At 41.4% G+C, this 72089-nt stretch overlaps 1 protein-coding gene across 1 annotated transcript; it reads left to right on the top strand.

The window, feature by feature from the left end:
- The first annotated feature begins 28365 nt into the window (after positions 1–28365).
- Positions 28366–58275, top strand: LOC135773169 (uncharacterized). The gene is made up of 5 exons (XM_073812711.1): positions 28366–28540; positions 28930–29289; positions 34778–34894; positions 36953–37005; positions 56266–58275. The coding sequence occupies exons 1-5, from the start codon at positions 28504–28506 to the stop codon at positions 56371–56373; spliced, it is 675 nt and encodes a 224-aa protein (XP_073668812.1). The 5' UTR covers positions 28366–28503; the 3' UTR covers positions 56374–58275.
- The last annotated feature ends 13814 nt before the right edge of the window (positions 58276–72089 follow it).

Raw genomic sequence — 72089 nt, 5'->3', positions numbered from 1 at the left:
TGTGATTCCTGATCCATCATATGTTTTAGCAACCAGAAAGACCATTTAAAATACTCTGGTGCCACAGCTTTACAATAAATTCAAGAAGAGCTGATGGTAAAAGTCAGCAATGCTGCTGTTGTGTGTCTGACCACTGATTGCTGGACATCACAAACAACTACCAGTTTTATGGCAGTCACTTGTCATTTAATTGATGAATTTAACACTTCCAACATCTCTTCTGGACTGCTTCTCATTTAGAGACAGACACAATGCTGACAACCTAGCAGTTGCACTTAAAAAGGTTTGTGAAGAGTGGAAAATCACAAACAAAGTTGCCATCAACATAATGCCAGCAACATAAAAGCAGTTATTAGGAAAGCTGAATGGAGGCACTTGCCATGTTTTGCCCATACTTTAAACCTTATTGTAAGGGAATGCTTGAAACACATTCAAGAGACATTTGCAAAAGTGAAGAATGTTGTTAAATATGTCAACAGAAGCACTGTTGCAACAGAAAGATTAAAAGCAACACAAAAACAAATGGGCATTGAAGAGCTTAGACTCAAGAAGGATGTAATAACAAGATGACACTCTACTTATTACATGCTGAAAAGATTTTGGCTGCAGAAGGAAGCAATCATTGCTACACTTGCCCTGGTTAACCCCAACCTTCCAACACTCACATTTGAATAATGGGACATAATTAAAGATATATGTGAAATTCTTCAGCCATTTGAAGAAGTCACTGTTGAAATGTCTGCTGAAAGGTATGTATAATTTAAGTGAATGATTTTGTACAATTTAAACCAACATGAATGTATCTTATTATAAAATAGTTATTTTGTCTTTTTATTAAAACAGATATGTGACTGCATCCAAGGTCATTTTGATGTCAAGGGGACTGCAAAAAGGGGTGCTGTGTCTAACCATGGCCCAGTTATGGCAATGATAGACTCATTGGCTGAAGCCATGCAAAGGCGCTTTCACCAAATTGAGCATTTTTGTCTTTATTCTGAGGCAACATTGCTTGACCCCAGATTTAAACAAAAGGCATTTCATGATGCAGCAGTTGCAGATGAAGCAGGCAAAAGTATAACTGCTGCTGCGGCAAGGGTTTGGTCCAGCACCGAAGAGCAAACTCAAGCACAGCTCCTTCTTCATCTGAACAAGTGTCTTCAATCTGGAAGGATTTTGATGAGAGATTGTCTGATGCAGTCAGCAATGGCAGCAATGAGGGGTTATATTGCAGAGACATTAATTCCCAGAACAGAAGACCCACTGGCGTGGTGGAAATCTAGGCAGACCATATATGAAGGGTTAACTGCTGTTATGAAAAGGAGGCTTTGCATTGTAGCTACATCTGTGCCTTCAGAAAGAGTGTTTTCAAAAACAGGCCAGATAATTTCAGATGATCAAGACGAAACAGACTGAGTCCTAACAAAGTTAGGCAGATTGTTCATCTCAATGCAAACCTACCGTTGTAAGACAACATACCAATAAAATACTATTCAGACGGGATTAGTTTTACATAGGGAAGTGGTTTAAAGCAATTATAGGTTCTCCCCAACCTATAATTTAACACAGTGTTTCGCGTTTTCCTCGTCTGTGTCATGTAGTTTGCACAAGTGATATCAGGAAGCAAGGTAACGTTCACGTGAAGACGAGAGGTGATGCGCTGCGCAATCGAGTTACCCCTCCCACTTTTGAATGTTCTACTGAGATTTCTAATCCCGTCCAAATTGACCATTAATATTACAGATGGTAAAATTCCATTACGCCATCTACCCCTGTAAAACCAATCCCGTCCGAATAGGGCTTAACAAAGCTGCCTATTATTTTGTTTTTTCACTGAACTGGTTCAAGATGTTTAAATCTTTATTTGCATGTTAAGAATGCAAAGTAACGTTTGTTATTTACCAACAAGTTTTGACTACATAGTTAATTACAGTTTATAAGTGGACTTTTTTCAACAATCTTTTTTTTGTTACAAATGTAATGGAGTATAGCTTGAAACACTTAAATTCAGTTTTATTAAAACATTTCCATTTAATATAAATTCTACTTGTGAAAGTGTCTGATGATTTACTCTAATAATAGTACATTTCTTTCTTTCTTTTTTTTAAGCAATCAGCTTTTAAGGAAAAACAAGGAATCATAGTTTTGTGCAGCATCCATGATTATGATCATACAAACAGAAATAAATACAAAAGACACAGACATTTATCTCATTATATAAACAATTTAATACTTTAAAAATGCTTCTTTTGCTCGTTTCATAAACTGTAATATAGCCAACTCAAAGATCTTTATACAGTGATCAGAAAGTAATTCATAAAGTCAAAAGTCATAAACATATTTCCACTTTCTGATGTTTATTAAATTACTTTTTAAATATACAATCCATTTCGTCCTGCTGAAATTACACGCATGGGCAGTATCGTTGTTATATGTCGGACGTGTCGGTTTTTGATTTTGTGTACTGGAGATTCAAAAACTTGCAACCAGTATATGAATCGAGTCTCGAGAACGCGGGTACCAGCATGTGTGCTGTTTGGTTAGCTGCACATACTCCGTGTCAACAGCTCATGATCGTTCTCAGTATGCCGTACATGTTCAAAAGAAACGATTCTTGATACAGTACTGGTGACTCGAGAACAGCAGTATGTGTGTTGCTTGGAATCGGCAGGTATGCGCATGCGCTCAGTGATGATAACTTGGCTCACTTGTTCAGCAGCATGTTTCAGCTTATGTGTGTACTGTTGGAGAAACCAGAGAAGAACCCCATTCTCAGGAAATTGATTGATTTTGAGTCGGATAGACTGTCATACATATTTGAAAGTGAGTAACTTGAATAATTTTGTTGATTAGTGCTGATGTGTGACGCGAACTCATTCAGTCCGATTTGGTGAACTGGTTCGACCGGTTCACTAAAAAGAACCAGTTCAAATGAACGATTCGTTCACGAACCGGACATCACTAATGACTTCATCATGTGTGAAGCCCCTCTTAAGTGGTGACCAGGGCCGGTTTTTGCTATGGGCAATGTGGGCGAACGCCCAGGGCGCAATCTACGTGAGGGCGCACGAGCGCATTCAAAAAAAAAAAAAAAAAACATCAAAGCGGTTTTTTAGACTAACGCTCATTTCCATGTCAAGTTAGTGCTGAGAGTCATACACAGGTTGTGTGCGTGTCAGAAGAGGCACGGGAGAAAGGGGCGGGCCAACTTGCGACTCCAAATTGCTCGCTCGCCTTATAGGGGGCGAGCGAGGGATAGACTGATCCCAGGCCAGAGGCCACACAACACAAACTGCTGCGTCTGCTTCCACATAAATTGTATTTTTCATTCCTAAAATTAACATGGACCCATATACCTACGAACATGTTATCAATTGGATTTTGTGAAAAAAAATCTGTAGAGTCATCTACGTGACTCACGTCACGTGACACCGGTTGATTGATGGGCGAACGTATGTTGTTGGCAAAATGTAATGCAAAGTTAATGATGTCGAGTCTTCATCATCATCATGCCATGGATCGAATTAAAAGACCAAAGAAGCCATAAGTTGCCCAGATCAGAAAAAGAAGAAAAGAAGATGAGGAAAAATTGTAAAGATAAAGGTATGCCGATTTATGAGTGACGACGTGAGTGACAGTAGGAAATAGGCTAACGTTATTTATATTAGCCTCACCCTCTTGCTAATATGTTGCTATTAGCCACAGAACACGACTGTTTTTTTTGTTTTAGTTTTGCTGAACTAGCAACTATTAGAATTGAGGCACCATGTCACGCAACTAAATTCACCCATAGGCAACACACAGTCTAGTTTGTGTTTGCAACACAACAAGTGCAAACTCACACATACCTACTGACTGTGTTCTTTTTTATTGCTATATACGCTATATGTGAACTTAAATAACTTCTAATATAAATTGACATGCCATTTTGTAAGCTACACAGTGATAGCGTTTTAAATAATTTGTAGTGTATGCTTAGCATTTGTTAACATCCTATAAACTAATAAAATATGTGTTATGGTCATTTTAATTGGGTAACTGATGCATGTGTGATGTAAGTGTATCTAACTTACATATTGTATCTTAATTGTAAATTCAGGGGCACTTCTGAAATATTTTGGAGTTAGAGCACCCACTGGCAAAAATGAGGAGTCAGATACTTCCACAGCAGCCATGGCCAACAGACGTGTGTGTGTGTGTGTGTGTGTGCGTGTGTGTGTGTGTGTGTGTGTGCGTGTGTGTGTGTGTGTGTGTGTGTGTGTGTGTGTGTGTGTGTAGTGTAATACATTTATTTATCTTGTTTTTCTCTGTTCTTGTTACCTTTTTGTATTTAAGATATATAATAAAATAATACATGTTGGTGGCGGGATTTGGGGGTCATTTTTTTTTCTGGGGGCGGCGAAGGGATGGTTCGCCCAGGGCGTAAATCTAGCCAGGACCGCCACTGGTGGTGACTTGATCCTGTGAAACACTGATGAGCAATGTGTTATTAATGATAAGATAACCGTAAAATGACATGACATTTCAAAGATTCACATACAATGTTTTGTGAATAAAAAAAGACTTTGATCATAACTTTCACTCCTTCATTTTCAAGTAGTAAACCCTACCAAGAGATAGTAGGACATAAATACATGTTTGAAATAAAAAATAAAATGTCACAAGTTACAACAGGATTTTTAACACTCTGGGGTCGACGGTGGCGCGGGCGCCGCAAACTCTTTATTTTTCAATCACTCCGCAAAGAGACTTAAATTACTCTGCTGATTTTTGACATACAGATATGATTTATACATCATTTCAAACGTTAAAGTGTCTAGTTTTTTTCTGTCCACTCCCAATAAAAACAGAATGTTGTGCTTTTCGCAAAATTAAGAAAATAAACATGATGCACGTTCTGTTCTCTCTCCCTCAGTGAAGTCCTTTCAGAAACGCGTCAGAAAAATAAACTGTAACTTAACGAATACTTGGTGTAGAAACAAAAGATACATGTCTACATAATGCTTGGAATGTCTCCTTTTAAATGATATAAGTGAAATTGAAAACAGATATTGTCATTCGGTGTAAACTGTATGAGAAGGAGGAGAAGTACCGTATTTCGCCAGTTATTTCATTATCTGTAATGAGATCGGATCGCCACACCCCCGCGCCATTGAAGTGAATGAGCAGAAACATCCATATGCATGACTCGTGCCTCCTGCAGTCAATGGATATGCAATCCACAATCCAGTCTCTCCATTCCTTGTTGTTCCCTCCGATTGCACCAAACATGACATAAATCCTTATTTCCTTGCGTATGTGTGTCAGTATCTCCAGACGCGAGTGTTTTCTTTGTTCTTCCGTCAAACAGTTCACGCGATTGGAACACACATACACAAACACGCGAGTCAGGAAACTCGACGCGCTTTTTGGTATTCTTATATAATGCGCGATTCCAAACAGTACAATCCTTATTTAGTTGCGTCTAAGCGCATATCTCCGCGGTCCGCACAGCAAGTTTATTAAACACAGGATCACTCGCGTGTGCACACATTCACTGCTTTCATGATCAACACGTGAGGTAATGGCGGCGGTTGTAAACAAACATTGATACGTTTACCACGCGTGTCCCTTGTTGTGTTTCTACTATAATGATTACAAATACACAAATAAGAGTCCAGACAACGATAGGCAGTTGTTCTTTTGAGCTTTTTACTGCACAAAAGTAAACCTCTCGCTGGGCAACCAAACACTAACCCTGGGTTTAAGTGTGTTCATGTTAAGATGGCCAAACAGTATCTTTACCATGATTAAGCTACTATGGTTTTTAAAAGGTAACTTATACTTGTGAAATTAATAGAAAATATTTCAATAGAAATATATATAAATATATATAATGTGTGTGTGTGTGTGTATTTACAATATATTGAAAAGTAAACCTTATCATGGTTTTACTACAGAGAAAGTTATTCCTGTTGAACATCCACACAAGGCTCATTAGTGGCTCATTATTCAACTCTTTTGTCTCTCAGCTGTCAATCACTGATTATTCAGGAGCTTTCCCGCCTCCATGCATACAGCCTTTCCCAAGCAAAAGTGTCTTAGAAATTGTAAATCAATATCTTGCTTTATGTGATTGAGTAGGCCATATGATTTTCACATCATTTTGAAGAAAAAACTCTAGACTACTAGATCCAGTTTGGAAAGTCTTGGGAAAACATGTTTAGAATGAGTTTTGTGGAGCTATATCAGTGACTTAAAAATTTTGCTTTTTCAAAAACCACGCATAAACATTTTTCTCTCAAAAATACAAACATGTACATACATGTTGATTATATAATATTGTAGCCCAGTTTGTGATGAACACAGTGTTATGAGACTTTTGCCATTAATATGTTTTTAAGCAACTGAAAAAAGCACAAATGTCAGTGCATGTCAAAACTTCCCAAGGGCCCTAAAAACCCCTTAGACCCCAGAGGGTTAAAGCCCATGTTGCATAGGGTGACCAGAGGTCCTCTTTTGCATGGACACATGTCCTCTTTTTGAAACCTAAAAATGTGTCCGGGCGGAATTTCAAAATCTTCCAGGATTTTGTTATTCTAGCATCAAACGTGTTTATGGCGAATTTGCATTGCTCTCTCTTTCATTCACATACTAGTCACGCCCTCCCCCTACAGTTCGCCTTGGATTGAGTGGAAGTGTAGGGTGTAGAACTACCGTCATTGGTCGATAGTATTCCCTGTACACATTTAATTGGTCAGGCACCTCAAGCGCGAGCTTCCTTGTTTACCACTGGCAGAGCGCATGGCTACCCGGCATCTTCAGACATGCCGAAACGCATGTGTAAGTTCACTGTCAAATTAAAACAAAAATATCCAAGTTTTCGTGCCGGTCGAGATCAACATGAAGCTGAGTGCCTGACCTGCAAAGCAGGCACTTACGTGTGGGTCGCAAATAAAGGTGCCAACGACCTAGAGGCACACATATGTTCAGCAAATCATCGAAAGGCAACGAGGGGCGAGAGCTTATCAGCTAAAGTGACGGAGTTTTTCGTAAGTAAAAACGAAAGTACAGCTGTCACTGCTGCTGAGGCTGCCTATGCTTTCCACACGGTTAAGCACCACGAAAGCTACAGGTCAATGGACTGCACATCTGGCTTGTTAAAAAAGATTTTCACAGATTCTAAAACAGCTAAAAAATTCTCAAGCGCTCGAACAAAGACAGAGGCAACTGTAAATCCAGCGTAATGAGGATGGGAAGAATGTTTCTTGCAGAACACAGCTCTTATTGGTGTAGGCTGCCCAGCACATATTTTGAACAATTGTGTTCACCACGGAGCAGACACACTGGATGTTGACATTGAGTACATAATTTTCAAAATTGATCAGCACTTCCACATCTACACTGTGCGTACAGAGAGTCTGAAGGAGTACTGTGAGTTTGCTGATGTTGAATTTAGAACTCTCCTCTCTCACAGCAAGACACGATGGCTGTCATTATACCCAGGAATTGAGAGATTGCTACAGATGTATTTCAGTCAAAATTCAAGAGATGGAGAGGGAGAACAATTCAGTTGTGGAAGTAAAGAGGATTCTATACAGTGTCCATGGCATGCTTCATGAACGCAAGATGAACAACTTCATGCCTCTTTAAGTCAAAAGTATGCTGGCACAAAATCAGAAGGATGGGTATGCTCAAAGGTGTGAGCATTTCAGTGCTCAAGTACAGGGCATGTACAGTACATGTTTGGACTATCTAGAGAGATGGATGGCACCCATGGAGGAGTTTTCCACTTTTATGTGGATGGATCTGAGTGAGATTCCTGACTGGAATGACATAGAGGGCTGTATCAGGCACCTAGCTGGGAAAGGGGTGGACATTGATGATTCAAAGTGCTTTGATCAGGTCACCCATCTAAAGAATTTCATTGAGAGAAGTAACAGTGATGCAGACTTCAGTGATCTACAAGCACACCAGAGGTGAACCAAATTCTTTGAAAGATCAGAGCTGCTTAAGATGGCACAGTTTTTTTTGCCATACCTGCTCACAATGGAAATGTTGAGCGTATCTTTTCACTGATGCAAGCCCAGTGGACCAAGAAGAGGAATCGCTTGTCTGTAGATGCACTGAAGGGGATTCTGTGCACTCAATACAATTACAAGAACATGACCTGCAAAGACTTCCATTCTTACTTAATGAGTAATCATAGACTGTTGGGAAAGTTCAGTCCTTGGAAAAATCTGCCCCACGTGAGGAGGACTGAAAAGTGTCATCCATTGTTCCACTTTCAAAATTAAAAAAATTCTTATTTTGTGCAATTAGGTTTTATTTATTTTTTACCATTGTTGTGACTATACTTTACATTGTATACAAATGTATAATTTGTTTTTGCACATTTAAACTATCAAGTGTTCAAAATAGCCTTTTGAGGCAGTGTTTTTCTTTTAGCCTTGGGCCAGCCAATAAAGCTCATTATCATACCATGTCTGTTGACACATTTGTATGAATTCATATGTTCATAGTTCCCCCCCTTCCCCCCCCCCCCCGCGCTGAAGTGTCCTCTTTTTCACACACCCAAATCTGGTCACCCCAATGTTGCAGGTTAACCACCACTGTCGATTAATGGGTATGTCACTCAAGATATTTATATAATTTTTATAAAATGTCTCAAAAATTTTTATGTTTTTGGTATTAAAGTTTTTTAAGCAATTCAGCGATGACGTCACGTTGGGGAGAAGTGGATGAAAGGTAGCCCAGAGGAAAAACTATTTGCTCATTGGTTGCTTTTTCTAAGCTCAGGAGACATAGTTGTGATTCTCCTATGTTTCTTGATTAAGTGTCAGCTGTTTATCAGATGTTTCTCCTAAAATTCCTTAGGAGAAACAAATATAGACGCAAATGAGAGATGTCTAAGAGAGTCAAAACTGAGATTGTGGTGAGAGAAGCTTGAATTATCTCTTTATTGTCTAAATTAAGTGTCAGCTTTGTCTTCCCATGTTTCTCCTAAAATATATTGGGAGAAATAAGAGTAGACACAACTGAGACATGAGAAATATCTGAGACTTAGTTGAGATTCTTATTTAGCTCTTGTTTCAGTATCAGCAGTGTCTCGGATGTTTATCCTAAAATCCATTAGGAGAAATAAGAGTAGACACAACTGAGACATGAGAAATATCTGAGACTTAATTGAGATTCTTATTTAGCTCTTGATGTTGTATCAGCAGTGTCTCAGATGTGTCTCCTAAAATCACTTAGGAGAAATAAGAGTAGACACAACTGAGACATGAGAAATATCTGAGACTTAATTGAGATTCTTATTTAGCTCTTGATGTTGTATCAGCAGTGTCTCAGACGTTTCTCCTAAAATCACTTAGGAGAAATAAGAGTAGACACAACTGAGACATGAGAAATATCTGAGACTTAATTGAGATTCTTATTTAGCTCTTGATGTTGTATCAGCAGTGTCTCGGATGTTTCTCCTAAAATCCATTAGGAGAAATAAGAGTAGACACAACTGAGACATGAGAAATATCTGAGACTTAATTGAGATTCTTATTTAGCTCTTGATGTTGTATCAGCAGTGTCTCAGACGTGTCTCCTAAAATCACTTAGGAGAAATAAGAGTAGACACAACTGAGACATGAGAAATATCTGAGACTTAATTGAGATTCTTATTTAGCTCTTGATGTTGTATCAGCAGTGTCTCAGACGTTTCTCCTAAAATCACTTAGGAGAAATAAGAGTAGACACAACTGAGACATGAGAAATATCTGAGACTTAATTGAGATTCTTATTTAGCTCTTGTTTTAGTATTAGCAGTGTCTCAGATGTTTCTCCTAAAATCCATTAGGAGAAATAAGAGTAGACACAACTGAGACATGAGAAATATCTGAGACTTAATTGAGATTCTTATTTAGCTCTTGTTCTAGTATCAGCAGTGTCTCAGATGTTTCTCCTAAAACTCTCTTTATTGTCTTGCTGTAATCTCTTTCAAGACTCATTAGAGAAAGTGTTTTCACTCAGAGATTGCTCTTACTAAGCTCAGCATTTATGGTTGTGATTCTCATCCGTGTCCACTTTAGGTTTCAGAATTGAGTTCACATTTTCCTCATAAAATTGCCCAGGGAACATAAAAATAGACATAAATGAGACTAAAGTAAATTTGGAGAAGACAAGACATTCATGAGACTGTATTAAAATGAAGATGGGAGAGCTCTTTAGTGTCTTGCAGAAAGTTTTATTGCTCAGACGTTAGGCTGCTTTTACTGTGCTCAGAAGACATTTTCTTTACTCATGTAGGTTTCAAGTTTAAATTTACATGCTTAATACAATGGCAAGGAAATACAATATGGAAATCTTTTACAGGGCACTTAAAAAAAATTAAATAGTGTTAGATACTGCACATGAGTTATGTTTATACTTTGCAATCTCTGTAAAGACGCAGAGATTGTGTCTTTACATACTCCTCCTCAGGCTCTAACCCAAGCTGGTCATCCTGAATTGTAACTTCAGCTGAGGAGTGAGGTATAGACGGGTTATCCAGAAGCCCCAAAAATGTTTCTTTAAACCTGGCTGGTCTTGATTACAACACTCAGATGGTGTCATGGTCTGTGGATTAAAAGGCTTAACAGGGCATGGTAATTGCACAGATTGATGTTGCGTTGGTGGCAATCCTGGAGATGGAGGCTGGGTTAGTGCAGAGGAAGGACCATGTTCAGCTGGTGCTTTAGGTATCTCCATCACACTGATCTCTGTTCTTTGGACAAGACCAAATTATAATTATAATAAACAAATTGTCAGTACCATAAACTATGCCTAATAAAAAGATTTTTGTTGGCTACTTACCTTCTCTTTCTGCTTCCCTTACACTTGGTGGTAAAATGCCAGTTTTTACAATGGGCAATATAAATGTTGTGCTTATGGTTATTTGTATCTATGGTTTGAACCATCTCCAACTTGTTTAAGTGCACCATGACATTCATGGCAATCATTGCTCACAGGTGAACTGCACACCTGATGTAATCAGTGCAACACCTATACTGCCAAGTGAGGCAAAATACTATGTCAGATGTGTTTGGCTTATTTATAAAAGAAGCAGTGCAAATAAACTTGCCACAACATTGTTTGTTTTAATTTTTAAGCAGGTTATTTGGTTGAGTATTACAGTATATACTCTTGAGTCACAAGAGAAAGGATGGCGCAAATAATCATTAATCACATTGGAGAAGGAAAATTAAGGACCAATCAAAAGTCAAAATATATAGAAGAAAAATCATCAAAGTGAGAATTTATTGTTTGTTTGTTTTTTGAAAGTTTGCACACTTTGATATTTGTTCTTTTCTTGCAGCAAAAAAAACCACTGCAACCTTAGGAGACATGTCAATTAGGCTCGGTACACACCAGAAGATTTTTTACATCTTATAAGATTGTCAAAATGTGATAGACCACAAACATGAGGATAAAAAATCCCAGATTTAAGGGTTTTGCTCCTATAGTGTGTGGTGTGCCATTATGTGTCAAAGACAGCACACCACACACAAACAGATTTTTAACCAGAGTCTCGACTGTGAACACAGGAAATCCCACAAAATCTCGCGAGACTTCAGAATAAGCATAGGGCGATATGCAGGAAGACATTTCAATGATAGTGCTTGGAATAATTTTTACAAAACACGTTGAAGAAACATTCGTGCTGTTGCCACAAATCAACAAGCTGATCCTCAATCTCTGCTGTCCACATCAACTTCACTTTGGCTGTAGCCTGCGGAGGTCGCATATGCAGGCTGCATGCGTCATGAAACCTGGTTTATTCAATTTAATTGAGCATTACATTCGCAAGTCATAAGTATATTACAACAATATACAATAAACTAGGAATAATAGTCAATTTTATAACTGTTAATATTCTGAAATAAGACAGTCTTAATGACGTATATGCAGCCTGGAAATGCGACCTACAGATTGAGAAGCGGCCTTTGTTTTGCTCCATGACTGCTTCCGTTTTTAATCATCTCGCTTTCTGATTGGATATGGTTTCGTTTCACGTGATAATCTCAAGAGCATGCTCGCGTTTGTCCTCGGGATTCCCCACACACATCAAGATTTCTGATCGTAAATATTCAACATGTTGAATATTTACGATTCGCGATCGGCACGGCTCCGACGTTCTTCCGAGCAGGTTCGGACACTCTTAACACACCTCACACCAAGGGAAAATCTGATAAAATAATCTGTAGAACCATCGCGATACTCGGGACATAGCTAGGATTGTCGGAAGGGGGGAAATTGGCCCAAAATCAGCACTATTATCTTTTGGTGTGTACCCAGCCTTAGTGATGCAAAGTCCGATTCATTTCCGCGAACCGGCTCTTTTCGGACAATAAAACATTAAAATAAAGTTGTTTGTGTCAACACATACGACTTTATTTTAGGCCTAAATAAAAAGTTGTTTTTGTGAAGGCATAGCTGATTTATTGCCTTTCATTCACAAGTTAGTAATGTTGGTGGTCACAGTTTCAATCGCGGATCGTAAATGCCAGATACAACTGACCAGTTTTGACTAGCCTACAACTTGGATAAGATTCCCAAAAGACTCTGATGCACAATTGCGGATGTGTTCTACATATCCTAAGTATAAAGAATAAATAAACTTGTCTTTTAAACTCATTGGTTTTCCATAAACAACTAAAATATGATTTGCATGCACAATAAATCGTACTAAAACTAAAGCTTTTTATTAAAACAAGCATATCAAGAAACTAATAAAACAAGAAACTTCCCGAATCAGGCTCGTTTAAATCCTTGGTGAGACACAGGGAGTGTCAGCAACTCATCCGTCAGAATTGTCGGCAATCCTCGCCTCGGCAATCATCGACAGGCTTTGTTCGGTTCTTTTTAGTCCGACGTGCTATTTCGGCTGTGCGTCCTGCGTCATCAACCCGGAAACCTATGCTCAAAACTAAAGTTCGATTCAGTTTGATTTGTGAACCAGCTCGACCGGTTACTTCCTGAGAACCGGCTCAAAAGAACGATTCGTTCAAGAACCTAACATCACTAATGTCAATCCAGAGCAGATTATTGCTGTGCAGAAGTGCTTGGAGTGGACAATGGCATTTCTCAGGCAGAGGGATCTTCTATGATGTACGGACCTGAACTTTGTAATGTTAATGAAGAGTTTTATACAAGACAAGACTACACTCCTTACACTACTGATTGTGCATGGAGGCATATAAGAACGAGCGACACCAATCAAGGACGAGAGAGGACCAGGCCTGGATTTTACATTGTGTTTTGTTTATCTTTTATTATGTGTGTGCGTGGCAGTCGTCTGTGAGGGGCTTACCGCATTACTTTCAGTTTGTTTATTTATTTGGATTAAAGTCTTTAAATGTTCGCCGGTTCCTGCCTCCTTCATGTTTTATATTTTATAACATATATAGTTTAAAATGGCACACCTGCTTATACTACCCAGCCATTACTTTTTAAACATAACATATCTTACAAGTGTTTGTCCAAACGTTATTCTATATACAGGCTCTACTCTTCAGCACCACAGTAACTCCATGAATATACACACACCACAAACCCTTCTGAAATAAAGTAATACAACAATAAATACTAGCAGATCTCCCCCTATATTCATATTCATGCAAATCATGCAAGGAACCAGAAATCTGCTTTGACTCATGAATAAGTCTATACACACGTATGTGGAAACCTCTATATACAATTTACCCAATTAAAGATCAAATCTGAGATTTATTTTAGTCTTTGATTCTAAATATATTTATATGTTCAATACATACTACATTGTCAATGCATATATTGATATATAGTGAAAATATTAACACCGGTTGTAATATTCAGAAATGTATTATGTAATATGTCACATTATATATGGGCTGAGCATGGTGCAAGATGTAATCAAGATCTCTTATGAAGCTTTAGAGGAGATAAATGTGAGAATGTGAGTGTCTCTATCTAAGGAGAATAATCTGAGCACAGTCAGTGATGTAGCTGAGATCTCTTATGAAGCTTAAGAGGAGAGAAATGTGAGAATGTGAGTGCCTCTATCTAAAGAGAATAATCTGAGCACAATGAGTGATGTTACAGAGATCTCTTATGAAGCTTTAGAGGAGATAAATGTGAGAATGTGAGTGTCTCTGGGTAAGGAGAATAATCTGAGCACAGTCAGTGATGTAGCTGAGATCTCTTATGAAGCTTTAGAGGAGATAAATGTGAGAATGTGAGTGCCTCTATCTAAGGAGAATAATCTGAGCACAATCAGTGATGTAGCTGAGATCTCTTATGAAGCTTTAGAGGAGATAAATGTGAGAATGTGAGTGCCTCTATCTAAAGAGAATAATCTGAGCACAGTCAGTGATGTAGCTGAGATCTCTTATGAAGCTTAAGAGGAGATAAATGTGAGAATGTGAGTGTCTCTGGGTAAGGAGAATAATCTGAGCACAGTCAGTGATGTAGCTGAGATCTCTTATGAAGCTTAAGAGGAGATAAATGTGAGAATGTGAGTGTCTCTGGGTAAGGAGAATAATCTGAGCACAGTCAGTGATGTAGCTGAGATCTCTTATGAAGCTTTAGAGGAGATAAATGTGAGAATGTGAGTGCCTCTATCTAAGGAGAATAATCTGAGCACAATCAGTGATGTAGCTGAGATCTCTTATGAAGCTTTAGAGGAGATAAATGTGAGAATGTGAGTGCCTCTATCTAAAGAGAATAATCTGAGCACAGTCAGTGATGTAGCTGAGATCTCTTATGAAGCTTAAGAGGAGATAAATGTGAGAATGTGAGTGTCTCTGGGTAAGGAGAATAATCTGAGCACAGTCAATGATGTAGCTGAGATCTCTTATGAAGCTTTAGAGGAGATAAATGTGAGAATGTGAGTGCCTCTATCTAAAGAGAATAATCTGAGCACAGTCAGTGATATAGCTGAGATCTCTTATGAAGCTTAAGAGGAGATAAATGTGAGAATGTGAGTGTCTCTGGGTAAGGAGAATAATCTGAGCACAGTCAGTGATGTAGCTGAGATCTCTTATGAAGCTTAAGAGGAGATAAATGTGAGAATGTGAGTGTCTCTGGGTAAGGAGAATAATCTGAGCACAGTCAGTGATGTAGCTGAGATCTCTTATGAAGCTTTAGAGGAGATAAATGTGAGAATGTGAGTGCCTCTGGTTAAGGAGAATAATCTGAGCCCAGTGAGTAATGTAGCTAAGATCTCTTACGAACCTTTAGAGGAGATAAATGTGAGAATGTGAGTGCCTCTATCCAAGGAGAATAATCTGAGCACAGTGAGTGATGTAGCTGAGATCTCTTATGAGGCTTTAGAGGAGATAAATGTGAGAATGTGAGTGTCTCTGGTTAAGGAGAATAATCTGAGCACCGTGAGTGATGTTACTGAGATCTCTTATGAGGCTTTAGAGGAGATAAATGTGAGAATGTGAGTGCCTCTGGTTAAGGATAATAATCTGAGCACAGTGAGTAATGTAGCTAAGATCTCTTACGAACCTTTAGAGGAGATAAATGTGAGAATGTGAGTGCCTCTATCCAAGGAGAATAATCTGAGCACAGTGAGTGATGTAGCTGAGATCTCTTATGAGGCTTTAGAGGAGATAAATGTGAGAATGTGAGTGTCTCTGGTTAAGGAGAATAATCTGAGCACCGTGAGTGATGTTACTGAGATCTCTTATGAGGCTTTAGAGGAGATAAATGTGAGAATGTGAGTGTCTCTGGGTAAGGAGAATAATCTGAGCACAGTGAGTGATCCAGCTGAGATCTCTTATGAAGCTTTAGAGGAGATAAATGTGAGAATGTGAGTGTCTTTGGTTAAGGAGAATAATCTGAGCACAGTGAGTGATGTTACTGAGATCTCTTATGAAGCTTTAGAGGAGATAAATGTGAGAATGTGAGTGTCTCTGGTTAAGGAGAATAATCTGAGCACAGTGAGTGATGTTACTGAGATCTCTTATGAAGCTTTAGAGGAGATAAATGTGAGAATGTGAGTGTCTCTGGTTAAGGAGAATAATCTGAGCACGGTGAGTGATCCAGCTGAGATCTCTTATGAAGCTTTAGAGGAGATAAATGTGAGAATGTGAGTGTCTCTGGTTAAGGAGAATAATCTGAGCACAGTGAGTGATCCAGCTGAGATATCTTATGAAGCTTTAGAGGAGATAAATGTGAGAATGTGAGTGTCTCTGGTTAAGGAGAATAATCTGAGCATGGTGAGTGATCTAGCTGAGATCTCTTATGAAGCTTTAGAGGAGATAAATGTGAGAATGTGAGTGTCTCTGGTTAAGGAGAATAATCTGAGCACAGTGAGTGATGTAGCTGAGATCTCTTATGAGGCTTTAGAGGAGATAAATGTGAGAATGTGAGTGTCTCTGGTTAAGGAGAATAATCTGAGCATGGTGAGTGATCTAGCTGAGATCTCTTATGAAGCTTTAGAGGAGATAAATGTGAGAATGTGAGTGTCTCTGGTTAAGGAGAATAATCTGAGCACAGTGAGTGATCCAGCTGAGATCTCTTATGAAGCTTTAGAGGAGATAAATGTGAGAATTTGAGTGTCTCTGGTTAAGGAGAATAATCTGAGCACGGTGAGTGATCCAGCTGAGATCTCTTATGAAGCTTTAGAGGAGATAAATATGAGAATGTGAGTGTCTCTGGTTAAGGAGAATAATCTGAGCACAGTGAGTGATCCAGCTGAGATCTCTTATGAAGCTTTAGAGGAGATAAATGTGAGAATTTGAGTGTCTCTGGTTAAGGAGAATAATCTGAGCATGGTGAGTGATCTAGCTGAGATCTCTTATGAAGCTTTAGAGGAGATAAATGTGAGAATGTGAGTGTCTCTGGTTAAGGAGAATAATCTGAGCACAACGAGTGATGTAGCTGAGATCTCTTATGAACCTTTAGAGGAGATAAATGTGAGAATGTGAGTGTCTCTGGTTAAGGAGAATAATCTGAGCATGGTGAGTGATCTAGCTGAGATCTCTTATGAAGCTTTAGAGGAGATAAATGTGAGAATGTGAGTGTCTCTGGTTAAGGAGAATAATCTGAGCATGGTGAGTGATCTAGCTGAGATCTCTTATGAAGCTTTAGAGGAGATAAATGTGAGAATGTGAGTGTCTCTGGTTAAGGAGAATAATCTGAGCACAACGAGTGATGTAGCTGAGATCTCTTATGAAGCTTTAGAGGAGATAAATGTGAGAATGTGAGTGCCTCTGGTTAAGGAGAATAATCTGAGCACAGTGAGTGATGTAGCTGAGATCTCTTATGAAGCTTTAGAGGAGATAAATGTGAGAATGTGAGTGTCTCTGGTTAAGGAGAATAATCTGAGCACAGTGAGTGATGTAGCTGAGATCTCTTATGAAGCTTTAGAGGAGATAAATGTGAGAATGTGAGTGTCTCTGGTTAAGGAGAATAATCTGAGCACAGTGAGTGATGTAGCTGAGATCTCGTATGAAGCCTTAGAGGAGATAAATGTGAGAATGTGAGTGCCTCTATCTAAGGAGAATAATCTGAGCACAGTGAGTGATCCAGCTGAGATCTCTTATGAAGCGTTAGAGGAGATAAATGTGAGAATGTGAGTGCCTCTGGTTAAGGAGAATAATCTGAGCACAGTGAGTGATGTTACGGAGACCTCTTATGAAGCTTCAGAGAAGACAAACATGAAAGAATGTCATTTTTTGTCTCAGGAGAAACATGTGAGAAGCAGGAGACTTAGGCTTATGTTTCAGTTTGATGTTCACTTGATCTCATTTCTGTCTAGGAGAAAGATGTGAGTTGAGAAGGAGATCTCATTTTTGATTTTCCTTTCCTCTGGGAGCCTCAGCGTAGTATTAGAATGGCGACTGACTGGGATGAGATCTCATTTTTGATTTTCCTTTCCTCTGGGAGCCTCAGCGTAGTATTAGAATGGCGACTGACTGGGATGAGGAAGAGGTTGCAATAGCCAACATGTATGATGGCAGGGGCGGAGTGGGACCAAAAAATCTACCGGAAATAAAAAATAGGGTCGAACAGGGGCGTTGCTAGACAAAAAGCTCTACTGGGGCACAGGCCCCCTGTTTTTTTGAAAGCCTGCTGTGTGCAACACTTAAATACAATTTTCTTGGCTTAACCCACTATTCCTACACTGCAAAAAGTACTGGGAAAGATAAACATGTAGCCTATTTAAAAATATTTTAGTATCATCTTCTTATACTTAACATTGTTAACATGTTTGGTGGCATAAATATTTGGAAATAATGGTAGCAGAGAAATATTTTCTTTTCAAATTTGCATTTTACATTATACAATGATTACAATGATTAATAACTTTTTACAAGAACATTTTGACAGTAACAATATTTCAAGAAACAAGTAGTTTTATGACTGCAACTAAAATAATCTTTGTCGTAGTTACTGCTAACTGTTTATGCTAGCTAGTGAACTAAATTCATATCTAAAAATACAGAACAGTATATCACATACATGTGTTGATTTTCTCAGCAACAATGCATTTTAATAGACTTGACAGAGGGTTTCCTGAAATTTTTCTCTAATGTTCGAGACCTGACTGGTTGAGGATGTAGTTTGTCTTACTTCCCTTAAACTCATCATCTCTCCTTTCTGCTTCCCTTTCCCTGCTTTGCACAAAACATTCATGTCTATAGGCTACACGAGCCAATAGTTATTAGTGAATCAAAATAAGATTATTATTATTATATAGAAACTTACTTTAGTTTCGTCGTGTTTTTATAAGCAATCTCAATCGTGTGGCGACTGCTGCGGCGCTTCTACAAGCGTGACTAACATAACTGCATAAAAAACACACTGCATTGTAATAAACATAACTACATTGCATATAGATCCGTTTTTGCCGCGATTATCTTTGTAAATGAATACACTATAACTGCTAAAATTTTAACTTGAGATTTACTCTGGGGCACAAAAGATTTACACTGGGGCACGTGCCCCAGTAAAAGGGGTCTAGTGACACCACTGGGGTCGAACGCAGGCCCGGGGTGGGTAATCGGGAGAACCGGGAGAATTCCCGGTGGGCCGCTTCACTTTTGGGCCGGTCGAGTTTTTTTTTTTTTTTACATTTGTCACGTTAGTGAGTCTATCTTCTCTTAAATGACACTTCACACGTTTCGAATTTACACTGCATGGGTTGTACCATGTGAAGGAGTTTTCCCCTCCCATAGAGTTGGTTCGGTCCATAAACTTTTCTCCGGTAGGCTGGGCCGGCCCTACCGTAACAATACGCGTCTGAGAGGAGGAGGGCGTAAAAAACAGGTTGAAGAAAAAATCCATTGGAGGATGATGCTGCCAAATGTGCCAAACTTACAGATTTATTTTCAATAGGACAACAACAGGTAACTTAAAGAGAAATAGCCTAGTAATGATTAGGCTAATACCATTGTCAAACTATTTACAAGCCAACTTTTTTTTAGTTAAAATATTAGCCTTTTGTGTATACATGGCGATTCATAGACTTTGCAAATATTATGCAAGCAGCTTCTGAGCAGCAGATAAGCCAGTTCCCCGCTGAAAATGAGGATGCAATGAGTAAACAATAAAATTAAAGTTATTTAACCCTCAGGTTGTGTTCAGAACCATATAACAACTTTTGTGTTCCCAGTCAAAAATGACCAGCTGAAAAAAAGCTCATAAATCACTTTTTATGCTATATATTTACCCAATATTGGATTCAATATTTTTGTCACATTGTTTTCTTTTTTAATTAGGACTGGGTTTTATACTTCTATTTGCATCTGATTAATCATAGCCCTCATAGCATTAGCAATGCTAATAATTTATCAACCTTTTCTTGTGGAATAGACTCCAAAAAGGGCTGGATTATTTTTGACCCATAATGGGTAAATATTGGACAGAACACGCTGCTGGGTTAAAATTGACCCAATGCTGGGTTGTTTTAACCCAACTGTTGGGTTATTATAATCCATGGTTGCATAACAACAATCCAACATTGGGTTATTTTTAACCCAGCATGTGTTCTGTCCAATATTTACTCATTATGGGTAAAAAATAACACAGCCTTTTTTAGAGTGTAGAGGAATATTTTTGTTAACTTCTCATCTTAAGTGAAATATTATTTAACTTGTACCTTATTTGTTTAACCATGATATTAATAGAAACTATAGTAAGAGCTGAACTGTTGCTTTATTTATCCAATTTGAAAAAAAGTGCTAATTTGGAATAACACTATGGAAAAAGTGGGCCGGTCTTGGGCCTGAAACTCCCGGGCTGAAAAGTGGCCCCACTCTGGCCCTGGTCGAACGTGCTCATAAACAGGAAGTAATGAATGGAATAATGTTTCCATCTTTGAATAACTGTAAGAATACAGCTTTGAATTTTTTTTTGAGAAATAATAATGTTGTGAGGATATTTATTGCCAGGTGAGACGTTTATTGCCCTTGAACACTCACTCACGTATATAATATGGAAATCATATATACATTGTAGGAAATATATAATGTGGTATACTGCAAAGTTACCCTGCTAATTTTTATTTATGATATATGTGGAGATAAATAAACCTTTGCAAATCTGCTGATTTGATCTATTCATGCCCTGACTACCAGTCTAGAGATTTTTAAACATCCTTAATCCACACCTACTAGTCTATCAAATAATATCTAAAGTATATTGTTTTGTGAAAAAAGGATGCTTTGTTATAGTGTTTATGCGATCATAATGAATCACACGATCATTTTATACGCAGAAGCAGCATTTTTGTATATCCTGGACATGGTTGGACCTGCCGAACGGGAAAAGCACATTTATATACTTTGTTGAGCAGAGAGGCTGCACAATTTTACCAGCGGGAAGCGGCCGCACCATCTATCCATCTGTACAGTGGTGTAGTCTAAGTGATACACAGGTACACGCCTTATACCCACTAGGAATTGTCAAGGATTTCCGTATACCCACTAAAAATAGCGTGAGGATGCGTAACAGCATGGTTTTGTGACATTTCAAACTTTTAGTCATAATTTAGATTTGAACCACTGACCATTAGCATGCTACACTTGCTACTTTAGCGGGTTGAAATGCATATACATATTAGGCTATATATTTGTTTTTTTTTTACTTTCTGACAAACTGCGCGATCCGATCGGCGTATGAAATTACTATAGCGGGCGCAAAAGTGAATGGAGAGCAGACTTGTGTGGCGCCAAAAGACCCCACACGCGAGTGACAGCAAGTACGTCGAGAGCGATTCCAGTTATCACATGGAGAAATCTGCTTTGAATCGCTCTTGCGGTACTTTGACATCACCAAGAGGTCTGCTTAGTGCAAATGAAGTCGAACCTGCAGTGTAGCTGCTCACGCGACACTGTAAACAAACAGTCCATGTGGAGAAGTGAACGAGTGGAGCAGTGCTGCAGAGTTAACAACGCCATGTGAGTAAACAACATTTAAATCATCAGTCCAGTTTATTACTTTATCTGGAGGTAAGAATCCAAAATAAGCCCGTGTTTATGTCCTCTTTTAGCATGTTTGCTTGTGCTTCACAGTGTTAAACTTCCTTTCTCTGTGTTCATTTATATATCTACGTTCAGGATGTAGCCTATATGATCTTAAACTTCTATGAGGAAATTCATGTCTGCGTTGATGTTCAGTTCAGACTTGCAAATTAAAGATAATTTTCTTTACTTTGGTTTGGGTGTCTGATATTAGGCTACATGATGGACTTGTAATAATAATTTAGTTAAAGGCCTATTTGCATTTTTAGACAATGCTTGTATTATATGTAAAAAATAAGCTTTTTATATCACTGACTATGCAAATTAGAGTTAATTCATGGTCATCTTAAATGTGTATTAATTAAAAACATTTACACCATTAAATTACACATGGTAATGTTATCAATAGTTGTCAGATAATAGCTATTTTTTCTCCTTCAATGTATGTGTTAGCCACGAATTGAAGATTGTAAACAGTTAATTTAATTTTAATTAACAGTTGAGTAACTTTTGGCCACGAGTTGGATGTTGATGAACACTAAACCAGTCTAAAAATCAGTCCAGTTTCCCCAGCTGTAAACCCATTGGCTGTTAAAGTATTTTTTTCTTATAAAAAACTGACATTCAGTTTATGTGTTTATGAGTACACTTTCAGAATGCTCTCAGTTACATAAAGATCCATACTGTATGCATCGGTGAGTGTTGTGGTGCTTATGGGGTGTCGCGCCGGGACGAGTGAGCATAAGGGTGAGAGGGAAAAATCCCAGTATACTCACTACAAATATCTACACCACTGCATCTATCTATCTATCTATCTATCTATCTATCTATCTATCTATCTATCTATCTATCTTCTGTAGAAATACTGGAGAGATGAACCCAAATGCAGGCGATGTCGGGGGTGAACAAAAAAACACTTTTAATGAACAAAGACAAAACAAAAGCCCACATGGGAGCAAAACATACACGAAATACTAACAGATGACTAGACTAAACTTGACAATGGTACAAACACTATACAAGATAACAAATGAATGATACAAAACGAACGTGCACAGGACTGCGGACACAAGGGCATTAAATATAAAAAACTAAACAGGATAACAAGGGGAAAACAGGTGAGGGTAATGAACTAATGATTAAATGATGAACTGTGAGAACAAGGGGGCGGAGACAAGAGACGGGACACCAGAGGCACATGACCCAATATACAAGGCCATGAGCCTCCACATAGAACATGAGGCTGTCAGAACCCTGCCATCATAATAAAACATAAATATAAAACAAGGCTCTATGGCATGATCCTGACATAATCTGCATCTGAATACTGTAGTCTACTTGTCTCTCTAGTCACTCAATCAATGCTCTCAAGGTGGGCTTTGGTAAATTCTCTCCCCATCGTGATGTGGGAAATGAGAATCATTGCAACTGCTGTACTTTTTCGTATTATATTCGGTTTTGTGATGCCCAACAACATAAATAAAATGGATAACAGTTTATTACCAACAAGCAAATTGCACAAATTCTTAGAAAAATTAACCTCGCAACACTCCCTTTAAAGCAGGGGTGTCAAACTCAATTTCATCCCGGGCCACATCAGCATTACGGTTGCTCTCAAAGGGCCGGTTGTATTTGTAAGAATATATTAATTAACTCTTTTATTACTGTACATTGCATAATTTTCTCTGTATTTGATTACTATTGGTTTTGTTAATAACTCAATTAATACATAGCTTTGAAAGTAAAAGCCCAGGCAATGACAAAATGTTTTAAAGTGTACAACTATTCTAGCCTGGTCCTTTCCTTTCCTTTATTTATATAGCACCAGTAAACACAACGGACGTTGACCACTGTGCTTCACAAAGCATGAGGCAAAGAGATGAATAACATAAAATACATAAAACATTCAGAGTGTTAAAAAAGTAAATTTAAGTAAATGCTCGCTCCAAAAGATACAGCCTCAATTTATGTTTGAACTGACATACAGAGGATAGAGATCTCAAGGAGAGAGGTAGGCTATTCCAAAGCCTAGGACCAACAACTGCAAAGGCACGGTCCCCTTTTGACTTTAGGCGCGAGCTAGGCTGGACCAGATTAAAATTACTCGTAGACCTTAGCGACCTTCCAGGTAGATAGATGTTTATAAGTTCGGCTAGATATGTAGGAGCCAGACCGTTTAGAGATTTAAAAACAAACAGCAGTATTTTCATCTCGATTCTGAACGACACTGGCAGCCAGTTAAGGGACTTTAGAATTGGTGTGATATGTTCATGCATGCGCGTCCCAGTCAGGAATCTGGCAGCTGCATTTTGGACTATTTGTAGCCTTTTAATAGAAAACTGGGGGAGAGCTACATATAAGGAATTACAGTAATCAAGACGAGATAGAACGAAAGCATGTAAAACTTTTTCGAGCTCGATCGATGAAAGGAAGTGCTTTACTCTAGTTAATAGCTTCAGGTGAAAGAAACATGATTTTACCACTATATTTATGTGTTTCTCTAGTTTTAAGGAGGAATCCAGAACCACTCCAAGACTCCTAACCGTAGGTTTAAAATCACAGTACATGTCTGCCACATTGATGGTATTTTTCCCATCAACAAAGGAGGGGCCGAACACAATAGCCTCAGTTTTACTTGAGTTAAGATGTAAAAAATTTAAGGACATCCAGGATTTTATATCATTTAGGCATGCGTAAAGGGTGTCAAGACCCTTTTTGTCATTGCGCTTAAAAGGCAGATAAATTTGAGTATCACCTGCATATAGATGGAACGAAACCCCATGTTTCCTAAAAATTGATCCCAACGGCAGCATATACAATGCAAACAAGGTAGGAGCCAGGATTGATCCTTGAGGAACGCCATAAGTAAGAGAAGCTACAGACGAAACAGAATCTCCAATACCAACTGAGAAAGTTCTATTTGTGGGATAAGACTTAAACCAGCTAAGAGCATTTCCCCGGATGCCCACAAACTTTTCAAGACGGGACAGTAAAATTCTATGGTCCAACCAGACTCTGGTACATTCATTTCATTTGTACAGATAGTCTGGCCACGCTCCATTGCAAAGTGTTACTTCCGTTAAGGAGGGTCCTCTGTTGAAGTTTAAAACTATTGGATCTGCGCAGAGTCACTCAAGATCTGCCATAGGCGATCGCTAATGTGTGGTCGTGACGTATATCATGCACCGAAACCGGCCGGAAACAAGTCCGGATAATCAGACCAACAAAACTTAGCACACCTGGTTATTGCTCCGGCTTTAACTTCTGTATATTCGGCAGTTTTGCAACAACTGACCCAATAGCTTTTCTCACGTCTTTCTCCGCTGCCATTACTGAACTACAACTCAAACTGACGCACGACCTCAACGTCATCGTTCTTAGCCACCCCCCTCTGTTCGCTGATTGGACCTGCAGATTTTTGCAGGAGAAAACGAAATCTACATAGCAGTCCCAGACGTAGTACTGAAGCGAAATAAAAATTAAGCAGAAGCAAGTAGGAGGGCGGAGCCAGGCTACAACTATTCTACAGATTTTTTTTTAAGTAAATGTGGTAACAAAAACACGTTATATTTGAGCACAATCAAAATTTTCAACATTTTCAACATTTTTATATACTAATAAAGAGTTTTACCATCTCCACCGCAATATGCATTTATTAGACACAGATACTCTCGCTGTCGTCATTTCTTGCTCTCTTTGCAAAAAAGCTGTGTTTTTTTTACCTGGCTTTGAGTGTCTGACTGATTGACTGACGTCTCATGAGTTAAGTGTTGTATAGATCAGTAGTTCGCGTACTTAGCGGAAAAAGATGTGTTGTAAACTAAGCCCAGATGGACATCGCTAAACATTTCTGTAAACGAGACGAAAAACATTACTTAGCTGAATAGGATTTGGTCTTCCGACCCTTTACCACCATGTATGTTTTGATTATCAAGCGCGTGAGAGAGAGGGAAAGAAAGAAAAAGCAGATACTGGCCGTTTCTCAATCAAAGGCTGCAGCCTATGGGGGTCGCAGGGTGCATACGTCATTAAGCCTGGTTTATCTGAATTAAATTCGCAAGTCATAAGCATATTACAACAATTTACTATTAACTAAGAATAACAATCAACTTTATAATTGTTAATATTCTGAAACAAGACAAGACAAATCTTGATGATGTATGCAGCCTAGAAATCCGACCCCCGGAGGCTGCAGCCTTCACATTGAGACACGGCCACTCAAGTAGACTGCGCGCGTGCGGGGCTCAGCTCGTTCTCTCTCCTGCAATCATCAACATTTTCACTGTAATTACATTACAAAAAGACTTTGGCCGAACAAAATTTTGTTTTGGTGGATGCTAAAAAAATCAATGTAGGAAATAACCTGCAAAAAAATAAAACTTATGATAACAATAAAATAATAATAATGTAAATCTTACGGGCCACATAATTAGCATAATTTGTAAGCTTTCGCGGGGCAGATGAAATGAGGGGGCGGATTTGGCCCACGGGCCTTGAGTTTGACACCCCTGCTTTAAAGTGTTACACAAGTGTTTACTTGTGTAATCTTTTCGCAACATTTTTTTACACGACTGTATGTGAAGTTTTAGCTCATACCATATACATAATTTATTATAACATGTTAAAATTGCCCCTTTGAATGTCTAAGCAAAAATGTGCTGTTTTGGGGTATGTCCTTTTAAATATAAATGAGCTGTTAAATAATCTTCATGATGGTGGTTTGTTGAAATTAAAATTAAATTGTGCTGTCAGTTATTCTCTCTCTCTCTCTGGTTTGATATTGCAGCTTAAGGGGCAGTATTATTATACAACCCCAAAACAGAAAAAGTTGGGACACTGTAGAAATTGTGAGTAAAAAAGGAATGGAATAATTTACAAATCTCATAAACTTATATTTTATTCACAGTAGAATATAGATAACATATCAAATGTTGAAAGTAAGATATTTTGAAATGTCATGCCAAATATTGGCTCATTTTGGATTTCATGAGAGCTACACATTCCAAAAAAAGTTGGGACAGGTAGCAATAAGAGGCCAGAAAATTTAAATGTACATATAAGGAACAGTTGAAGGACCAATTTGCAACTTATTAGGTCAATTGGCAACATGATTGGGTATAAAAAGAGCCTCTCAGAGTGGCAGTGTTTCTCAGAAGTCAAGATGGGCAGAGAATCACCAATTCCCCCAATGCTGCGGCAAAAAATTGTTTTCTAAGTTTCTCAGAGAAAAATTGCAAAGAGATTGAAGTTATCATCATCTACAGTGCATAATATCATCCAAAGATTGAGAGAATCTGCAACAATCTCTGTGCATAAGGGTCAAGGCTGGAAATCCATACTGGATACCCATGATCTTCGGGCCCTTAGACGGCACTGCATCACATACAGGAATGCTATTGTAATGGAAATCACAACATGGGCTCAGGAATACTTCCAGAACACATTGTCAGTGAACACAATCCACCGGGTCATTCGCTGATGCCAGCTAAAACGCTATAGGTCAAAAAGGAAGCCATATCTAAACATGATCCAGAAGCACAGGCGTTTTCCCTTGGCAAGGCTCATTTAAAATGGACTGTTGCAAAGTGAAAAACTGTTCTGTGGTCCAACAAATCAAAATTTGAAGTTCTTTTTGGAAAACTGGGATGCCATTTCATCCGGACTAAACAGGACAATGACAACCCAAGATGTTATTAGCGCTCAGTTCAGAAGCCTGCATCTCTGATGGTTTGGGGTTGCATGGGTGCGTGTGGCATGGGCAGCTTACACATCTAGTAAGGCACCATCAATGCTGAAAGGTTTATCCAAGTTCTAGATCCATATGATCCCATTCAGACGTCGTCTCTTTCAGGGAAGACCTTGCATTTTTCAACATGACAATGCCAGGCCACATACTGCATCAATTACAATGTCAAGACTGCGTAGAAGAAGGATCCGGGTACTGAAATTGCCAGCCTGCAGTGCAGATCTTTCACCCATAGAAAACATTTGGCGCATCATAAAGAGGAAGATGCAACAAAGAAGACCTAAGACAGTTTGACAACTAGAAGTCTGTATTAGACAAGAATGGGACAACATTCCTATTCCTAAACATTGGTCCTCCTCCAGCTGTTCCTTAAAGGTACATTTAACTTTTCTGGCCTCTTATTGCTACCTGTCCCAACTTTTTTTGGAACGTGTAGCTCTCATGAAATCCAAAATGAGCCAATATTTGGCATGACATTTCAAAATGTATCACTTTCAACATTTGATTTGTTATCTATATTCTATTGTGAATAAAATATAAGTTTGAGATTTGTAAATTATTCCATTCCTTTTTTACTCACAATTTTTACAGTGTCCCAACTTTTTCTGTTTTGGGGTTGTAATAAGATCCCCTTTTGACATCACAAAGGGAGCCAAATGTCAATTACCTACTTTTCAAATGCTTGCAGAGAATGGATTACCAAAACTAAGTTACTGGGTTTTGCACATTTATTTTATTTTCCAATTATAGCACTTGGAAAAGACTTTCATGATATATCTCCTTTAAGTTTTCACATTGGACCCTGCTATACAAACACGATTTAAAACTGAACTGCATGCTCTTGCTAGTTTTATCTTTACCATTTGACCAAATGCACAGGAACCTTAGAAAATGTTTAGTACATGAATTATAAGTTTAGAATCCTGCCTCAGCCCGTTTAACATAAAATGAAACTGAATCTTAAAAAAACCTGTATTTACTGCATGTTACTGATTGTGGTAAGCATTGACCTGTAAGCATTTTCCATGTATGTAGAATGTTCTGATTATATATGAGGACTGATCGCCAGGCCCACATGCTTCTGATTCTGCAGAGCTGTACTAGAGTTTCCTCATTCTTCAGAAATGAAACCTAAGTGTGGTGCTATGCATCAGTGAATAAATTCTTGCCCTTTCAGTGAAAACCACCATAAGTGGAAACATGCACTATTGTGGGTTATAATTGTAAACCTGACTTGGCTAATGCTGACAAACTTGAGCAATTATAAGTTATCCCTGCTGCCACCAAGATTGAAAGATGAGCAAATATATTTTCAATGTGATCCTTTTAGTTGGTAAGTAGCCTATATGTTGCTTAACAATCTAGTATTCTAAATTTTAGTTTAACTGTTAGAGTAAGGGATTAATAGAACATATACAGTTGTTGTATTGTTGTGTTATATCCCTTAAATTTTTTGCTGTTTTGGGGTATGTCCTTTTAAATGTAAATGAGCTGTTAAATAATCATTATGATGGTGGTTTGTTGAAATTGAAATTAAATTGTGCTGTCAGTTATTCTCTCTCTCTCTCTCTCTCTCTCTCTCTCTCTCTCTCTCTCTCTCTCTCTCTCTCTCTCTCTATCTCTTTCTACACTACATGGCAGTGCCATGGTTGGATATTGCAGATTAAGGGGCAGTATTATTATAATGTTAAATGTAAAAAAAAAATTACCTTCTCACCCCAGGTATCGCCTCTCAACGCTGGATATGTGCATCCATTGTGGATATGATTGTCCAACACGAACAAAATGTTACTTTGTCCTGTAATGTAAATGCCAGCTCTACATTGGAATGGTTTCAGTTGAGATCAGAAAAGATGACTTTACTAATATTTGCACAAAGAGGAAAAATTAAACAAAAAAAGTTTATTATTGAACATAATGAGGATGCAAGCCACTATCAGCTAAAAGAAGACAATATAACTAAGTTTGTAAGTCTAGCAATAGTTAGGGTTGGAGAGCCTGACACTGGCTTTTATTACTGTTCTACGCGAATCAATGGAAATGGAATGCATTTTGGGACTCCTGTCAGACTCACATTAACAGGTTAGTGCTACTCAGATTGTCTAAAACATAACTTACTTATCATTGACATTCTGATAATTTTATGGAAATAGTGTGTCTACTACTAAGTAAAATACATTTTAGTGAATCACTTTCCCCCTGTAGTCAATAATTTTATCTAAAAGTCATCTTTGAGATTTCAAACTGCTGGAATGAGACTGTCTTTGGGAAACACAAACTTTATAGAGAAAACACTCAGCAGTGGTGGAGCCAGAGGGCTAATTGGGGTGGCAATTGCGGTATTGCTATTATACATAGCGGTATTGCGGAAAGCCGGAATTTCTTGTCAATGGCAGGGAAGCGTTTTCTCGTAATTGACGAGTTATCTCTTCAATGGCGGGGAAAGAGTTAATACATAACACAACCGCACGTCTGCATCCCCCTTAGTGGGGCCCACTCTCGTTATGCTTGTATGCTCTTGACGCTTTTGCTGCCTGTTTCAAACTGAAATACTGTAGGCACAGCACGTTAAACTAGCGGTAATTAAACTAGGCCATATGTGATGCAGATGTAAGGTTCCTGGACATCTTCAAGGGTACCCAGGGTCAGTCCATGACACACACATGATGAAAACAGCTTCTTTTACACATCAGGACGTTACCCCCCTTTTGGAGTAATGAAAACAAGGTTGAGGGATTGTGCAGGGCACATGAAGAGACATCTCCTTTATGAGAATTATATATATGTAATATATTTAAGAATTGTATAGTAATTTGATATTGTTCTTCTACTGTCTTGCCCCAAGTTTTAAACTGTTGGCATTAATGTGTTTGTATTGTTGTAATAATTGTTATTGTTACATATTTTCAGCCTGAGAAGTTTTTAATGATAAGTAGGCATGTTCTTACCTTGATATTATTTTTTGTTTTAGGAGTGAAGTGGGGTGTAGTAGGATTTCTACAATTGTTTGCATTAAATCTTTTAAAACACACTAGATATGGTGACTGTGCTTCATAGAAATGATTCACATCTAGAAAAGCCCATATATACTACTCAACAGCAGTAAATATTGCAACATATGTAAATATAACAATAATACATATTCAAATATAAATGATTAAAACTCTTAAAACATAAATATATTTCATTAATATCTAAACAGTTGTGCAATTGAACAGGTAATTTTAGAACAATAATACATATTCAAATGTAAATGATATAAATTCTTAAAACAAATAGATTTCATTAATATGTAAACAGTTGTGCAATTGAAAAGGTAATTATTTTCACATCTTTTCAAACCTTCTTTCAAAGAGGTCTAAAAACCTCTTGTGACTTCGTCTCACTCTCTTCATGGCGCCTTTGCTCTTGAAGGGCTTCCTCGGTCAGGAACTCCATAATAGGAGTACTGGTTGGCATTCTACTGGGTCCTGTGTCAGGGGTCCAGGATGCTGCTGTGGTGGAGAGCTCTGAGGTGGAGGGCTTCACAATATCCTAAAGAAACTATGCAAATCGTGTTACTTTTTTATCTCCTCATGAAACTTAAAGAGAATGTTTACGAATCTGATGTCAGTGGATATCATGAAAGTACTGAATTAGATGGTAAATGATTACCAAATGATTATCTGACTAGGTCCTCTTTCCGGCAACGATCCCAAAAGAATAACAGGACGAGTTTTTGTTCACACAGACGCTTGTCTGGCAATTTTATGGGTATTTTCTGGGATTGTCATGGAATCCTCTGCTCCTGGTTGGAATGATGCCACCACCACAGGGGGTCCATCGCAGGCCGGGCACCCAAAACCTTGTGCATGTCTCCATAGTACTGCCATGTAGCAACAGTGACCTCACCCTGGTCTATCCCTAATCAAGATAGCTCTACCATTATCAAACCAGTCCACCGGTAAAATCAATCAAGGAATAGTAATATCCAGCAAATTCACTTCACACAAATTTAATCTAAAAACCTTAATATGAAGTGTCATGATAAGGATTATCAGCTCAACAAATAGCGCATACGTTTAGCTGCCTTCGATCTAGCAGTTAACTAGCAATTCAAAACAAAAACATTACAATTGAAATTTTTTTTAAAGTATCATAAAACATGAGTGTCAAAGTTATAATAATCAATCAGAAATTCATACATTTTACCCCTCTTTTTCAAGTGTGGTCCTCCGCAAACATTGTTTCAAGGGCAATGTGGCCCTACGCCTTGGCCCTAGCCCTTAATCAAAATAAGAATTGAGACACCACTTCCTCTCACATGAACGTGCAAAACCGAGGGGGAGGGGTAAGGGGTAAGACAGAGAAATGAGATGCAGCCTTATGGTGCATTCACACCAACCGCGGTAGAGGCTGCAAAAATGCGCTAGTCACGTGTAGTTGAACGCTTGAACATTTGAGTTTACTCGCTTCATTCACAGGGAAATTTGCGTCATGGGAGGGGCTTCTGCGACTCCGCTGAGACTCTGCTCGCTTCCGGTCCTGATTGGTTAACGTGGCGCTGAAATCCGCCGAAGTTCAAATTTTTTATTGGTAGGCGCAAGATTGCGCCTAATTGCGTCTTTGCATTGACTTAACATGTAAATCACTTCCGCTTGCCGTGTCTACCGCGTCTGGTGTGAACCCTGCATTAGTCTGCCAAAATGTCTGCCCAGCCCCACTAAATATTGTGATTTATTCCCAAATCTGTACACAAAGTTGTGTTAGCTTTAGCCCAATTTAAATCTCATATCAAAATGGCAGTGGCTATGCACTGTATTTTACTCTGTTATTCTGCAGATTTTTCAAGTTCATGTAGATTCCGCAGCCACAGCACATAGCAGAGTGAACGTCACAGTACAAGATGTGTACATTAACTGATAAATGACATCTGCATGTGTTTAGTAAAAAAATGTATAGGTATATATATTTTAATCTCAACCTCATTGGGGGCTGACACTTGGGTAACCTCTAGAAAAAAGGTTGTGTGCTTTTGAGAGAGAGACAGAAAGATACAGTAATGTCTGCATTAGGTTAAGGGTGCATAGTTGGGGCCCAAATACATGAATTTGCCTTGGGTCCCCAAATCACTAAATCTGGCCCTGTGGGTAGGCTACTGTATGAAGCACGATGCACGTCACGTTTTCAAGTTCAAGGCGGCAATCCAGTCCAACACAGTGAATCTAATAATCATACAGTATCAGTTCAAGAATAAAACATGGCGTTGGGTTTTGTTGTAAAAAAACAGTGCAAACAAAAAAAGAAAGGCCAATCTTTTAGATAAGCATGGACTTCATTCAGGCCACAGAAAGACGAATAATACACACAATATTCCATTGTACGCTAAAATCACTGTGAAATGTTTGCAACAGTTATTCTCTTAATAATTGTTTTTAACAATGTGCTGCGCTGCCGCATGCCGAAATATGCGTGTTGTTTAATAGGGAAGTGAATTATTTGAGGGAGTGAAAGTATAGTGATTAAATTTGGGGTCACCCCTCTGGCTCCGCCACTAATATTAAACAGAGTTGTAAGATAAAGTGCCATCCATACAAATAAAAAATTATGTATTTCACACATTTTCCACTTGCTTTGTCAAGATGTTCAATTTTGTCTTTGACCCTTAATATGGCATGAGTTAAATATTTGATGTGTATCGCTTTTAACAGAAAAAAAATGTAATCCTGTATCTTGTGTGTGACGTTTAGTCAAGTCTTTACTGTTATTAGTTTTCCTCTGTCTTAAAAGCTTTGTCACTATATTGATTATTATGTTTGAAATAAACAATGGAATATCTATTGTTTTTTTGTGGACTCCCAAAAATAAAATTTAACCCCATGTTGTTCCAAACCCGCAAGTCCCTTGATCGTCTTCGGAAGACATTTTAAGATATTTCCTATAAAAACCAGGGGCCTCACTTATCAAGCGTTCGTACACACAGAAGTGTGCGTAAAGTGTGCGTAGGAACAGTTTTACGCAAAGTGTGGAATTTATCAAATTGCACTTATACGTAGAAATGTGTGTAAATATACGCACACCTCGGAGTATGCGTACGCAGAGCATCTAGTGGTAGAATAGCGATACTACACAGGACCGTCCATCCCCAGCATTAAAAGAACACTTTGTCTATTTATTATCCACCCCCAGGTGTTAAAATTGATTACTTTTAATAAAGTAACTGCAAAACAGTGTTGAAGTTAATTAATGAAATTAGTGTCTAACCCTATGTAAGAAAGCGCCGTCAAATGCTTGACACAGTGCAATGGCTTATCTTGCATTATTGAAAGACTTGGCAAATAATCCATTCCGCCGGGAGCGCGTTTTCAAAGATCGCGCCGATGATGATGGTTATGCGGCTGTCCAAGTTCTGTCATTGTCTGTCCTCCTACAGTTGGACTGATTTCACGTCGGTGTGCTGTGACGCTTTTTTTTTTTTTTTTTTTGGCTGATAATTTAATGTCAAACCACTTTTTTATTTCTAGAAGTGTTCTCATACCCAATGGAATGAAACTCACTAGTAACATGTTCCCATGCAGATTTGTTTTCTTTTGTTAGTCATTCCTCCCATACTAAGTGAACCAAACAGATGTGTTATTAACCTCATCCACCAGTAACTCAATTTCTGTGTCTGTAAAGTTTCTCTTTTACGCTCTCTTTGCCATTATTGCGATGAGGGGAGGTGTTGTCACCATATATGGTTCATCGGAGGGGTTTCGGAATGCAAATGACCATGAACGTGCACGAGCATGGTGCTTAAGAACACATGGGATTTATCATCAAGGATTACTTACTGATGTGCGTACGAACCACGTGCGCACGTTTGATAAATCCCAATTTTTTTTTACTTAGGCACATTCTACATTTCATTCGTAGGTACAAATATAGAGCATTTTCTACGCAATGTTGATAAATGAGGCCCCAGGACTGTCCCGTAAACTGCTAATCCACTGACACTATTCAAGCCCAGAAAAGAATGAAATTACTGTCACTTTTACATGCTATAATGATGCTCAGATAAGTTTTAAGTGATACAATTATCGATTACAGGGGGACTTTAAATAGAGTGTGTGTGCGTGCGTGCATGTGTCTGTGTGTGTACCTGGTAATTATCACATTGTGGGGACCAATTGTCCCCACAAAGATAGGAATACCAGTATTTTTGTGACCTTGTATGGACATTTTGAGGTCCCCATGAGGAAACAAACTTATAAATCAAACAGAATGATGTTTCTTGAAAATGTGAAGTAGCAGAAAGGTTTCTGTGATGGTTGGGGTAGGGTTTGGGGAAGGGAATATACAGTTTGTACAGTATGAAAACCATTACATCTATGTCCCCACAAAACATGGAAACCAGAATGTGTGTGTGTGTATATATATATGTATATATTGCAGTTTTGGTATTAGCCAACAAAATATTTTTTTCCGTACATTAGGTTACTTTCTAAAGAGAGGTCTTTGTTCTCTGTTGTTACTGAGCTGAGCATGTTGCTATTCTTTTAAAAACGCCCTTCCAAATGTTCCTGTGAAACTTTGTGGTTTTGTGTTTCAGATGCTAAACTGAGGGGCTTTTCCAATGCAGCAGACTGCAGCACGCGTTTGATCTGTGCTTACTCTGCATGTGGGTTGTGTGGTATTATTTGTGTTTGTGTGCTTTGTTATAAGCAAGGTGAGAAACCGTAAATTCTTTCCTTAATCCTTTTAATCATTTTAAATGTCGTTGTTGTGTTGTGCCTACATACCTTAGCAATTTTATTACTAATACTTCCACTTGCTCACTCAGATAAGCAAACTACAATTCGCTGATGCCAAAATAGGTCAAACTGATAAGTGAGTCATTAGTTATGTACTCTTATAAAAGAATTCCAACACACACACATACACAGAGCTTTCTAAATGTCACAGTTTATCCCCCCCCCAAAAAAAACTTTAAAAGGTTCCAAATAGTACTTCTATTGTTTTTTTTGTCTTAGTAGTAGTAAAAAATTAAGCATGGTTTTACAACCGTTACTATAGTTTTTTTGTTTTATGTGTAGTAAAATCATAGTAAGCATTTTTATGGCCTACATATGAAGAGTTTGGTTCCAAAACGCAATAAATCCATTTTGACAAATTTCGGTAAAAACGTGTTTTCTATACCAAGAAAGTGACAAGATGAAAACCACTATTTTCTGTTACAAACTTTCACATAGCATCTTTAGGTTATAAAAACATAAGAAATTCAAATCCATAACTTGATTTTCAAAGATTTATTATAAAAACTAATTATTTTTTCCACAAAATGCAATAAATCCATGACAGTTTTTTTATTTCAAAATGCTATAAATCTATTAAATCAATGTATAAATGTGCATTCATCTTTACCATTTTATATTTATTTAGTTGACTAGTGGTATACAATGATTAAAAAATAAACATTAATGGCATTAACCAAAACACTTACTTTGTTATATTAAGACCACATTGCTTCGGTTATATTTGACGTCATCTCTTTACATTTTCACAGCGATCAGCTGTAAAATGTTTTGGTCCCGCTCGATTTTCGTTGACTTTGAGTAAAATAATGTAAAGTTTTCATAAGATCCTCTGGGGTCAATGTTAGCATGAGAAGCTTGATGCTGTCTGGAGAAAAAGCAGCCGAGTGCCTCTCGCGGAAATTATTAGATGTTGATGGCTTACGTTTCTTTCCCGTCACAGAAAACCACCACAGGTTTAGCAATGCTATTAAAGTATTATTTTGTTTTGTTTGTTGATCACGAAGTACAAAGTAGATGAGGAAAATTAGGATTCCGTGTACTCAGCGCGCCGCCATGTTTGTTTACATTGCGTGAATGGTCCGCTGTAATATCAGGAATGGATTTATTGCGTTCTGTAAAAAAGGAGGAGTGGCGTTTGTCGCATTTTGGGAACAAAGGGAGAAAAGATGACAGAATATCACGGCGGGTATTGGATTTTGCGTAAAATTAATTATTTACTTTTAACTACTGACCTGATATAATACTGATTTTGGCAGTAACTCATTTTTTTCAAAAATGGCGTTTAATGCGTTTTGGAACCAAACTCTTCATATAATACTTCACATTTCACGTCTTAAACCAAGTGGTAAGCTTTTGCTTTCCTCCTTCTTTTGAAGCGCTTGGTCGCTCCAGAGCATCTGCCGTTGCTAAGAAACTTAAGCATTGCTTGACATTGTGACGAACATCCATAAACTTTGTCTATGAGATTTTACATTCACGTTTGTTAAGAAATTAATATCTGAACCTCAGTTACATTTTTTATATTTAAAAATATACGTACACTTTTAGAATGAATGTGTTAAAAACAACACAATCAGTGTTACATCCAGCTCTGTGTTATTATTGGAACAACACATTTTGTGTTACTTTTAACACAACTTATGTTTTATTTTAACATTAAATGACACGTGTTAAAAGCATAACAAAATAAAAATGTGTAAAAAATTAACACATCCTTTGTAGGCATTATCTATAAGCCTATATGTATCATGCCCACATGCCACCCACAGTTTGAAAAGCACTACCAAGGGCCATTACCTATTTTTTATGTTTTTCCTTTTAATGTTTTCTAAAACATTAAATAAAGTTGTGCTAACTAAAACAGCCTATGCCTAGTGTATATATGGCAGACAATGAAATCATATAGACAAATTGACAAGGCATATTGTGTTACATTGTGTGTTGCTGTAATTAGTGTGTTTTTGTTTCAGGTTCTTCTGGACACTCTTGCATCAGCTGTGTGAAAGCAAACTCAAATTCTAAGGTGGGTTAGACTCTAAAAATGTGGGTTAGACTCTGAAAAAAACCTGTGGCTGTTGTGCTTATTGGATAATATGAATAGTTTGGTTCCAAAATTTCTTATTCTAAATGAATATCAATCAAACTGAAGTTGGTTTGTTTTGATTTGAACCTTCATTACAAAAATATACAGCAAAGTAGCACAATACAAACATGATAGCATAAAAAAAATTTGACAAATTTTTGTCAAAAATTGACAAAAAATCAGAAAAAGTCTGATTTTCATGATATGGCCGCTTTAAATCACATACAAAAAGCAAACATAAACGTAGCTTAGACACGCCTTTTTCATCGACGCAAGGAAAAATATCCCAGGGGGTGTTACACTTGGTATTAAGATGTGTTTTCATCGATCGGCAGCGTTAGTTTTTTCAATGAAAGGCTAAAAATAGCGCTGTACACCATGTGTTTGTGCTAGAGGTCAGAAAAGATGAAAAACATTTATCTCAGTACCTCAGATTACATAAATGGGCGGAGAGACGGCGTGTGGTTGTTCGAACACATTAAACCACATGCGTGTTTACACTAACAAGTGTTATGCATAACCATGCTATAGTTAGCCAAGGAACTATATAACTTCAAGTTTACACCATAGACTGTATAGATTTAAACAAATATGCTGAATTACCTGTGGAGAAGATAGAAAGTAGGCAACTTCGGTGTCCCTTGAGCCTCATGATCTTGGAAAACTAACATTACTCCAATATTGACTTTGGACTTGTTGTTTTTCCTGTCACGTTGTCGTTTTAAATCCCCTTTTCGCTTCCTTGGCGACTTGTTTTAATGTCCTCGAAAATAGGTCTTCAACAGGCTTTCAAATCTGCCTCAAATCGAAGCTTTAGATCGCGGGATCATCATGGTGTGCGGCTGTTGTTGAATCCGAAGGATTCAGTCTACTACACAGGTCGCATATGCAGGCTGTATGCGTCATCAAGCCTGGTATATTTAAATTAACTGAGCAGTACATCAGCATACTACATCAATTTACAATTAACTAAGAATAATTGTCAGCTTTATAATTGTTAATATTCTGAAATAAGACTGTCTTGATGACGTATACCGCCTACACATGCAACCTCGGGAGGCTTCATCTAGCGGCCAGCATAAGTGTAGTCTGAAAGCATGAAAGGCGGAGCTTGAATTTCAGGAATGTCCCTCGTTGGCGAATGTATTTCAAAGATGGAGGCACAACATGGATTCAGCCAGACGAGCGACTCAACCGTATGTATTTTAAATAGCAGATTCTACACTTATGAGAATACTTTGATTAGTGGGTGGAAGTAATTACACATGAATGAGCACAAACTTTTGAAAGAACACATCGGTTTTTGCTATAATAAAACATTGACAAAGACCTTAAATTAGAAAGATATACACTTTTATTTAACAACAGTTCTGAATTATTTCAGAATACCCAGATCTCACAGGTGCTCATTGAATCTTGGGATAGGCAAGGCAATGAAGGATCCAACTATGAATCCTTGGTTTGAGGGGAATCGAAGCCCGCATTTGGAGGCTGCATGTGAAAGAGCCTTGGTATTGGGACAAACTTTGTCCTGGATGTGTTGGCGATTCAAAATCATGCCATGTGAAATGTGTTCTGATTGAAAATAACATTGGCGATGACCTACAGCCATAGAGAGAGCAACATACAGGACAGCTGAAGTTCAGGGAGGAGTCCCCCAACCATTTCCTCCTCCATAATCTTCTTTTCTTTTTCTTCTTTTCGCTGAAAATGAGTGCACATTCAATTTGTATGACAAGCTTTTTTTGGGCAACCAATTTTAATAATAATCCCAGTATCACCTGAGAACTCCGGTCTTGCACGTATGACCTTGCATTGTCTCCCTGTCACTTCTAGCGTGCGTTTGGTTGAGAGACATGGTTTGCGGACCAGGACAAAGTTGTCTGCGATTCTTTCTATGGTAAAGTCATGCAGTGTGAAACCCCTTGTTGCCGATCCAGCATGGAGTGTCAACACAGCAGCAACTGAATGCTACCCCAGATAGTCATGCAGTGTGAAAACACCTGTGACCTGACTACTTTGAAAATCGTGCAGTGTGAACTTAGTATTAGAAATGACAACGTCAGAATGCGCTGACAGCTTTGGGCCAATGATAAAATTTTTGATACGGCTGACGCGTTTAACCCCGCACTGTTTACTGACATTTCTTACCACACACACGCTGTGCTTGAAGCCAAACCACCTGAAGTTACATCCACATCTCTTCACCAAAGTTGTTAAAGATCACTTACCATCTATTTGCCAAATTGCCCACATCCTTCACACACTCTCCATGAAGCCTAAAGTGTAAAAATTACTGCTGTTCAAGATGCAGGTTGCATCTCTTCACCAGTTTAGTTTTGTTCAAGATGCAGGTTGCATCTCTTCACCAGTTAAGTATTGTTTGAAGTCACCTAATACAATGTTTGGTCATGAGAGACTGTCAGCATTTGCACAGAAGTGAAAACAACAAAATACGGACCATGGATATGAAGTCCGCGTGGCAGTTATAGGTAGTTTTCGCTCTCTCACTGAGTTTACAGGTATTTTGGTACTGATGTGTGAATGATAATAATATCTTACTGGTGAAAAGACGGAATGTTATTGCGTGTGTGAACAGCACATTTTGTATTTACTGGTAAAGTCATTGTCGTAAATTCATGGTAATTTACTGAAATTATGGTGTGAAAGAGGCTAATGGATGAGTCTATAGACTATCAAGTTGCATCATAGCGTGAACTGGTTAAAACATGTGCTTTTGGAGTTATTAAGCATGAAATGGTCCGCGACCAGATTGTGGACCCGAATTCCCGAATTCGTGAGATTTAACCCTTGATAAAGACACTAACTATTGCAAGACAAATTAAAGCAGCAACAGCAGAAGCCAATGTCAAAAACTGTATCAGCTATTCTAAATCAAATTAATAAGTGGATGCACAAAGTAACCAAAAGACTAAGTTAAGAGAGGATAAACACTAGTGCTGCCGCGAATAGTCGACGTAGTCGACGTAATCGACGATGAAAATTTGTCGACGGCAATTTTTTTAGTCGAGGAGTCGCATATTTATTTTTTTCCGTCTCAAACGGCCCACTGTAATTCTGTCTCATGTCTCAAATGGCTCAATGTAATTCACCTCCACACCAGTCTGTGCGCTGTGCGCGCCCTGCTGGTTAATCTGCTACGCTATCATCTTTCTTCCCTCTCCCCCTGCCTTCACTGCTTTAATTTTGAAAAATTGGCGGTGGCAGGTGAGTCTATGGAATTATGAGTTGGAAAGCTTCCAAAGTATGAAAGTATTTTAAGGCAAGTTGTGATAAAAGAGTTCCCTTTCAGTCGGTCACTACGACGTCACGTCGTGACCGACGAATTGGGAACCGCTCCGCGGGTGACCTATCTACTTCGAGAAACTATAAAAACGCCAATGAACTTGGCATGCAGGTATTTGCATAATGCCGGCGCCGCCCCGCCAGGTGCGTATATAAGCCGCAGGTGCACAATACCAAATTAGCTTTTTGCTTCGAAGCCGGCAGACATCTGCTCTCGAGAAGCGTATACTGATCTTCGTAGATCCCTGTTCTTGGAGGAAAAAGATCTCAGCTTGCTGAAGTTGGTTGGGCAAAGACACCTCAGCGGAGGCTCGCAGTGTTTTCTCCACCCTCTCTCTCTCTCTCTCTCTCTGTCTCTTTTAGGACTTGAGTTGAGTGAGTGCGTTTGCCTCTCCCTGTGTGTTTCACCAGCTCGCACAAAAAGAGTGATTTCCCTAAAAGAGCAGCACGTTTGAGCTTTGTGTCTTTTTAAAGACAGTCACTCATTCGTGTCACGGTCGGGTGCGTCTTTTTAAAGATGGCATTCCGCCCGTGTTCCGTTTCTGGATGCGGTGTGTTCATCGCCCCCCGGGATGGCCACGAGCGCTGTGTTTCGTGTCTGGGGCTCCAGCACGCAGAGGCAGCGTTGCGTGATAGTTCATGCTCCACTTGTGAGGGCATGACTATGGCGGATTTGCGGAGACGGGTGTCGTTTCTCCGGGAACGGCACCCGCCTTCCAAGTCTGGTGCTGCTAAGGGCGCAGCTACCAAACTTGCGAAGGATGACCTCCGTATAACGGTGCTGGGTCGGTCTGCTGGTTCGTCCAGCAGCTCCCAGCGCCCTGATCCGTTGCCAGCGGAGGTCCCGATGGAGACGAGCGGCCCGTGTTCTACGGTGTCCTCGCGCTCTGTCGAGCCTCCACCGGACGCGATGTCCACCGTAACGTCGGAGGGGGGGTTGTCAGCCTCGGACGTCGATCCAGATCCGCTCCCGCCTTCGGGTCGGGTTGCGGGTCCTGCGTTCGACCCCGAGATGGCAGCCATGCTCGCTCGGGCGGCGGCGGCGGTCGGCTTGGAGTGGACTGAACCTCCCCCACCTGAACCGTCCCGCCTCGATGATTGGTACTTCGGGGGTGCCAGGGCTTCTCAGTCCTCGCCCCCGGTGCCCTTCTTCCCCGAGGTACATGAAGAGCTGACGCGGTCGTGGAAAACCCCGTTTTCCGCCCGGAACCGGCCGTTTCAGCCTTCACCCCTCACCTCTCTCGAGGGTGGAGATGCCAGGGGGTATACTGGTATCCCGTCAGTGGAGCGGCCGGTCGCGATGCAGTTGTGTCCGGCCGGTGTCGCTTCCTCCTGGCGGGACCAGCCTACTCTCCCCTCACGGGCTTGTAAGCAGTCTTCGGCGCTGACCGGTGCTGCTTACAAAGCTTGTGGGGAGGCAGCCTCTGCCCTGCATGCCATGGCATTGCTGCAGGTTCATCAGGCTAAGGCTCTGAGGGACCTGCACGCGGGAGGTCACGACTCGGCGGAGTTCTCTGAACTGCGTGCGGCCACTGATCTGGCGCTTCGTGCGACCAAGGTCACCGCACGCGCCGTCGGGCGTGCGATGTCTACCCTGGTAGTCCAGGAACGCCATCTCTGGCTGTGTCTGGCGGACATGAAGGATGCTGATAAAACCCGGCTCCTGAATGCTCCGGTTTCCCAGACCGGCCTGTTCGGCGAGACGGTCGAGGAGTTTGCGCAGCAATTCTCCGCGGCCAAGAAGCAGACTGAGGCCATAGCTCAAATCATGCCACGTCGGAAGCGTCCTGCGCCTGCCCCATCCACGTCGGCGCCTCAGCCTGCTCCTCGCCGAGGGCGTCCTGCGGCGGCCGCCTCCGTTCCTCCCCGGGGCTCTTCTAAGAAGCGAGGAACCGGTCGTCAGCAGCCCGCCCCGCCCGCTCAGCCCGCTCCGAAGGGTGGAAAGAGGAGATCGAAGCGGCCCTGAGACGGGCGACCTAGAGATGGAGGGGATCGCTCTTCGGGAGATGGTGAAGGCACCACTCCCCCCACCGGAGGAGGGCCGGTTGGGGAATCTTTTGTTTCATTTTTCTGTTCCGCCGACTTTTCAGTCGGCACCCACAAATTCACAAAAAGAGCGAATTCCACTTCCATCTCTAGGTCTTCAGATAACCGCCGGAGATACGAGCGGGCTCATAACCCCCCCTCGTTCTCCGACTCATCAGAGGAGAACGAGAGCGGCGCTCGGGCTCATAACCCCTCCGCGCTCTCCAACTTCTCAGGCGGTAGGAGACAGCTACGGGCTCATAACCCATCGTCTCCCTCCTCCTTCGCCAGAGGGTGCATCGAGTGGCGAGAGGTGTCTTCAGCAGAGCCTCCCTTACTCAACCACCCAGCAACGGACTCAGGTGAGTGTTATCACACACAACACTGCTGTCGGTGCGGCCGTTACGCACACACCGGCGATCACCTCCGTTGCGCCCGCCGCGGGTACACCGATCGTGCCTTTAGTCCCCCTCGCACGGTGTCTGGGGGCGTGGAAACAGCTTCCCAGCCCGTCGCGTTGGCTTTTACGCACGATTCGTCTCGGCTATGCGATCCAATTTGCCCGGCGTCCCCCCAAATTCTCCGGCGTTCGTTTCACTACGGTGAGAGCTGCCGATGCGCACGTCCTCCGTGCGGAGATCGCTGTCTTATTGGCGAAAGACGCGATCGAGCCGGTCCCTCCAGCCGAGATGAGGTCGGGGTTTTACAGCCCTTACTTTATTGTACCCAAGAAAAGCGGCGGCTTGCGACCGATCCTGGACCTGCGTTCGCTGAACCGTGCACTTCACAGAATGCCGTTCAAGATGCTGACGCCCAAGCGCATATTTCCATGCATTCGTCCAAACGATTGGTTCGCATCCATCGACCTGAAGGACGCGTACTTCCACGTATCGATTCTCCCCCGGCACAGGCCGTTTCTCCGCTTTGCGTTCGAGGGGCGAGCATACCAGTACAAAGTCCTCCCATTCGGGCTCTCTCTGTCTCCCCGTGTATTCACCAAAGTAGTGGAGGGGGCTTTAAAACCCCTGAGAGAGAAAGGTGTGCGCATTCTCGCGTATTTAGACGATTGGCTCATAATAGCTCAAACACGTCAGACGCTGTGCGATCACAGAGATTTAACTCTAAAACACCTCGCTCGTTTGGGTCTTCGGGTCAACTGGGAAAAGAGCAAGCTTTGCCCCGTGCAGAGAATCTCTTTTCTCGGGATGGAACTGGACTCGATCGATTTGACAGCTCGTCTAACAGAAGCGCGTGTACAGTCGATTCTGACTTGCCTGAATACATTCAAGAGCAAGAGCGCGGTCCCGCTGAAACAATTTCAGAAGCTCCTGGGGCATATGGCAGCAGCCGCAGCTGTAACTCCGCTCGGACTGCTTCATATGCGACCGCTTCAGCATTGGCTTCACGATCGAGTCCCGAGGAGAGCGTGGCTGCGCGGCATTCACCGTGTTATCATTACACCTGCGTGTCGTCGCACTTTCACTCCGTGGTCAGACCGTGCGTTTCTCCGAGCCGGTGTGCCTCTGAGACAGGTCTCCAGGCATGCAATAGTATGCACAGATGCTTCGGACACGGGGTGGGGGGCCACGTACGATGGGCTTGCGGCTTCGGGGGTCTGGACGGCACCCCAGCTGCATTGGCACATAAATTGCCGAGAAATGTGGGCTGTATATCTTGCGCTCGTCCGTTTCAGCAACGAGTTGCAGGGCAAAGATGTATTAGTTCGCACAGACAACACTGCGACCGTGGCGTACATCAATCGTCAAGGCGGTTTACGCTCGCGTCACCTGTCGCATCTCGCCCGTCATCTCCTCACTTGGAGTCAGAAGAATTTGAGGTCTCTTCGTGCCATTTACATCCCGGGCGCGCTCAATGTAGAGGCGGATGCGCTCTCTCGGGCTGCGCGTCCCGGCGAATGGCGACTCCACCCCATTGCGGTTCAGCAGATTTGGAGACGTTTCGGCAAAGCGCAGATAGATCTGTTTGCTTCCCCAGAGACGACCCATTGTCGCCTGTTCTATTCACTAGCCGACGACTCGCTCGGCGTGGATGCATTGGCACACAGCTGGCCGCGAAACATGCGCAAATACGCGTTCCCTCCGGTGAGCCTCATTGCGCAAACCCTATGCAAAATCCGGGAGGACGAGGAGAGCGTGCTGTTGGTGGCACCGTATTGGACAACCAGGAGTTGGTTTCCAGAACTCTCTCTCCTCGCGACAGCCCCTCCTTGGAAGATTCCCCTGAGGAAGGACCTTCTTTCTCAACAAGAGGGCACATTATGGCACCCGCGCCCCGACCTGTGGAACCTCCATGTGTGGTCTCTGGACGGGGCACGGAGGATTTGAGTGATTTACCGCAAGAGGTATCTAACACTATTGCTGCAGCGCGAGCGCCGTCTACGAGACAGGCTTACGCGCTTAAATGGAACCTGTTTGTCGACTGGTGTTCTTCCCAAAGTGAAAACCCCCGAGAATGCCCGATTAGTGTTGTGCTTCTATATCTCCAGCGCCGTTTGGAGAATAGGCTGTCACCATCCACTATTAAAGTCGATATCGCTGCGATATCAGCTCACCATTCACCCGTAAACGGTAGAACAGTGGGTCAGCACGACCTGGTCATTAGATTTCTCAGAGGCGCTCGAAGACTGAATCCTTCGCGTCCTCCCTCTATTCCTCCTTGGGACCTGTCCTTGGTGCTGAAATCACTCCAGGAAGCCCCATTTGAGCCTCTGCATAGTGTGAGTGTTAAATTTCTTACTATGAAAACATTAACTCTCCTTGCTTTGGCTTCTGTTAAGAGGATAGGGGATATTCATGCATTTTCGGTCGACGAATCGTGCCTTCAGTTCGGGCCGGCTGCATCCAGCGTAACACTGAGACCCCGGCCCGGCTTTGTGCCCAAAGTTCCCACCACTCCTTTCAGAGATCAAGTGGTGAACCTCCAAGCGCTGCCTTTGGAGGAGGCAGACCCAGCCACGGCTTTGTTATGCCCTGTTCGTGCACTACGTGTGTATATAGACAGGACGCAAAGCTTTAGGACCTCAGACCAGCTCTTTATTTGTTTCGGTGGTCAGCAGAAAGGGAAAGCTGTCACCAAGCAGAGGATGTCCCATTGGATTGTGGATACTATAGCCCTTGCATATCAAAAGCAGAATGTGCCTTGTCCGTTTAATTTACGTGCTCACTCTACACGCAGTGTGGCATCATCTTGGGCACTGGCTCGCGGTTCCTCGCTAACAGATATTTGTAGAGCTGCAGGCTGGGCGACACCTAATACGTTCACAAGATTCTATAGTGTTCGTGTCGAACCGGTTTCCACTCGGGTTCTTTCTACTAACTAGTTAAGAATGCCGAGGGTCGGCTCGTGTGTCGGCTTGGAGCCTCTATTTTGGTGCTGCACATCTGCACCAATATGGAAGGCCTTCGGGGCAAAAACGTCTAAAAAACTGTTTTTGCCTCTCCTCCACCGCCCTGATAGCTGGTGTTGCGGAGCATCCGCTGTCAACCTATCACTGATGTATTCTCTGTAAACCTGTGTAGGCTAGGCGTCCACATTTGTCCCCTACGTGGGGTTCATTTGTGTGTTACTCCGTGGGGTACTAATCCTCCACGTTTTCCTTAGCAGAGCCTGCTCTGCATCTCTCTGCATACTATGTTTTGTTCAGAGACTTTTTATGAGCAACCTATCGGTTGTTTCATATTTTTATGTCATCCATTCAACCTTCTTAGGGGATGGCTTCCGCAGTGTTCTAGCTCCGCTCAGTTTAGACGCTTCCCCAGTTCGCTGCTTCACTATCGTGGGTTGAGGAACAGGTAGTGACCGGCCTTCTGCATTTCGCCTTAGGTTCCGCCCCTTACGTGGAGGGCGGAGGGCTTTTACAGACACTGGAAGGGTTCAGCTGCAGTGGCGTTTTGGTAGGGATTCCCAATTCGTCGGTCACGACGTGACGTCGTAGTGACCGACTGAAAGGGAACGTCTCGGTTACGTATGTAACCCTCGTTCCCTGAAGGAAGGGAACGGAGACGTCACGTCCCGTCGCCACAGTTTGCTGTTCCATTGCTGTTTTCAGGCCGGGCACTGCTGCTCGGCTTCTCAGCAATAATATAGCTAATTTGGTATTGTGCACCTGCGGCTTATATACGCACCTGGCGGGGCGGCGCCGGCATTATGCAAATACCTGCATGCCAAGTTCATTGGCGTTTTTATAGTTTCTCGAAGTAGATAGGTCACCCGCGGAGCGGTTCCCAATTCGTCGGTCACGACGTGACGTCTCCGTTCCCTTCCTTCAGGGAACGAGGGTTACATACGTAACCGAGACGTTCTGTTACACCGTGCCAAACGTCGCCGGCTTATCACGGGAGCACAACGACAATGCACAAGCATCTCAAGCGAAAACACTCGGGAGTTATTGACGAGACCCCCACAGAGAATAGGACAACGTAAGTAACTGTTATATGATTATTAATGAAACGGCGAACTAGTCAGTACTGTTTTATTAACTCTTTTGAGAAGTACAATGACTCTGTATTTGGATGTTAAAGGCTATCAGTGTTTGCTTGTGATTCCGCCACGGAATCAACACTGGACGCAACAAATAGATTTTTCATGATTCCCATTTACATTTTTATTTTACTATTTTAAACGGCTCAATTCATTGTTGCGAGTGTTCAGCGCGTCTCTCTCTCTCTCTCTCTCTCTGTCTCTCTCTCTCTCTATCACTCATGTTGCTTGCAGCGCCTCAACAGCGCGCGCCTCTCTCTTACGTGACAGTGAAAAGGTGGCAGTGTTTTTAATGTACTTTCTTTTTTGCGTAAACGTCAACATTCACAGATGTCTCTGACAAAGACGACTGATCGAGTTAACATGACTTGAAGAAAGATTAGCAGTAGTGTGAGTCTGTGTGCGAGCTTTCTCCCTCCTTCATGCTGTATGCCGTGTTCTGTAGTCTATGTAACAACAACAGTGTATTCTCTTATATTTCTGAATTTGCACCGAATTGTCTGCGCTATATCACTCGCATTTAAAATCAAGAAATGGCTCAAAACACAACAACAATTATGAGAAGAGCAACAGCAGTAAAGCTACAATGTAAATGTATGGTGATTTTTGCATATCTAAATCAGGATTTTAGCAGCAGTTAAAGAAACAGCTGGTTGGATAAAAACGAGGTGATGGGTCATGTTTAGTCACTATTTTATAGGCTACAACAGAACAGATAATATGTAAAATAGCATTCAGTTGTGTTAAAATGCAATATAAGATCAAAGAGTAGAAGTGAAACATTTCATATTTCTGTTAAGCATCTACTTTGCACTGGAAGTTTTTATTATTATTTATATTGTTTACATTGTAATTTTTTATTTGGTAACATTTAAGTTATTCATATTGTTTATGACACCGGTGGGTTCAAAATAAAATGGACACAATGAAATAACAAACACTTGAGTTTTTTTTAATTAGTCGTTTAGAATAGTCGACTATTCGAAAAATTAGTCGAAAGATTAGTCGTTAGAAAATTAGTCGTTAGTGGCAGCACTAATAAACACATGAAGTGACAACAGCAGTGTTACCACTGTGGGTCTTTTAATCTCCTTGCCAATGACAAGTCCGGTCCGGCTAACGACTGCAAATCTAGAATGTGGAAAAATAGGACATTTATTAAAAGTGTGCAAGTCATCACCAAAGTCAGTTAATGAAGTATGCTTACCTGAAGTGACAGCCCTCATTGTAAATGACTGTAATACAGATGACGGAGCTCCAGTGGTTCCCTGTCGAGAACGTTCTCTCGACATTGCGTCAGTTAGCTGACGCTATGGGGATTGATCCTTCAATCACGATAACCCTGAAGCCTTATTGCACAACGCCAGTGCAGTTGAAACTCGCGCTGGCCAATGACGCTCAAGACGGCAAAAGAGGGCGTGGCCTTCTCACTATAATAGCAGCCGTCCTGAGCGAATATCTTCAGTATTTTCTCCTTCACGAGCAAGTTTTACCCTGCAACGAAGACATCTGTTGAGTACGCGGATAAGACGGACGTCCCTCTTAGCGATCCAGATGTCGCGAATGTGCTCACGGTGCGGAGGTCCTATCGACCCGCCCGATTCGCACAAACTGTGTATAGTATGTCTGGGGCTTCTCCACGCAGAGACGGCGTTGGTTGGGTCGGAGTGCCCTCATTGTGATGAGCTCACAATGAGGGTGCTCAGGACTCGGCTCAACATCGCTCTCGAAAGCTCCTCGCTGCAGCCTCCCACTGCCGCCAAGGTGCCGCTGGTGGGGGCTCAGCCACCGACGGAGAGCGAGCGCGTGCCGGAACGCCGCGCTTCCCCTCCCCGTCGCTCTCCGGTTCAGTTCTTCGCCGAGAGCCTGCGTCCTGAACCGGGAGCTGCCGAGTCTGTCTCCTTTGGGGTCCCCGCAGAGGAGGATGAGATGTCACTGACGGCGTCTGACGGAGATTGGGACCAATCTCCGCCTGCCGCGTCGGAGGCTGACGCCCACCCCCCCTCCTTTCACGAAGAGCTGGTGCGCATTCTCTCTAAGGCCGTGCAGGATTTAGAGATCGAGTGGAGTTCCCCGCAAGAACCCCAAAGGAGCAAGCTCGATTCGTGGTACTTTGACTCGGGCCGCCGTGCCGCCGCTCCGAGGAAAAGTGCCCCTTTCCTCCCAGACCTGCACGATGAGGTCACCAAAGCGTGGGCGACCCCCTAGGGCGTCCGCGCTCGCGCCGGCGGGTCTGAGCTGTTTTCTAAAGTGGACGGGGCGGAGGCTCGTGGATACCTGCATATCCCCCCGCGTCGAGGAAGCCGTGGCGGCCCATCTCTGCCCGTCGTCCTCCTCCTTGGGTGGTGAGGCTTCACTACCCTCTAAGGCGTGCCGCATGACGGCGCACCTGGCTGATAAAGCCTACGCCGCGTCAGGGGAGGCTCTGTCTTCGCTACACACCATGGCGGTCCTCCAGATTTTCCAGGCGCGGGCTCTAAAGGCGCTGGACGAGGGCAGCACGGACCTGAATACCTTCAGGGATCTGAGGGCGGCAACGGACTTCGCGCTGAAAGCCACCAAAAAGTCGGCGCAGGCTATCGGACGCAGCATGGGCTTCATGGTGGTGATGCAGCACCAGCTGTGGTTAAATCTTACAGATCTCAAGGAGGCCGACAGGAAGACGCTGCTTAACGCTCCCGTTTCCCCATCTGGCCTGTTCGGTGACGCCGTGGGTACCATCACGGAGCGATTCTCGGAGGCGGTGAAGAGTTCTAAAGCCATGAGTCACTTTCTTCCTCGCCGCCCTATGTCTCATGCGCCGGCGGGACCGCCGCCGCCGAGACACCGCTCCGAGTCTGCGCCACGCCGGCCGGCAGCGCAACCCCCCGCGGCGACGCCCCCGACAGTGAGACCTGAACCGGTGGTGCGTCACAAGAGCCCCTGGCACGAATCCAATTCAATTCAATTCAATTCAATTTTATTTATATAGCGCTTTTCACAATTTGGTAATTGTATCAAAGCAGCTTTACATAATAGATGTAGTGAAAAGCACAGAAAATCGACAGATAGCATAACATAATACACGATAGCACAAGCAGCTAAATTTGCTGCGGCTATAAATCAACATTATAAGCAAACGTATTACTAATGTAACGTATAGAAGTTAAGCCCAAAAAGGCTGCCTCCCCGGGTTGAAAAACCCCCTAGGAAAAAAAAAAAAAAAAAAAAAAAAACCCCGGAATTTTTTCCGGGGAAGTAAAAAAAAGTCCTAGGAGGAAAAAACCCTTGGGAGATATATATATACACATTGAAACGGAAGGAGATTAAGCGGAGATTAAGCGGGTTCTGCCGGTGGTCTTTGGTCAGGCATCAGCTGGACATCACGTTGAAGAACAGCCAGTAGATCAGTGGTGTGCCGACTTTCACATTTACCGGAACTGGATCTGTTTGTCTTATTGTCCTCGTGATCGAGGACGAGACAGGGAGAGAGAAACAAAATCTTATTAGCGTAGGGGCCGTTCACATAAAAAGCAAGTGTTACACAGTAATGTGGATTTTAGTCAGCTCGGTTCCGGGCAGGCTAACTATTGCTGGTTAAGTGTATTACATATAGTTGATGATTTTAGAAACAGAGCTCGTTTGACTAAGGCCAGAGGCCCCACTGCCGTCGTTAATACTAACGTACAGTGGCAAGTGGTTCTGTATACTATTTTAAGGAACCAGGAAGCGTCGCAAGAAACCGGGTCCAGGGGGACCGCAGTCCGGAGCAAAGCCGCGTTCCTGACGTGAGTGGTGTGAGAGAGAGAACGCCGAGCGGCGAGCCCGCCGCCAAGAGAACGAAAGTCTCGTCAAGCGTCCCCCTGGCTGTTGCGGGCGACGCAGAGACTGTCTCTTTAAATGTTTTTGTGTTGAATGCAATAAAAAATGTTACTTTTTCACAAAAAGAGCGTTTTCCTCCTTATCTGGTTTCGGGTCGCTCGCCCCAGGGCAGCTCCCACCCTCATATAGACACGCACAGCGCACCCTCCCTGCTTTCGAACCCCCCCGCGACGCGCGGGTCGCAGAGAAAGCGGGGACGGGAAGGGTTAATGCACGGTCTCAGCGAGCCGCACAAAAGCCCGTTGTCTATCGCGGTGTCAGCCGCCCCCCGGCCATCCTCTCTTGTGCCCGTAACACACACGCTGCACAGAGCGGAGAGGTCTTCATTAGTCCCGCTGGGTCACTCGCCCCCGAGCAGCGATCCGACGAGCAACGCGCAGCCCCCCAGAACCGAGCTACCCGTCACGCACGAGACGCTCGGCGGCAACGAGCGGTCAGGTCATCCTGTCATTCAACCGCTATCACTGCGCTTAGATGCATGGCGTGCCATTCCCAACATATCGGAATGGATGCTGAACATTATTCAGAAAGGATATTCTCTACAGTTTCGACGCAGACCTCCCCGTTTCAACGGCGTGATAGCGTCAACGGTCCGGGCTCAGGACGAGTCGATTTTGTATCAGGAAATCTGCAATCTCCTCGCCAAACAAGCGATAGAGTCAGTTCCGATGCAAGAGAGAGAGAGCGGTTTTTACAGCCGGTACTTTGTCGTCCCGAAAAAAGACGGCGGTCTCAGACCGATCTTGGATTTGAGACAAATCAACAAAGCATTACACAAACGTGCTTTCAAAATGACTACACTGAAACAGATCCTCGCCCACATTCGGCCCGGGGACTGGTTTATTTCAGTGGACCTAAAGGATGCTTATTTTCACATTCAGATCGCCCCGCACCACAGGCGCTTTCTGAGATTTGCATTCAAGGATGCAGCATACCAGTTCACGGTCCTCCCGTTCGGTCTGGCGCTCGCCCCGCGCACATTCACGAAATGTATAGACGCGGCGCTGTCCCCGCTGAGAGCGAGCGGCATTCGCATCCTGAATTATTTGGACGATTGGCTGATTTTAGCACAATCCAGAGAGGTGCTCATCAGCCACAGGGACGCAGTACTTTCGCATTTAGACAGCCTCGGTCTACGTGTGAATTTGCAGAAGAGCGCTCTATCTCCAACGCAGGAGATCGCGTTTCTAGGCGTGCGTCTCGACTCAGTCTCAATGAAGGCTTTCTTATCAGAGGAGCGCAAACGGGATCTGACGTCTGCTCTGAATGTATTCAGCCACGGAGGCACTGTGCCACTGAAACGGTTTCAGAGACTTTTAGGCTTGATGGCGGCAGCCTCACCGGTTTGCCCACTCGGTCTGCTGTATATGCGCCCGTTGCAGCTATGGTTACGATCCAGAGTGCCCAACAGGGCGTGGATATCGGGACGAGCGCGCATTACAGTTACGAACGGATGTATGCGAGCGCTGAGACCCTGGTTCGATCCCAACCTGTTCAGCGGGGGTGCCCCACTCGGGCTGGTTACGAGACGGAAAGTAGTCACAACGGACGCGTCGTTAACGGGCTGGGGAGCCCTGTGCGATGGCGTCCCGGCTTCGGGCTCCTGGCCGGAGTCGGAGCGGTTATGGCATATAAACCGTCTAGAGCTCAAAGCCGTCTTTTTAGCACTGCAGAGCTTTGCGACGCTGATCGGGGGCCATCATGTTCTTGTCCGGACGGACAACACTACGGTGGTTTCATACATAAATCGCCAGGGAGGAGTGCGCTCCAGGCCGCTGTTCAGACAGGCAGAAGCGATACTGTTGTGGGCGGATCGTCATCTCCTTTCAATAAAAGCGACGCATGTACCGGGCAGCATGAACTGCGGAGCGGATATGCTGTCGAGGAACGGCATTCCCCAAGGGGAATGGAGATTGAACCCCCTATCTATCGAGCTGATCTGGAGTCAGTTCGGGAAAGCAGAAGTGGATCTGTTTGCGTCCGAGGAAAACACACACTGCCCGCTGTTCTTCTCGTTGACGAGCTCTCCTCTGGGCGGAGAAGCGCTGTCGTTGCCGTGGCCGAGAGCCAGCAAATATGCGTTTCCCCCCATAAAACTGCTGCCGTCAGTTTTTCACAAGATCAGACAGGAAAAAGCAACAGTGACACTAATCGCCCCGTACTGGCCGAACCAGCCGTGGTTTCCCGAGCTGTTGGAACTGTCAACGGCTCCCCCGTGGCCGATCCCGTTGAGACGAGACCTGCTCTCTCAGGCGAACGGATCAATCTGGCACCCCAGCCCCGAGAAGTGGAAACTTCACGCGTGGAAGGTGTGTGGGAACCGCTGACAGACGCGGCGCTGCCGCAGAGTGTGCTCGATACGCTGATGCAGTCGCGTGCCCCCGCTACAAGACGGTTATATGCCCTTAAGTGGTCGGTATTCGCTGCGTGGTGCAAAGAAAAAGAGTTTGACCCGGTGAACTGCTCCGTGTCAGCTATTCTATCCTTTCTACAGCACAGAATGGATACGGGAAGCATGCCCTCCACCCTTAAAGTGTATGTTGCTGCTATCGCAGCTTTTCATGCTAATATTGGGGGGCGCTCGGTGGGCAAACACGAGCTCATAACGAAGTTTTAACGGGGTGCACGGCGCCTCAGACCTTCTCGCCCTCCCACCGTACCGTCTTGGGACCTGGCCTTGGTCCTGAAAGCACTAACTCTTCCTCCGTTTGAGCCTATTCTAACGGTAGGTTTGAAGGAGCTTTCTCTAAAAACTGTGCTTCTGCTGGCTTTGGCTTCAGCTAAGCGCATAGGAGATCTGCATGCTCTCTCTGTGAACGCTGAATGCTTACAATTTGGACCAGGAGACTGTAATGTCACGTTGAAACCCAAAGCGGGTTATGTGCCTAAATCGCTATCCACGCCATTTAGAGCGCAGGTTATTTCTATCCCCGCCTTCTCCTCGGATGACGCGGCGACTACTAACGCGATCGTCCAGAGGGAGCTTTGCCCGGTAAGAGCGCTAAAAGCTTATATTGATCGCTCGGCACCGTTCCGGGCAGCGGAACAGCTGTTTGTTTGTTTTGGAGGCAGCACCAAAGGACGCCCAGTTTCCAAGCAAAGACTTTCGCACTGGGTGGTTGATGCTATTTCACTGGCATACTCTAGCCAAGGAGTGCGATGCCCTTTGAATATTAGAGCCCATTCTACGAGAGCTATTGCATCGTCATGGGCTTGGTATAAAGACGCATCTATTCAGGATTTATGCTTGGCTGCTGGCTGGTCGTCTCAGAACACCTTTGCTAGGTTTTATAATCTGGATGTCTCCTCATTGGCCTCCCGAGTACTTTCGGTAAACACGCCCTCCACCTCCAGTGCCTGACATACCTGATGGTTTCTATCAGGTCGTGTGTAAGGGGCGGCGCTACCGCGACGCCAACTTGAGAATACCTTAGCGCCGGACGCTGCTCGCTCGCTGAGTATTCGGTTTATTCACTACGAGAATACCACCATGTATTGGTTTTTGCGGATTATCACTTGCATTCCGGACGCCGGAAATCACCCGCTCGCTGGATGCTGAGTCATATGAATATTGCATGTGGATTATTTTCTACAAACTTCAACGCCGGACCTCGTCCGCCGTTTGGGGATGTCAACAGGTGACTGCAAGAGTGCTGTGTTCACCGCCGCTAGTCCAATGATCTAAACACTTCTACAACTTGTGCGCCGGACGCCGTCCGCTCGCTAGGTATGTTGTTTAATTCTTTAGCGTTTACTTCTTACCCGCTTAATGTGGTGTTACGCTAGTACGCTACTGGCCCTGTTATGGTTTTTGGCTGGTGATTAGTACGATATGCCGCTATCGGCTGGTCATTGAGATTGTTGCATGCTGTTTGCTTCGTTATGCTTGGCCTATCTTGCCGTATGCACGGCGCGGTTCTATACAATCTCCCATAGCGTCAGCTAACTGACGCAATGTCGAGAGAACGTTCTCGACAGGGAACGTCTCGGTTACTATCGTAACCTCGGTTCCCTGAGAGAACGTGAACGAGACATTGCGTTAGCTGCCGTGCTCACGGCTTCGTAGGCTGTACGCTCGTTCAGTCGTTTTTACTGAAGATATTCGCTCAGGACGGCTGCTATTATAGTGAGAAGGCCACGCCCTCTTTTGCCGTCTTGAGCGTCATTGGCCAGCGCGAGTTTCAACTGCACTGGCGTTGTGCAATAAGGCTTCAGGGTTATCGTGATTGAAGGATCAATCCCCATAGCGTCAGCTAACTGACGCAATGTCTCGTTCACGTTCTCTCAGGGAACCGAGGTTACGATAGTAACCGAGACGGCACTTTTACTCTAGCCTCCTCTACAGCTCTTGCACAGACACGCACTATTAAAATGATGGTAGACACAGGGTCTGGTGCATCAATCCTGCCACAAAACATATACTGTAATAAACACTTTGTATATCATGTGCAGATTCTGAACTACTTAAAGGATAGAATACCTGTTTATGGCAATTCTGAAATTTAATGTGAAATATTATTGAAAGTTCATTTTTGAAGAGTTTACCTTTCCTGCAATCAGGAACTCCTCTCATTGGATATGACTTAGGCAAAGGACTGGACATTGAAATTTAAGGGGGTCACTTGATTGGACTTGTCATTTACTGTGTTAAGCTCCAGCTGCCAAGCATTTCACATCTACAGAAAGCCCTGTTTTTGCATTAGGCACCCCTGAGTTTGGATGCTCTAAAAACTTCATACACAAAAATATATTTATAAGTCAAGCCCATACAACAAAAATTTCGCCACTTACCTCTTTAAGTGCAATCAGTGGTATCAGGCGAACTTAAGACACTTGAGGAGAATGGAATTATCAAAAAATGTATTTATCAATTGTCGTCAAAAACATAAGAATGACACAATTTGTATGTGTGACTCACGGGAGCCCAATAAGGCTGTAGTACCAGATATCCATCTCTGACCATTGATCAAAGATAATATGTCTGCATTACATGGATCAGTAATGTGTTTTTTCTCTTGATCTCAAAAATGTGTACTGCTAGGTGCATCTACATGAGGAGAGCAGATGACTTACTGTGTTCATCGCTCACAAGGCTTTATACCAGTTCTGCAAGGTTCCATATGGTCTGTGTTTGGCACAATCTGATTTTCATTGCATGATGACAATGATTTTAAAAGTCCTTGCAAGTGTACAGTGCTATTTAGACAATGTGATTGTCCATGTCTCATCTAAAGCAAGTCACAATGCAAACTTAAAAGCTGTTCAACAAAGGATCAATGAAGCTGGCCTGAAGCTGAATGCAAACAAATGCTTATTTAATTCATCTACACTGAGCTTTCTTCGGTACAGACTTTTAGCTGATGGCCTGCACAAATGCACCTCCCCTACTGATGCTGCTATACTACAGTCATTTTTAGGTCTCACTGCCTGGTACAGCAAGTTTGTACCTGCTTATATGCCACCCTTGTTGAACATATAAACAATGAAGCTCATTTTGTTGTTTTACAGGATGCAGAAGTGCAGTATTCCAGTCTCAGATTTGTCAAGCAGTCCAGAGGAGTTGATACCACATCAGCAGATGTGAAATATGCAACTGCAGGCAATCAAAGCTCCTGATTATGCAATGCACTTTATTTAATCTACATCAAATTTGCAACACAAATCAGACAACTGGAACAACACGAATAAATAATAATTTTAAACAAAACAAGCACTTCAAACAAGAGACAAAACTAAATTGAGTTTCAGCTCTAGAAAGCTGTCACAGAGTTTTCCCCAAAATATTTAAGGGCCTTTGAATTCACAGTATTTTATGGTTTATTGTCTTGCTAGTGGCTAAACTGAACTCTAGAACAAATAACTTGTTGAAATGTTTTGGTTTCCCAAAGATGAAGAGAGATGGCAATTATGGATCACCACTATGTGAAGGGAGGTTTGGCAGCCGATCTGTAGATAACATTGTATACATCATGGGTGTCAAACTCATTTTGGGATGAGGGCCGGATGGTAAATAATTTTTTTTAAACCTTAGTGTGCTGATAGTTGTGTTAATATTAACTTAACAAACCAATTAATTAGTTTGTTCAGCAAGAAAACAAGAGAAACACACAGCTCTGTGAAAACTACATTTCATAAGGTCACACTCATACTGTACCTATTATACACAAAATTTACATCTGTACAAAATCCACTGGCCTTAGGTTGAAAAGCCTTAATTTAACTTATTTTGCATTATTCCTTAATGCCAAAATTATTTATAAACCATTCACTTTTCTTTGGAATATATTTGTAATGAGAACAGTCATTTAGAAAATGAAAATGCTAGATGGGGCAGTGTCCCAAACCAAAAAAGGGCAAAAGGGGGGTGGTACTATTATTATGGTTTTAATACATTTTTAAATATGATGTGTTATATTACTAGCATGTGATTATAATGGGAAATATAATAACAAAGAAGTGTGACAATCTGCTAAATATTCAATATGATTTACCTGCTGGCCTGATGGAGTTTTGAATCCATTGCTGCGTCCCAGAACGCATACTTCCATACTATATAGTAGGCAAAAAGCACTACTTCTCTTACTCTTTGCCTACTATATAGTATGGAAGTAGGCGGTTTGGAACGCAGCGCATGTTTGCAATGTTGAACTGCCTTTAGCAGCCTCCCTTTCCGTCTTTATTTTGTCAAGGCTTTGGTGTTTTTGTCTACAAAGTGTGACAACAGCAAATTTAGTGTTTATATTAACTTAGATCTGATCGGGAAGATTAAATCGATTAGACAAGTATAACGTTAATACTAAGAATGAGGCTATTTTGTTGTTGTGTGCTTGCTAAGTTGTTAGCACTTTTAAAACACAAACAGCAAATCATTACCAGAAGAAATACATAAGACAAACTTCCAAATTACTAATACTGTTGTTTAACAACTGATTTAATATAATGAATCTACCTGTTAATGCAACGAACTTCGGAAACTGTCGTCTTCGCTCTCCAGGCAGAGAGTGGACACGGAGATGCTGCGGAGCGGGCGGGAAAACACGAAGTGGATTACCGGAATCAGTGGAACTTTAGCGGAGCAGTAACAATAAAACAGCAAGATTTTTGGGCACCGTGTTTTGTCTATGTTCCGCGTTTTGCTGCTTTCCGCAAGTCTCTCATATTAAAAATGAACTAGACGCCCGCCTGAAAGTGTTTTTAAAATATGTATTTAATATTTAATAAAACTGTATAAATCATCATGCGGGCTGGATTGGACACCTTTGTGGGCACATTTTACACAGTAAGGTTAACTCAGTGTAGTTTTGATGCTTTAGCTATGATTTGAACTAAGGTAATATATGTGTTGTTTATTTTGCTTATTATCAGCAGGAGTAACAGGCGTAGGATGATTCTAAGGGCCCATGTACTTTTGGGGGGCCCAGAGGTCTTCTTTATTAGCAACAGTAATAGTAGTAATGTAACAAGAAATAAGAAATGCATCTGTACCAAAAAGTTACCAATAAAACAAAGTCATGGCTTGTTTCTGCATTTCCAGCAACCCCCCCCCCCCATTCAGTGCATGGTTTTATCCAGTCTTATGTAGCCTCAAGACTATTGTCAGTCAGTCTGAGTGAGATAATTTGGTAAACTATCAAATTAGAGATGTCTTTGATAAGAAAGTATAAGTCTGGACATCAGAAACTAAAAGAGAAGTTACAGAAGTCAGAGAGAATAAAAATTGGCTATATAACTTCCTATTGCTGTAATGTTACCAACCACTACCTGATAGTTATTTCAATGGGTTATGTTTATCGCCATTGAAAATGAGAATTTTTTTTGTCCAGATAGAGATCTTAAATTTGTAGCCACTTGCCAGCATTCTCCTGTTAGCAAATTATGCTAGTGGACTTTTTGCTAATTAGCGAAGTCTCTCACCCTCTTATCCCCAGGGATTTTCCCCAACTCTTGTCTCAGATGAAGAAGGTGGTAATCAGTATGAATTCTGCTTGTAAAAACCAGAATAAAGTTTCAAATATAATTATAAGATAAAGAGCGTCAGAGTTTTTTATTTTTAAGCATTAGAATTAAATCGCTGCCATGAACTTACTCAGTCAATATTAAAGATATCAAGTTTATATTTGAACAGAATGTTCTTTACATTATGTAGGATGATTTTATGTAGAAAACAGTAAACCACAAATAAATACTTTAGATGGGTTTTCACAGGCATGGTCACAATTATCTACACTCTAAAAACAGGTTCCTTGTGGTTCTATATAGAACCCTGGGGTTCTGTACTTGGCCAATAGAATCTTTTACAAAAAATATGGTTCTATGTAGAACCATTGGAGGCCAAAGGACCCTTTTATTAAAATGGTTCTGTAATTCATTTTTGTGACTGAAGTGTAAACTAAAGATTACTCAATAATTACAGACCTACACAACTCAAACCTTTTGTGTCAAAAGCAGTAACACAGCTCTATTCAAATGCAAATACATATATTTAACAGCTGTACCTTGTGGTTATTTAAAAAAAAAAAACGCTGGCAGGGAAAGAATTAAAGTGATGGAATCTGACTTTATGTGTTTATGTTTTTTTATGCGTATTTGGTTTGTGAAGTGTTATGTAGGCTATGCTTTTGTTTCTTTCCCTCAGATAACCATGGTTGATAAATAGCCAGTAGATGACACATGTCAGTGGCTTCAAAATATAAACCTCACTGATGCAAAACAAAGTTTCAGGGGTGAACATGAACATTTATAAATGCTGATTTTGTGATGTTGTAAAGTTTCAACTAACTAAGTATCTAACTCACCTGCAATTGCAACATAACCACCAAGCATATTTTATTGTTACCTGTAACATTGAGGGTTGTTTTAGAAGATATAAAACTGTGGCACGTTACAGAAACCATATCTATTGAAAGCACAGACAAGCTTTGCGATATCTCTTATTTGAAACAGCAACTGTAGTTGAAGAGGACAATGAAAGTGAGGAGGAGCTGCCTGAAGATGATGATGTAGAGAACAACCAAAAATTATTAGCCTGGAATTACTTTAGAAACTGTGTTATTGGGACTGAGACAACATGTAGCCCTCTATATTAAACCTTCAAGAAAAAAATTTACTTTCTAGAGCTAGTATCTTTGCTTAAGTTCAGTCAGATTATCAACTTTCTTAATATTGCAAAGAACATCGACATTTAGTGGAGCCCGTTAAGTGCATTCTTGGAACCAATAGCCAAGGAAAGGACACATTTAAGTATGGGCCTCATAGATGTTTTGAAGACTCAGTTGGAGAAACAGGAGATATTTGATTCAAAACCTGTGAAAGCCCCAAGTACAGATTTTTTAAGTAGTTACACAGATGGAGAGTTCTTTCATGAGAGCCCCTTTTTTGGAGATCACAATATTGTAAGATTACACTTTTGTACACTGATGAGGATGAACCCCTTGAGGTCTAAAAGATCAATTCACAAATTAGCAGCCTTCAATTTTATGATTGGAAATCTTGAATCTAACATGCAATCACAAATCACAAATTGAGGCATATACATTTGTGCTTGCTTGTAAGAAATCAATTTCTGAAGAAATATTCATACAGAGACATCTTGCTGTGCCTAATTAATGACCTGAAGCTCGAACTTCATATAGGGGAGAGTGGGGACGGTTGCAACGAGTGGCAATTGCAACAAAGCTTATTCCACCAATCAGGAATGAGCTAGTGTGAAGGTTTTTATACTGAACATACTCAATCAGACCCGTCCCATACTTTGGAAGAAATCAGCCACATGTGCCAAGATTTCATGGTAAAAAAGTAACTTTTTTATGATCAGAGTTTTTGTCATACCCTCTGATCAGTTTGTTCAAGGAATTCTAAAGTAATATAACTAAAATCTGTGTTTTCTTGGCTTCTAATTGGTATAGCTATCATGTGTCTAAGCTATTCTGTTAAGCTAGCAAGTTTTATCATGGCTGTCAGTGTAGGGACAGTTGCAACAGTTACTGATGTAAAAGCTCATCATAACGTAACAAAAAAGTAATGTTATGCATTAATAAAGAATCCTTTTTAAATAGTCCAGTATCTCCTCTTTTTTATTTACCTAAATAGATCTTTAAAAATCAGATTAGGCCATAATGTAGCCCACTTGTTTTGTTTTTTCAGTATGCCATGAGAGAGAAAGCATGTGACAGATAAGGTCCCTCTACCTCTTCTCAGATCAGCAACAAATATACAAATACATACAGTTCAGTTCAGTTCTCTCTGTTTTATGTAATTTCAGTCTCTCGATTTTAAATAAAAGCCATTTTGTTAAAATGTGGGAATAATTAACTTAAATATTGTTGATTAAAATGTTTCTTGCATTACATTTGTAATGTGTTACTTTAACTTGTTGTGCACAAACAAAATAAAGTGCAAAGATTATGTTAAAGACTGATTATATTACATTTTAATAAATGTTGCAACTGTCCCTTTGGAGTGTTGCAACTGTCACCTATTGTGAATAGACAAAGTGAATTATACATTTATTATCATATGTACACATGTTATAACAGTGTGGTTGAGTAGCTTACAGGTTTGCTTTCTAATGCAAACAGTCTCTGAGAACTTAAGGAAATGCAAAAAGTGTTGCAACTGTCCCCACTCTCCCCTATATTAGGATATTTAATGCCTGTGCGATCCGATCAGCGCATAAATCAAAGTGACTGAACAGCAGGTTTATTCTACTTCATGTGACGCCACAAGAATCGACAGGCGAATTACATCAAAGTACCGCGAGAGGACATTCGAAAAATCATACGTAGTTTAGTGTTTCCCAGTGTTGATGTCAGTTAGTGTAGTTCTTGTGTTCTGTTCTTGTAATGTTTTACCCCCTCGTGGGTGTTTTGGTTCTGTGTTTTTGCGTGTATTAAAGTATTCTTTATTTAAGTCTGCATTTGGGTTTTTTAATCGTCTTCCCCGTGTTCCGATCGTGACAGGAGGAGTATCCTTTCAAATAGCCCTCTTAAAACTTTGACATAACCAAGCTGTCTGCGTAGCGCCAAATAAAGTTCATCCTGCACTCAGTGTGTAGCTCACATGACACAATAACCAGAGGACAGGTGAACCAGTAGATTAGAGCTACGGAATATAAGAAAATCCGAAGAGTTATCAACACATATGTGACTAAACAACATTTAATTCATCAGTCTAATTTATTACTTTATCTGAAGGTGAGAATCCAAATGAAGAGTTTGGTTTCAAAACGAGAACTCAGTCTTTGAAATTTTGTTCAAACAGTGTTTATTATTATGTTATCATGTTTTTAATGTGTTTATTGTGCTACTTAGCCGTATTTTTTTGTTTTGAAGGCTTAAATCAAAACAAACCAACTGCAGTTTAATTTATATTAAAGGTAGGGTAACATATTTTGAAAAATGCTAACGGTAGCCACCTAGCAATGAAATCCCAATCCCACCCTCAAGTCAAATCGCCATCCAAAGTCACGCCTCTTACAAAACACATGAACACGCACAGATCAGACGGTCACATCTCATGTCTCATTCAGCAGTGAGAAAACTTTGCAGTACAAAGTCGAATAACACTTCCAAAATAACCAAACAACTGGTTTACATCAGAATTAGTTTAAGCACACGTTCGGTTGTGTAGACGTAATAACTAACTATATCGTTACGCTAATCCGCAAATGAACACAAATTTCATAAGCAACACAATGTTTCATCAGTAGAATATCTGAATCCATCTCAGTACAAACATATCGCGTACCTACCTTACCAAAATAAACAGTGCAACGACCCTTTCAGACCCTTTGCCTCCTGCAGCTGTTTCATCTCGTGGTAAAGCAGTAAAGTTATCGATGTTAATTTGCGTTTTTGCTCTTGCTGATCCAGGCAGTTTTTGCTGTTGTTGTTATAAAAGATGTCTTTCATTGTGTGCCTCCTGTGTAGGTTGTCAATTCAGCAGAAAAGTTTGCCGTTCTCGCTGTTTACAGACAGGAGGTGAGCGCACGTGAACGCGCCGATGACGTATGGTGTCTGCGTGGACTCGCTGCGGCGGGCATTCAAATTACGCTTACGTATGATGGACAAAAATGGAAACGTCCATTCGGACCGAAATCTATGATTTGTTGAACATTTTTTGGTCCTACGCCTTTCACAGATGACATACATTTCTACAAATACATTTAAACAACTTAACACAGTGATTGCTATCAGGATGTGAGGAGACTTTTATCCAGCATAACTAAAAATGTTTCAGGATCAAATCAGTTACCCTACCTTTAATTGAAATGCACAATCAAAAAACAAGATTTTTTTTTAAAACTGAGTTGACTCGTTTTTTTAACCAAACTCTTCAAATGCACTAAAATTAAGGGCTCTATTTTAACGATCTAAGCGCATTGTCTAAAGCGCACAGCGCAACGTCTAAATGGGCGTGTCCGAACCCACTTTTGCTAATTTAACGACGAGAAAAATGGTTTGTGCGTCGAGCGCAAAGTCGAAACGGGTGGTGTCTATTTTGGTAATGAGTAATGGGTGTGTTTTGGGCGTAACGTGCAATAAACCAATGAGAATCTCAGCTCTCATCCCCTTTAAAATCCAGTTGCGCTGGCGCCATGCCGATTCCCTATTTAAATGGCGGAATTTGCAAGCGGAAAATCTGAACGCTTCTCTAGCGAGGAAACTGATCTGCTCGTGCGCGAGGTTAAAGCGCGTGAGCAGATCATCTACGGGACAAGCCGTATTCCACCTAAGCTCCTCGAGGTAAAGAATGCATGGGAGGAGGTAGCGGTTATTGTGTCCTCGTCTTCTGGCATCACAAGAACGGCTGTACAATGCCGAAAAAGGTACAACGATGTCAGGAGACGGGGAAAACAAAAACTTGCTGCAAATAAAAGGCAGCAAGTGGCCACAGGTGGTGGGCCATCTACAGCCCCTCCGGACCTAACACCAGCAGAGGACATCGCTGCCTCTACCCTTAGTGCTGAAAGCATTGAGGGATTTGGGGGCTTCGAGGTGGGCGTCCAAGGTAATGCAATGATAAATCAATGTGTACAAAACATTTGGTCTCCTTATGAAAATATTTTATTAAACAAACAAAAGTCATGAAATAAATTGTCATAAATGTCATGCAGCTCCTTTGGCTGACGATTCGGCGGCCGGACCCAGTAGGCAGGAGGTACATGTGGAGGAAGAAGAGACAGTGGAACGACCATCATTAGGGTTGAGAGGAGAGGCAAGGCGACACAGATCACGACGGGGAAACATCCACCAGGAGGACCACCCATTCCTGGCACTCCAGCAAGCCGGCTTTAACATGCTGGAGAGGGAATTGAGGAGACACGATCAAAGTGTGCGGCGCTTGAACACACGCTTGAGCCGTTTGGAGATGATGCTGCTGCCTCTCGGACGCATCGCCGACAGTGTAGGAAGGCTCGCTGAAGCAGCTGAGCGCATAACCTCTCCTGCAACACCTCCCCCGTCCACCGGATCTTCTCAGTCCACCCGATTGATGACCACACTGCGCTCTAATGCTCCTGGACCCTCCCGTCGCCCGTCCCGCCGTGGTGCTTCCCGCCTGCGAACCCGAGGAGGGAGAAGACCATCAGTTTAATGTTGTTGTTTATTAAAATGTTTATGTTTTTGCAATTAAACTGTGGTTCCCTTTAAACGTCGTTTTTTTCAGTCATTGAGCAGGCTAAATAATAACATTAGAATGAGTAACTCTGTAATAACATCACTCACAAAAATACGACAATTTTTATACAACTTCACAACTATAAAAAAAAAGGTTTGCAACAAATGCTTTATTTGTAACGGAGAGCCGCAATGTTTCAGCACCTGGACAGCGCTTGGACAGCGCTGTGAGTGTATGGCTCTAACTATTATTTATAAATGGTTCTCATAATATCAGATGTTTAAATTCATCATATAAAATTAATCTGTGGGGTACCATTAAACACATTTGAAAATATATGCAATACTTGCTATTTTTAAAAGTAAAAAAATGAGCTTACTTCGGCTACAGGTGAAGCAGATCTTCTGCCAGCTGATCTCTCCTAGCCCGTGCTGCTGCTTGCGTATTTAGGTTAATTGGCATCGGCACATGCATTTCAGCTTCACGCCTTCTAAAATCCTGTAATCTATCCTCATTTAAGGCCAAGAGACATCCATGTCGTATGGCAATGTTATGCAACACACAACATGCCACAAAGAATGCTCCGACCTTTTGAGGACTGTATTGTAATGTTCCCCCTGACTTGTCCAAACACCTGAAACGCATTTTCAGTATGCCAAACGTTCTCTCAATAACAGATCGTGCTTTCGTGTGTTTTCGATTAAAAAACACCTCACTCCCTGTTGTAGGCATGATATACCGTGTAATCAGCCATGTCTTTAATGGATAGCCATTGTCTCCTAACAGCCACCCGTCCAGGGGTGGCTCACCCTGGAAGACTGCAGGAATGACAGAGTTGGCCAGAATAAAGGAGTCATGGCTTGATCCAGGATAATTTGCGAATACGTGTGTAACCTTACATGCCGCATCGCAAATCACCTGGATGTTGATGGAATGGGTTCCCTTACGATTAAGGTATATCAGAGCATTCTCTGACGGAGCCCGAAGTTGCACGTGCGTGCAATCTATCGCACCCACAACCCCAGGGAACCCAAAGTTAGCCTGAAACCCCTCTTTTACTAGATTTTGGCTAGCAGGCGTCATTGGGAATTTAATGAATTCGTGCGCATGTCGGACTAGGCTTGATGTTACTGCATGTATGGCCGAACTTATTGCAGATTGGGATATGCCTCCAATTGAACTCAAGGGATGTTGGAATGACCCACTCGCGAAAAAATGTAGTGCCGCGGTTACTTTAATAGCAACGGGAAGTGCATATGGGCAATATGCATTTGTATCGAGATCATCTGCCAGCAGATGACAGAGGTCTGTTACTGCCTGGCGGGACAGACGTAGCTTCTGGCGACACTCCATCTCGGATAGGGACAGGTATGTGGACCTTGGCCGGTAGATCCTCTGTCTCCTTCGTCTTATGATTCTTTGGCCCATTACGTACTCCATTTAGCTAAACAATTCGAAAATACATTACTGATCAAAGACACTGATATTTAACAGAGGAGTTCAATGAGTATTTTGCTTAAATTACATGTTCAGTAGGCGTAGTCAGTCGTTAAGTTGTCCGCGTTGCATCAATCTGGTTTGGTTGTAGCCACTCTCAAGCTGACAAGTCAGTTTAAATAGATGTGTTTACTGGCACGATTGGTCAAATAATTATCCAATTTCATTCATCATTAGGCTACTGCAAATAGGTAGGCTAATTCTGATAGATCCAATGATAATCAGTTGTGTATTTATATAAACAAAAATAATCTTTAACAATTTAATCCTGCAATGTTTCATATTTTTAAAAATGTTAATGTGCTGCTGCGTATGTGCGCGTCCCTGTGTGTGTAAGCAAAGTGCACGCGGCATTGTCGTCCGGTTTATAGGCGCATATTACTAATGCGCTCTTTAAATAACAAAAAACATATTGCGCCACTGACTTTAGACTTTAGACCAGGTTTTAGTTGGTCAATGGCGTAGTCTATTTTATTTGCCCCAAAATAGCAACGCGCCAACAATGCGCCTGAACACACCTCTTTTTCAGACCAGAACGCCCATGGGCGCAAAAGAGGGCGCAAATGCATTTGCTATTTAAACAACGCGGCGCTAAACGTGAAAATTAGGGTGGAAACTAGCGAAAGACACTTGCGTCGCGCATTGCGCTGCATTGCGCCGGGTGTAAGATAGAGCCCTAAGTCTCTGTCCTGATGGTTTTTGATATAATCCACTAGCTGCCTTCACTTCCTTTCATTCAGCATGTTTGCTTGTGCATCACATTGTTAAACTTCCCTTCTGAAAAGTGTTTATGGTATATATCTACGTTCAAGCTTTTAATCTTAAACCTCTGAGTTAATTCATTTCTGTGTCGATGTTCATATTAACCGGCAAATTAATGATCATCTTTTTTACTTTGGTTTTGGTGTCTATGGTCTTTTAAAAACGGAAAAACATTTTACTAAACTTTCTGAGTTGCTAACATGCTACAACCAATGGAGAATAACACCACTTCTATTGCCCAAATGCGTGCGCAGGCTTTTTGATCATGTGAGCTGTAAAAGGGTCTATTAGGCTTGTTCGACTTCATGCGGCGCTGCTAGAACTGAAAGGCGGATGATGTCAAAGTACAGCGAGAGTGAGACGAAAAGAGACTTTGTATGATTTCTGGAATTGCTCTCATGCCCAGATAGCAAAAAATATCCGCAGGACTTCTTTTTGCCGCCAGCCCTAAGCTGTCGGCTATAGGTGCATCCCGCTGCCGGCGGCCCGACTGCTTAATTTTCTCTGGCGGTTGCCTCCGTCTTATAGACCGCGGAAGGCTGGCGGCAAGCCGCTTTGAAATGTTCTCTAAATCGACCATTGGCCATTGAGTTACTGACAGCATTTTAACTACCTTTCACATTTGAAGCGGTTATAAAATCATAATAGCCTATATATGTTAATTATATCAAATAGGATAGTTGTTTTGCTCCAAAGCAAAGATATGTAAGTTATGTTTATACGAATGTGTTTTCAGTTAGTTTCCTTTTTTTACACCCTGAGTGAGTTCAAGCATGTTTCACATGCATCTAAAGCCAGTAGGGTTTATAACAGATTCTTGAAGGTTTAGGAAATTACATTTAAATTACTTTGAAACTCTGAAGCGATTATACAGTTATACATGTAAAATATATCGAATTATTGTATGCACTTAGGTCAACATTTTTACATGTCTTTGATTTATGCACTTGACTGGAAATTTCCTTTATGTCTTTCATTATTTTCCAACATCGATTTTTTTTTTTTAACCTTTTACATGGACAAGGATTATTTTGCGATTGTGATCTGTACAGATTAATTTTGAAGTGTTAAAGCACAAACAGTGAAGTACCCCCACCGGTAGAGAGGGGCAGCACCTCAACAAGACGGAAGAATTGTAAACCGGAAGATATCGTGTCCTGCCAGAGAGCATACTCGTCATCACACGTTTTCAGTGTTTGAAGAGAGGATCAAGATACAGATTTAAGACAAAAGGCATCAATTACGATCGTTTAAGTAAGTACATGTTTCATTTTTGTGTAACGCAAGATTATGTTCATGTATATAAGTTGTTTAAATTACTTCGTTTGTCTGAAAAAGTATGCTGCTAATCCCCTAGCTAAAGTGGCTAGCAAGTGTTAGCGAATACATGCTGTTTTGCCTTTGTTACAGTACACACGGAGGTTAAGCAAAGTTCTAGTTCTTTTATTTTTTATTTAAAAGTTGTTACACTAAGTTTGCTCTCTGCTGCTAATCCAGTAGCTGAAGTGGCATTAACAATGTGGTTTTGTTCATATTTTCTTGCAGATAACTTGCCCAGAGCACAGCATCTCGTGTAGGAGATGTATGGCAGACAGTGAATGGAACACAACTTCCGGTTGAAAGGGCACGCTGGCGCGTTTGGCTGCCGCTCCTTTCCTCCGGTTAGAAAGTCGTTGTTTTTATTTATTTATTTATTTTTTTTTAAACAGTTTTTTTTTTTATTTTGACATGTTTTTTCCAATGTAAGCATGTACAATATACAATGTGTCTTCCCAAGACAAAAACTATAAGAGCACGTGAACAGAAGATCTTAAAAGATTTGTGACAAATTGGCATCAAATAAACAAAGAAAAGCAAAAGAATAAGCAAATAAAAACATTGCATACATTATAGGATACATGCATAAACATATTCAAAATAATAAATAAGTAGATGAGGAAACTACAAATGGAAAAATAAAACAATTATAAATAATACTGTTGTTAGACACAAACCTACAGAAAGGCACATTAATATTGCCTGTGCATAGATTTATCATCAAAAGATTCCAGCCTAAGGTGGAGACCGATACATGTCATTTGGAACCGGAAAACAAACAAACAAACAAAACAAAAAACACACACACATCAGAACACAAAACACCCAGACCATTCTTTAAAGATGCAAAGTTGCAATGCCCACCTCCAAAAGGAGGGGGCACCACACCCCAGATAGCCCCTAATTGGCACCCATGACTATTTTTCTCACATCTAGAGGCAGGTGATCTATAAATGGAGACCATAAGTTATAGAAATTCTGCGCATTACCCCTAAGTACAGCAGCCAGTCTCTCATGGGGCAAAACTGCAAAGATCTCTCTATACCACTGTGTCACAGAGGGAGGAGTGTCATTGATCCATCTAATAAGGATGCATTTCCTTGCCACGAGCAGTAGTTTATAGAAAGTCGTTGTTTTTAAAGGATATTAACGTGATAAGTCGTTGTTTTTAAGGATATTGTCGTATAAATATATCCTGTAAGCATCATAGGAAAGAATTCATATCTATTGTTGTGTTTTCTTCGTGATGTGGAATCGCGTTGGATTACTGTTACTGACTCTGGGTGTGTGCGGAATGCAAATCATCAACACCTGTGCGTCCCAGGACTTGTACAATTGTGATGCGCTCTGTAAACAATAGGGGTGGCACGGTCCATGAAAAAAATCCGAACCGGTTCGCTTGTCTCGGTTCGGAGCGCGTGTGTACCGCACGGTTCAACGGTTCATGGCATGCGCAATGTCTCATGCCCTGTATGTGACCTCAGATAGCGTGTTTCCCTTTCGCGCGAAAAAAGAGGTGACTGGTTTGGAGTATAAGTACTGCAGGTTATGTTACGTGTAGAAATGGCAAGTGGGAGAGAAAAGGAAGTCTGCCCGCAGTTGGAGGATGCGCCAGCGTCGTATAAGTTTGGTGTGTGGAAACATATTTTTATTTCATGTTACTTATGATGACAGCGGAAATAAAACAATAGATAGAACTGCAGTCTATGGGTTGAATGTGCTCAAACAGCCACAGGAGATCGCCTTCTCTCCGACCATTTATCTAATCTGAGGTACTGCCAACAATGTTTTACGTCTTTTCGTATTCAGCGCTATTTTTAGCCTTTCATTGATAAAATTAAAGCGGCTAATTTCCGCGTAGTTTCATTTTGCTAGCGTGTGAAAGTTGCGCGATCTTATTTCAGAAATTGCCCCTCAAAGTAATCAGGACAGAAGTGGTCAAAAGTGGACAAAAGAGACTTAAAGAGATTTTAATATTACAGGTGCAAAGGTTATGTTTCTCTCTCGTCCACATAAATTCTCAGTATTAAAGCAGCCTCTCAGTGATAAATCTAAGAGCTACACTGAAGTTGGAATTTTAATAAATGCAAGTTATCTTTGTGTGCTAAAAATGCACGTAAAGTTTATGTAGATGGCAATACACATTCTGTTTTGCCAAATAAATGAAAAGCATGTTGAAATCATCAATGTCTTCCCTCTTGCTCTATGAAAATCTCATCTGGCTTTCCTCAGAGATGGTCCAATGTGCTTAAAGTCAAATTCAGTTTGTGCATGATTACATGATATAACTCTTTTTAATACTGTATCCTACATTATGGATAATTAATACATTAATAAGATAATACATTTCTGGAGTGTTAAAAATTTAAAGAAAAAATAACAACAAGAACCGTACTGAACCGTGAACCGTGACCATAGAACCGTGATACGAACCGAACCGAGGGTTTTGTGAACCGTGCCACCCCTAGTAAACAATAAAGCCCTGTCCATATCTGACTTTATTACGGACCACAACTTGGATATTATCTGTTTAACTGAAACCTGGCACAAAGAATCTGACGGGCTGCTTTTTAATGAATTGACTCCGGAGGGTTATGGACTATATGATCTCCCACGTTCAACGGGCAGAGGAGATGGTATCATTGTGCTGTTTAAACAGCTTTATGGACTATGCTCTGTGGATATCCCTCTGTTTGCCTCTTTTGAATGCCTTGCCTTAAGAGTTTCTGCCTCATTACCTACTGTCATAGTGACTGTGTACAGGCCTCCCAAAAGTAACAACAAGGAATTTACATCTGACTTTGCTCAATTATTGTCTGTGTTGGTTTTGAGAGAATTCTTATTCTTGGTGATTTTAATATTCACATGGACAAGAAAGAAACTGCAACCACAAGAGACTTTACATCTTTATTAGACTGCTTTGAGCTTCACCAAGTTGTGAACTGTCCCACACACAACATAGGCCACATGTTAGACCTTGTGATTCAAAATGGCACATTTGTGTCTCAGCTCTTGGTCTCTGACTTTGGGTTATCTGATCATCTAGCCATACTATTTAATCTGGAGCTACCTGATATTTCTGCTTCCACATCCCATATTATCAGCTACCACAAATGGAAATCTATTGCGCCTAGTGATTTCTCTGACTTTATTGACTCTGCTACAGACTGCATTTCACCATCTGCTACATTGGATGACAAAGTTAACGGGCTAAACAAAATTCTTTTGTCCGGCCTGGATACTTTGGCTCCTTTGAAGACACGAACTGTTTCTTTTAAACGATCGGCCCCTGGTATACTGATGATCTTCGTGCTATGAAAACCCAGTGTCGCAAAATGGAGCGCATGTGGCGCTTCACAGGTTTAACTGTGTATCATCAGGCCTGGAAAGATAGCTTGTGTGAATATAGGTCTGAAATTGCATCAACAAGGTCTGCTCATTTCTCTCAGATTATTGCAAGTAACCAAGATAATCCAAAAAAAACTGTTTCATACAATCAACACACTTTTAAACAGAAATAACATGTCAAATGTTTCTTCTTCTGTTCATTTATGTAACAGGTTTCTTGTGTACTTTAGCAAAAAGATTGAGGTGATAAGAGATCAGATTGCTATGTCACATGTATCTGTTAATTCTATAGTACATAACACAGAATTCTCTGGTGTTACTCCCTCAAAATTCTCCACATTAGATTCTCAATCTCTGTGTAATAATTTCCGCCCAATTTCAAATCTCCCTTTCGTTGCTAAAATATTGGAACGTGTTGTTGCTTCACAATTACTCTCCCATCTCTCTGCAAATGATCTTTTTGAGCCTCTTCAATCTGGCTTCCGAAAAATGCATAGCACTGAGACTGCATTAGTTAAAGTCACAAATGACTTATTGATGGCCTCTGATTCAGGATGCTTTTCAATACTGATTTTGCTTGATCTCAGTGCTGCATTTGACACTATTGATCATTGTACCCTACTTACCCGCTTGGAGTCTGTCTTTGGTGTATCAGACACTGCTTTAAGCTGGTTTAAGTCCTATTTTACAGATCGCAAACAATTTGTTGTGTTGGGTGGCTGTAGGTCTGAGGTTGGTGTGATAAAATATGGTGTTCCTCAGGGTTCAATTTTAGGCCCTTTACTTTTTAG

Source organism: Paramisgurnus dabryanus, chromosome 19 (assembly GCF_030506205.2).
Source record: "Paramisgurnus dabryanus chromosome 19, PD_genome_1.1, whole genome shotgun sequence".
Lineage (NCBI taxonomy): Eukaryota > Metazoa > Chordata > Actinopteri > Cypriniformes > Cobitidae > Paramisgurnus > Paramisgurnus dabryanus.
The sequence above is the reverse complement of the archived record's forward strand: the minus strand, read 5'-3'. Positions and strand labels throughout refer to the sequence as shown.

Bases quoted from the DNA above. Each gene is read 5' to 3' on its own strand.
- LOC135773169 (XM_073812711.1), top strand. From the start codon at position 28,504: ATGAGCAAATATATTTTCAATGTGATCCTTTTAGTTG. The intron at 28,541-28,929 runs GTAAGTAGCCTA...TTCTCACCCCAG, and splicing joins CAATGTGATCCTTTTAGTTG to GTATCGCCTCTCAACGCTGG. The intron at 37,006-56,265 runs GTGGGTTAGACT...GTTGTTTTACAG, and splicing joins AAGCAAACTCAAATTCTAAG to GATGCAGAAGTGCAGTATTC.